At 48.1% G+C, this 69,209-nt stretch overlaps 6 protein-coding genes across 12 annotated transcripts; 3 read left to right on the top strand and 3 right to left on the bottom strand.

Annotated features, from left to right (window-relative positions):
* The first annotated feature begins 20,734 nt into the window (after positions 1-20,734).
* LOC128277552 (uncharacterized) lies at positions 20,735-24,529 on the top strand. Its single transcript, XM_053016065.1, has 7 exons — positions 20,735-20,759; positions 20,931-21,537; positions 21,761-21,823; positions 21,921-22,049; positions 22,133-22,422; positions 22,580-22,645; positions 22,864-24,529. The coding sequence occupies exons 2-7, from the start codon at positions 21,487-21,489 to the stop codon at positions 23,948-23,950; spliced, it is 1,686 nt and encodes a 561-aa protein (XP_052872025.1). The 5' UTR covers positions 20,735-20,759; positions 20,931-21,486; the 3' UTR covers positions 23,951-24,529.
* Positions 24,530-25,052: 523 nt separating this feature from the next.
* LOC128267635 (AH receptor-interacting protein-like) lies at positions 25,053-26,958 on the top strand. 2 transcript variants are annotated; one of them, XM_053004531.1, is made up of 4 exons: positions 25,053-25,236; positions 25,338-25,537; positions 25,612-26,141; positions 26,215-26,958. In XM_053004531.1, exons 2-4 carry the CDS (start codon positions 25,421-25,423, stop codon positions 26,576-26,578), a joined length of 1,011 nt encoding a protein of 336 aa, XP_052860491.1. In that variant the 5' UTR covers positions 25,053-25,236; positions 25,338-25,420; the 3' UTR covers positions 26,579-26,958. The 2 variants fall into 2 exon arrangements, with proteins under 2 accessions (XP_052860491.1, XP_052860484.1); XM_053004524.1 differs by having other exon boundaries at positions 25,053-25,537.
* Positions 26,959-31,584: 4,626 nt separating this feature from the next.
* On the top strand, positions 31,585-33,720 carry LOC128269340 (uncharacterized). Its single transcript, XM_053006783.1, has 4 exons — positions 31,585-31,690; positions 31,795-32,052; positions 32,158-32,478; positions 32,584-33,720. Exons 1-4 carry the CDS (start codon positions 31,585-31,587, stop codon positions 33,621-33,623), a joined length of 1,725 nt encoding a protein of 574 aa, XP_052862743.1. The 3' UTR covers positions 33,624-33,720.
* A 201-nt stretch (positions 33,721-33,921) lies between these two features.
* Positions 33,922-41,190, bottom strand: LOC128273824 (cytoplasmic dynein 1 light intermediate chain 2). Its single transcript, XM_053011882.1, has 9 exons — positions 40,375-41,190; positions 39,880-40,266; positions 37,898-38,088; positions 37,635-37,838; positions 37,354-37,553; positions 37,050-37,279; positions 36,832-36,943; positions 36,556-36,750; positions 33,922-36,456 (listed from the first exon to the last, which is right to left on the bottom strand). The coding sequence occupies exons 2-9, from the start codon at positions 39,969-39,971 to the stop codon at positions 36,124-36,126; spliced, it is 1,557 nt and encodes a 518-aa protein (XP_052867842.1). The 5' UTR covers positions 39,972-40,266; positions 40,375-41,190; the 3' UTR covers positions 33,922-36,123.
* A 576-nt stretch (positions 41,191-41,766) lies between these two features.
* Positions 41,767-43,933, bottom strand: LOC128272803 (V-type proton ATPase subunit d). Its single transcript, XM_053010686.1, has 3 exons — positions 43,556-43,933; positions 42,633-43,141; positions 41,767-42,545 (listed from the first exon to the last, which is right to left on the bottom strand). The coding sequence occupies exons 1-3, from the start codon at positions 43,674-43,676 to the stop codon at positions 42,129-42,131; spliced, it is 1,047 nt and encodes a 348-aa protein (XP_052866646.1). The 5' UTR covers positions 43,677-43,933; the 3' UTR covers positions 41,767-42,128.
* A 3,827-nt stretch (positions 43,934-47,760) lies between these two features.
* Positions 47,761-61,993, bottom strand: LOC128272997 (neuroglian). 6 transcript variants are annotated; one of them, XR_008269252.1, is made up of 9 exons: positions 61,859-61,993; positions 60,475-60,696; positions 60,275-60,401; positions 57,272-60,082; positions 56,853-57,184; positions 56,481-56,691; positions 52,954-53,072; positions 50,342-51,932; positions 50,002-50,141 (listed from the first exon to the last, which is right to left on the bottom strand). XR_008269252.1 is itself a non-coding variant. In XM_053010903.1 (8 exons), exons 2-8 carry the CDS (start codon positions 60,644-60,646, stop codon positions 50,017-50,019), a joined length of 3,897 nt encoding a protein of 1,298 aa, XP_052866863.1. In that variant the 5' UTR covers positions 60,647-60,696; positions 61,859-61,993; the 3' UTR covers positions 47,761-50,016. The 6 variants fall into 6 exon arrangements, 2 of the variants coding, with proteins under 2 accessions (XP_052866863.1, XP_052866871.1); XR_008269253.1 differs by having other exon boundaries at positions 52,954-53,054; XR_008269254.1 differs by having other exon boundaries at positions 50,342-51,929; positions 52,954-53,054.
* Positions 61,994-69,209: the final 7,216 nt, after the last annotated feature.

The raw sequence follows: 69,209 nt of genomic DNA, 5'->3' as shown, positions 1-69,209 counted from the left end.
TTTACGGTGTGGCATACCATATTAATAAGTGGTCTCTTGGTCTCTTGGGCTGACTTGGGCGACACACACACACACAGTAGCCCAATTATTTCGCGCGCTACGTGACATCTCGCTCGGCGGCCGCGGTCAATGCTTAATTAACCATGGAACGAGACCAATCGCGCGCATCGCTTGCCACAAGGCACACCACACAATTCTTCTTCACGCTACGCAGAGGGGCCTAGCGAGCCTCCACTTGGACTTGGGTAGCCACGTGGCTGCATTACCACGACCGCTGAAGCTCCGGGAACTTTCCTCGGCCTGGGAACGACCATTACGGGTGTGTTCAGGGATTTCCTTTACTACTTTGGACCTTATGTGACCATTCTAGTTTCGGAATGGTCGGAATAACTGTCACACCTTCTATATACAGGCAGAAGGTCCTAGACCTCTGTCTGACTTTAGTCAGCTTTCTGGTCTAGCTAACTCTTACCCAGCAGTACATCGGCAGTAGCCAAAGTGATCGAAGCCAATCGAAGATCGTGGATCAAAAACCTGCTGAAAGTTCGTCGAAAACAATTGCATTGCTTGGCCAAAGCCAAAAGACGAATTGAGGTGAATTTTCTTTAGCCTCCAGCTTGAAGCAGCTTGAGGAATCAGACGCAACTACGGTAACCTTTTACACAGTGCGTTCGATAAATGCAACCATATCTGATCTAGTTAGCGATCTGCTATTTGAAAGGTACGTGGTTCCACTTTCAAATGCATCCAATCCAATAAGCAAATCGAATAAAAGATTAAATAGTTATGTGCGCAAAAAAAAAACGAACCATGGACCAAAGAGCCAGTATTAAATTTTGTTTTAAATGTGGTAACATGTACTGAAACCTACATAACTTGTTTATGATGACGAGCGAGTTTTGCGAGTGCGTTATAAACGATTTCAAGAGACGCGTGACGGCTTATGCAAGACGATGCAAGGCCTGGGAGTCGATCACCAAGACCGAAATCATTCAGAATTGGTGGAAAACAGTTCGTGAAATCATGACTGTGGATAGGAATTTCAGACATGATTAAAGCCACCGGGATACCAGGGCAACAACCCTCCATGTTCGCCTGTTCTGTCATCATGTAACTATTTCCTATTCGCTAAGCTCCAATTAGTGGCCATTGAGGATCATGAATGGATCAATTTTTGGGACGACATTCTGCGCATTTTTAATCTGTCATCCGAACTGAATGAAATCGAGCGGGTCGCTTCATACCTTTCCAACTAGGTTACTAGCCTATAGATATGGCTGCAGTTCTGTATAATTTTTTTTTACAAGCTCATTATTTATCGAAAGTGTTAGTTGGTGAAGTGGTTATACCAACAAGCCCTTCTATCAACATGCAAGGCAACCAAAACAGCGATTAAGAACCTACAAAAAATCGCCTTAAAAAAATTAATTCCCCCAAAAATTATTGCAATAACTGGAAGATAAAAATCAATCCCTCGAAAGTACAGGTATACAAGTATATTTTTTCCATATAAATTCAGCAAGTGAGTTCTCCCGCTTCCTGGACAAAATATCACTATACATAATCAAAATATATTTCATATTTATTTCATATTTATTTATATACATGTTCGCCGCTCGGGCTAAACAATTACTAAATCTTAAAACAACAAAACAATAATTTGAGAGGACGAGATCCAGCAGTCGATTGCTAGTGTTCTGCACCCCCGACAACTGGACCAATCCGTTGGAGGACAGCCCATCCAAGAAGTAACGAGCGGTCGATGATATCATGGTCTTCTCACATCAAGTACCTAGGACTGCTGCGGGACAATAAACTTAACTACCGTCCACACTTAGAAATGCTACATAAAAAACTAGACATACTCATCAAACTACTTTACCCATTAATCACCGGAAAATCAAAACTAAACTTTGCAAATAAACTTCTCATATACAAAACAACCATTTTCCTCCCTCTCCTAACCTATGCCTCTTCTCAGTGGCCGAAATGCTTCAAAACTAACTTCCAGTCGATACAAATCAGACTTTGCAATATTTTCAAAACGATCCCGTATTTATACTGGAGAACACACCAACGAATCTTGTCCTAAGGCTTGCTGGCGCGCAAAGACTATCGTTCGAAATTAACAAACTAAAAGAAGCCCTAATCAAAAGATGCCATAATAATTCCATCCATCCAACAATTCGACAGCTCGATTATCTGAAGCTTTTGAAGCTAACTAGTTGTAAGATGTTGTTAAGTATGACGCTAAAATGACGTGTGACATAACATATAATTTAAATAGATTTAAATCGAAACATGCAACATTGCAACCATTTGGAGACCTTGGTCAAATAGCTGCCATCCCAGTGTGTGTGTGAATATCTCTGTACTCTTATGTAATCATCAGCATTTTTGTCCAATAAAGAACCAACTTTAAACATTAAAAGAAAACCAACAAAACAGTGCCAAGGTGTTGTTCTTACGCGACGCTCTGGAATGGAACCAAAAAGTCCAAAAAGTTGAGCAAAGGACCCCCTTCTTCTGCTTACGTTCGGTTAAGATGGATGACTTGCTGATTTAAAAGTGTCCCGAAACGTGTGTTTCGTACGCGGCACGTTCAGTCTTGAGATGATGACGAATTTGTTTACGAACTGAGCAAACCCAGCAGTTTTAACTTTTTTTTTTCCCCCACTCGCAAAATGCATGCGGTGCACCGTAAACTGCAGCATGTGTTGCAATGACCAGGCATAAAACCGAGCGGATTCGTATCAAAGGGCGGATAAACGGACGGTACACGTGGCCGGGTCCGTTCGTTTTCCCTCACGCAAAGGTAGACCGCCGCGCCGTGTGTTTTGCGCTGCGCTTATTTTGTGTGCGATATTTTTCGTCAACACCGTCGCCAACATGTGGCTGGAGATCTCGGGGCCTCGGGGCCGCCCATTCGAAGACGGACGGGGGCCCCCTTTGATGTTCTTTGATGCTCAGGGTGCTCTGCTCGGGGTGCTGCCAGCTGGACAAACAAACGCGAGCGAGCGCGTGCGAGCAGCTCTTTGCGCGGGTTTTCCTAATATATTTTTTGCTTTTCCGTTTGGGTTGTTTTCCATTCGATAAATGTGCATTTTGGCACGAAATCTAAGCCTCGGCGGACACAAAGAAAAATATTTCCTTTGCACCGCCGCCCAGGAAACAAGCGGCTTAGCGAATTTCTCCGGAAATCCCGGGGATCGGGCGACCGACGACCATCACCACATCTTCGGAGTCTTCGTCACCATGTGCGTGTGTTCCACTTTCGCTTTCTGTCAGCGGTCCCCCACCGCGCGGACGACGAAACAAATAAATTGAACCTCGTCAATGTCAGTCCGAGGCAGTCCGAATAATAAGTTCACAAAACAGACTCTGGGGTGCTGGCTGGCTGGCTGTGTGTCTCCCCGGGTGACAATCCGTCCCCATTGATGCGCGCGGGCTGAGCGATGATATAATGAGTATCGGGTCCTGGGGGTGGGAGGGGGGGTCTTCTTGTTTTTACCACCGCGCGAGCGAGAGAGCGTCCGTCTTTCTTCGGCTTTCTTGTTTGTTTCTTCCGCGCAACGTGTGCGCAACTTCGCACACGCAAATCGAAACACGCACGCAGCAGCAGAGGCGAGGTCCCCCGCTTCTTCGGGCGAATGTCCAGGGGGAAAAACTTCCCCCCAGCGAGAGCATCAGCAGACGCCCCCAGCAGCGCCCAAGAACCATCGATCACCATTCGGACTTTTGCCTGATTGATTGTGTGTGCGGCGCTCGAGACCGAGCCTGGCACCAATCCCGAACCTCTCTCTCATCGGCGGGGGGGATTCAGGAACTTATTGTGCCACGGTTGAACCATCGGTAACCGGCGGGGCAATAAAAAGGGCCTCACTCTTATAACCCAACGCGGTTTTCTTAAAGTGTATTTTCTTTCACTTCAATTTCGGTTAGGGTTTGAGGAGTCTAGAGGCAGCCTTTATTATCTCCCATCATTGGGGTTCAAGGAAGTTCGTATTTGAAATTCGTTTTGAAGGATGCATGCAGGTGTAGTTTCTGGCCATTCGAATTACCGTGGGAGAAGCAATTATTTTCCCTGATTTCAACCCCATATCCCCAGGTCCAGATCCGGATGAAAGCGAATTTTTTTTTGGTACAAAGAAATCACATATTTATTGCATTGAAATTAAAACCTCTACCACCCCGCCGAAAGCATTGTTCGTCGTCTTTCGAAGCAAACCTCGATTAGTCGAGCTTCAATTTTCGACTTCCTCGTAGGAATCTGGAGGCAATGAGTGTCCCTTCGATGAAAATAAATCATAACCGAAAGCAGCCAGCCCAGCCAGGCCAGCCTTTGATTGTATCTTTTGAACCAGTTTTGCTTTGTGTCCAGGCGTCATTCGTCACGCACGCAGCCAAGTTATTCAGCACCGTGTCTTCGGGCCCATTCTGGGATCGTGTTTTTCTATCACGGTAGTGATCGGTAACAAAGCGATCCCATCAGGTTTTAGGTGCTCGTGGTATACCACACCTTTCTGGTTCCACCGATCCACCGACACAGCATTGGTTTTGCGGCCTGGTTTGATCTGGTTTTGCAGTCGCGATGACCGCGATGACTATCAAAGCACTGCGATCTTCCAAGAGCATGATCACGCGTCAGGTTCGACAAGCATTTGATGTTGCCCGCATTTCGTAGCTCAGGAGGACCAAACTGACAGCTAGAGCCATCTGTTTACACAGTCCGGTTTTATACGTGAAGACTTGGTACTGGTGCTGCTGATTGGCTGGCCATGCGCTTTGTGTCTTGTAATCGAAAAAGTGAGTCGCCTGGGAATCTGCACACCTTTGCATTCAAAGGGTGTCATATCCCACGGTGATATGGGAATTCGGAGTAGGAGTACATTTTACCCTACAGATTTTCCTTTCTATAAATGGTGGCTTCGATGACGGCGGATTTGGCGGATTTACTGCTTCATCCCGATTTACCACAGTATCGATTGTCATGAAAGTCGCCGCAGCTCCAGGTATTGCATCTAGAAAGCGCATTGCAGTTGATAGCATTTACACGTCGTTTTTTTTTAGCCATAAAATGCTAGCGCGTTCACTCAGCCACTGATTCGTGGGTTCGCGAACAAACATACAAATGACAACAAACAAACAGACAACCATTTTTATATACACAGAAGATTAGGTGTGAGCGCGATGCTCGATGCAAAACACAAACACATCCTTACACACAAACACACCACACCGCACAGCATAATGGGCACAGCTGTTCGTGGCCAATGTGGCCTGCTGGGGTGATAAACAAATCGAGTCGCAAAACAAAATCCCCAAAAGTGCGGTCCGGTCCGCGCGGTCAAAAGTCGCGCGCGTGTGTTGCGGTCAGGCGCTCCCAAGACAGAATGATCAGCCTTGAGCTGAAGTGCTCATGGCGAAGCAGTGTAATGTGGGATTCCTTTCTCCCCCTGCCACGACAATAATTCCAGGCCAAAGACGCCCATAGACGCACGCCCCCCGAGTGCGTATTTTGATTGCCGATGGTTCTGCGTATTGCGCGTCAACGCGTCCCGCTTGAGCCGCGCCACGCCGCGCCGTCGCTTGCCTCCCCCCCGAGGGAGATCCGGACTGGTCTGGCCGGCGCGTGCATCCATGTGAATTCCGTGCGATTCTTTTTTTTTTTTTTTTCGACGTGGGGCGGGAAACCTTCATAGACACCGTTAGGAGGGCGAGACCTCCTAGCCGGTAGTGTGGGATTTCCGATCTCTGAGGAGTCCGGACCTACCCACTAAACCCCCCCCCCCCCCCCATGCCAATGCCTTGAGCCCCCTTCGGATCACCTGCTCGGTATTACCTTCGAAGGGGAGGCTGAACACGATTCCGATTCCGCGCGATTCTGTATCTGTCGGGGATTGGCCCCGCTGGAGCCCGAGAGCCGGGCCCAAAATAACAACACAGCCCCACGGGGCCTCCTCGCTCTTTTTCTCTCGCCGGATATGATCGACTCGACCGACGACTTCTGCGTCCGGAAAGCGCGGCCGGAAAAACACACTCATTATCCATTAAATAAACAAGCAATTAGCAAATGTAGTCGATTCAAGAACGATTTCCCAGAATCGCTTGGCGTTAGCTAGAACGCTCGCCCGGTGGACCCGTGGCGGTGACAAACGCATCGGCCGATCTCGATCACAGCGCAATTTGCCTCGCGGCGGCAGGCAGCTAGAAAATAGAATGAACTGAATATGCAGAGCAACCATCAAATTAATGAAAGACAAGCCGAGCGTCTTCAAACACACACACACACACGCTTCCGCAAAGAACTATTTTCTAGTAGTATCGACGTGCGCAGTGATTGAATTTTAATTTTTGCAAGGTTCGTGCTAAAGCAAAGAAAATGTATGAAGGGAACGGCGAAAGCTTCGCTGATAGGTTGCTCGATGTTAGGACAAGCCTGGAATACGATCCACGTCAAGGACGTCACAAAAACAGCAACTACACCTCAGCAATGGTACAGGAGAAATACAGGATACCGAATTGGAAAATTTTTTGCGTGACTGACAGAGTTGTAGTAGAAGCCCTAGGCACCTCAATGGACAGTGTTGAACAATATTTTGTCTAAAGCATTGGGTTTCCTTAGGAAAGCTGTCTACATAATATGGGTGCCACATACGAATGCAACATTTATAGCGTGTCGGTAAGATTTTTCGAAAGGATAAATTGGATTTTATGAGTCGACTCCATCACTAAGAATGCGTCTTAGGTCTATCGCCATAATCCTGCATCCAAGCGAGAGAGTGGTGGAGTTAACCTGGTTCTCCGACTCCGAAGAGCGTTCGTGTCCAGGCGAATCAAGGCGAAAAAGGTGTTAGCATCAGTTTTTTGGAGGACTCGAACGGAATTTTGTTTGTGAATTACTTTTGAAGTGGTAGAATAATAAATTGCGATTATTATTGGCACCTTTTAGAGATCAGCTGAAGGAGAAAATTCGTAAACCTGGTTCGGACCAGGTTTGCTGGAACAAAAAATCCTGTGGACCATTGTGGGCAATGACAAAAATTCATGAAGTTGAAAGTTCGAACTGTTGGAGCGACTTCCATCTGTTTCCAGACCCAGAAAAAAGATGCATGCGTGGAAAGCGTTTTTGTTTTTCTATAAAATTATGAATCACTTCAGGGATCAGGGAATTCATCAATTCAGGAGTCTCGTTGGAACTCGGTGTAAGTGATGTTGCAACGAGCCCTGAATACCCGAGTAATAAAGTGTATTTCAAACCCTAAAATTATGTTTTTCTTATCGCGCAACGCGCAAAACTTACTGGCCAGCCGGGTAATGAGTTGTACGTAGCGGGATAATAGGGTCCGCCGGGAATGACATAATGAAGCCCGGAGGCCGCATCGTCTCTTCCGGCCGCAGCAACAGCGCAATAAGCGCATCCATATTTCAATTTGTTTGATTTAATGAAAAATCCTAGAGCCGCCAAGGGGCCGGCGGTTGGGGCGAGTGGCCGGCAACCAATCAAGGTGGCCGGCCGATGGATGGGTGGGATGGATCAAATCTTTTGGCGCCCATCCCCCCCGCCAAGACCACTTAGTGTGTGTGTGTGTGTGTGTGTGTGTGTGCCCGCACCTGTTACTTTCTGCTGCGGAATTTGGAAGATGTTGCCGTCGCCGCCGGCGCCGTGACGAACGACGACGACGACACGAGAAGTGACACACTCATCGTGACACCTTTTCGTGGTTCGAAGCCGCGCGGCATATTTCGCTCGGCAAGCGGCTGACCCCAAGGCTGACCCCTCCCCGGGCCCAACTCAACGGCGGTGTAAACAAATTACATTCCAGCGCAGGTGCGAGGGTGTGGGCGCTGGGCGGGTGGGCGACCAGGACCAGGTTGGTGCTGCCCAGCAAGAGCGAACCGCGCTCTCGACCGCGGGTTATGGATTATCTAAAATAAACTTAATTTTCAGCGCTCATCTGCCACATCTTGACACACACACGCGAGACGCCTGATGGGAACGGCTCTTCGGCTCAGCACGGCCGAGTTCGGAACCTGGGGAAAAAAAAACACAAACGCAAAAAGGGCACCAACCCTTGGAGAAGTGGTAGTCCTCGGGTCCTTCTGGGAGGTTTCGTATTTCTTTTCTGTTTCGGTCTTTGCCGGTTTTTTAATGCTTTGGCGAGGTTTTTCCAACACGTTTGTTGCAACGGATATTACATTCTCGGCGGCGGTCTCGAGGCGGCGGTCTCGAGTCGGCGCGAAGGCTAATGTTTTTGAAACGCTCCATTTCTGGGGGGGGGTGGGGGGCAGGGAGCAAAGCGTTGGCTCCACTAGGGCTGTCTAAAAATATGCATCCTCTCTTCGCCGCCGCCGCCGCCGCCGCCACGCCATCTTCGTCCCGCGCGAAGAAGGAGATGTGGAGGTGATGTTGCCGTGTGTGTCCGTTGACTTTTCTCCTGTTTTCTGTGCGTTTCTCGGCCTTTTTTTTTTGCTGTTTTGCTGTTCATCAGCACACCAGCGACCGCAAAGAAGTTGAGGAAAAACGTGGAAGCGTCGGCGCAAAAAATCGGCGCACTGGCGACGACGCCGGTACCTTCGCCATCCCAGGTACCCAGCGCATCTTCCTTCTCGCAAACAGCAACATCTGCGTCTGCGTCTTCGATTGCGTCAAAGGAAACGTGGCGGCGGCGGCAGCACATGAGGAGCACATGAGCACGTCCCGCACACAGCGAGATCCTACACGGAGCGGAAAAAAACCCCGGCCGTGGTCGGGACGCGGACGATCGCGGAACGTTCCGTGGACTGAGCAAAGCAAACATTTGTCCCGCGTTCCGGTCTGCCGGCGGCGGCGACGGTGCCGTAGGTGATCTTGTGCAGCCGCCGCGGCGGTGGTCCAGTGCCACCGCCAGTCAGAGTCGGTCAACGGCCAAAGGATTCCAAAAGGGAGCCCTCTAACACATCCCCGCTGAACACCATCCCCCAGATGGCGATAGTCTTGTTGCATTCGTCGCTTTTTCAGTTTCAGCACTTTCCTGCATACAAAAAAGTTGTTCAACAACTTCATGACCCATACTCATACGCAATTTCGTCTTTCGTCTAATTTTACTAGTGTTTCTTGATGGGAAACTGGGGAACCCGTTCAAGTGGCTGCAGTGGCTTGAAAAGAGTTATAAGGACTCTGCTGCTGTGCAACAGAAACAACAATAAAACGAAACGTTTTATTCGAACAACATTCAACATTTCGTCCGCGCTCCTAATTCCCTTTTTCACAAACAAAATTGGTCAAAGATTCTTTGCCATCCATTTTATGGAGCAGCCAAAAATGGAAGATGAGCCAAAAACGGCCAAGCTGAAACAGCTGTCAAGAATTGACTGATTACTCAAAATGGCGTACTGTTTTGTTCAACTTATGGTGACATGTGTACAGCAACCTAACGTCACAAAATCGGATCGAAAAGCTGATCTACGTAGCCCGAGGAAATTCAAATGTCGCCGCAAATGTTTTGATCAGCCCCCGTGTATATGTTTTAAACAACCGATTAGTGTTTTAAACAACCGAGCTTGAAACGATAAACATCGTGCTGGGAAATTGTAGTTGAAAACTTGGACGACATTTGGGTTTCCAGGACAGGACGGCGCTACGTACCCGACAGCCGACAATCGATGTTCCCAGCGCCCCGATCTTCGCCGAATCCAAACACTAGGATGGACCATCCTGCATGCCAGGGACACACCAGGGGCACACTAAGTAGCACGGCAAACAGAGTGGGGATGTCGTGTGGTTTTGTCGCTTCGCCTTTTTCGGTTTCGTTAATGGTTCGCTGCGTTTGCCGGGAAATTGTTTGCCCAACAAACTGTTTGCCCACTGATCTCTGACTTCAGAGACTCAGATTGGAGCTACGGAGTGCATTAGGGACTGCCAACATTTTGCTGCCAACTATCGCTGATCGCACTCATCGAGTACTCCCCCAGACCGGTAAGGCAATCCAAAGTTTACAATGCCCTGCAATTGACGGCTCCTAAACACCACCGCCTAGGTGTGCCACATGAGCTTAAGGGGGGTGGTAATTAGCGCTGGTGGATGACGCAAAACTGACCACAAAACAAATGTTCTGCCCCCACCGACCCCACCTCCCAGGTACAGCCGGTTTTGCGTTGACCGAAACAAGTGCGAGTGTTTTGTGTTTGTTGTAAGCTAAACACATTTCCATTACTGAACCGATCGGGCGGCGAAGGCGAAGGTGAGTTTTACAACCGTTATCCGTATTTGGTGTATCCTTCGATGGATTCAGGTGTTTTTTCAGAAACCGACTGTTGTTCTCAAAATGCAATTCTCTGCCCTGCTAAAATGCTAAAATGCATAAAAATAAAATGCAGCATGCCGATAAAATCACAGATCAATAACCAAAGTTGATCGGCAGCCGTAGCATCGCCCAGAAACTAAAGATCAGCCATCAAACAGTTTTGAGCCATTTGCGCAAAGCTGAATTTACAAAGGATCGAACTTCCATCGTTGAAGCTTTGGCCAAACCAGGACCCGACCCCGGCCAGGAACGTTCTACTGGGTATTCGGTGGGACTGGGAAGGAATCATTTATTATGAGTTGCTAAATGCACACTAAATTCACATCCGCTACTGTCAACAACTGCACCTTTTTGAAGCTAACATCCCGAGTGATAAGGAATCGTGATCAAGAGAAGGTTGTGAAACTATAGATTGCTAGAGTTTTTCGTCCATAAGAACCAAAACTAAGGAGAAGCATTATGGAGTTAACTCTAAAATATGGTACCAAACAATGCACCGAAGCATATTAGTCGGGGGCGCATGTTTGACGCAAATCGGACCATCGAAAACACCTTGAACAAAGATTGAAAATTCACACAAAAATAATGGATTTCTTGTTAGCCAACCTAGCGGCGGTATGTTGGGGCAAACAGCAAACATCAATTGTTTAATGTCGGTCGGGCCGTCGGTTTCGGATGGACGAAGGAGGGAGTCGCTGAAGTCCGGCTGACGCTGACGCAGTGTGCCCCAAGTTGAAGCCAAAACTTCAGGACCGTTGATACGAAAAACTACGAGGGGTGATCAACAAGTTTTGCGAACGTTTGCGGGGCTACGTATACCCGATTTATCCGAAATCTTGTCCAAACAAAACAGCTGTCAAAACAGCTTGACCGTTCGTTCAAAAAGGGCCAAAATTTCCACCAAAAATCACTGGCATGTGCACTGGCAACCTAACGCCAACAGAAGAATTGGGTGTACTAATAGCCTGCGGAAATTCCCATTTCGCAAAACTTTTCGATCACCCTTCGTATAACGAACCGACCGATAGTAGTATGCTGCTACGATAGGTTACCAGTGTCACCAAAAGCAGTAGTTATTGAAGGTAAAGCTAGCAAACGGCGCGCGTTTATCTGCAGCCGAAAAGTAATTATTTTAAGAAACAAGAAAATGGCATGGCAAAAAATGCATGGCCACCAACAACACACGAGAAACACGAGGCGAAACGTTTATGTTTTGCGGTGTGGTTCCGGCGGAGAGAACGCGTCGGCATCATCGTCCGCCCCAGCACCACCACCACGTTGATGTGTCTGTGTCTTTCACCACCACCCATCTCGTTCTCGACAAGCCCACCCCGCCCGCCCCTCGATAGAGCCCATTCTCAGAAGGACGAGAAGCCGGTGAGCACGGACGCGCGCGTCTTCGTCAGTTCTTCGTCAAAACAAAAAAAAATTCGAAACAAACACAAAAAACCGGCGGTGGGGCGACCAGAAGGCGGCCCAATGGCTTCCGAATGAAAACGTTGTACTGAAAAAAAAAAAAAACAAATGGCTGTGCGTGTGGTACGCGGTAGAGAAAACAAAAAACAAACGAAAGAATCCATCCCATCCATCCCAACACGATGCGGTGGGGGTGTGTTGGGATGTGTTGTGGATGCGGAGAGAGGTGCCGTGGTGCACTTGCCGAAGAGAGTTCCGCTTATTATTCCCCACATCTCGCCCCCCCCCCCCCTCTCTGCTATTGCCCTTTCTTCGCTTCGCAGAACTCTTACTCTTCGTCCCAGGTTTTTGCTGCCTGGCGACTCGTCGGCGGCTTCGTTGTGCCAGAAAACATATCGAAACCTTCTCCCACTCCCACCCACGTGGTGGTCTCGCGTGCCTTTTTTAGCACCGAACTGCACCGCACCCGCGAAGCCGCGAGTAGTTGGGCCCAGTCTAGTTTCTGAGTCCTGACTCCTAGGCCCGAAAATAAAAACGGTGATTTTCCAGCGATAGGCGACGCGATTTTGCAACTGCAAGCCGGGCGGCGGCTCAAGGTCCTGACCGAAACGCGCGGAGGGAGATCTCTCGCCTCGCCGTCAATCCAAGATGCTGGCGCTGGACAGCAATAGCAGGCAGGCAGTGCATTAACGCAGTGCAGCAGCAGCACGAACACGACCCCGGGACTGTTCGTGATGATGATGGCCCGGCGTCCCATTTCCGGCGGAAGTACACTTTATTTTTACACCGCACACTCACCGCCCCGTGCGGTTAATTCATCTGCCATCGCCATTCACGGTTGGCCAATAATCTTGGGGGCAAGGGTGCGCTGCATAGGCCCACGCGTGCACTCTACCACCAACCCAAGCTGCAATAAAAATCCCCAATTGAAATGGAACCCAGGCGCGCGTCCGGCGAAGGCACCTCTCGGAAGGGGTTACTCCAGTCGCCGTCGTCGTCGACGTCGGTTCTGTGCGATTCCATTAGCGGAAGAGCCAGCAATAACAGCAGCAGAGCAGAAACATTAACCGGTCGCAACCCATTAACCGGTGACACTCCGTTGTTGTCGCTGCTGACCTCCGACACGACGTGATCGCGAAAGACGCGATCGCGTGTCCAGAAAATAGCGAGCCCCAAATGGGTAATGAGCGATAGTGGGGGCGTGAGTAGTGCACGCGCACACGAAGATGCACTTCTTTCGGAACTTCGGAAGGACGACGACGGAGACATCGGGCCCGGCCCGGAACACTGCCGGATTTTATGGGCCATAGACGCCACAGGCTGGCTGCTAGTCCGCCATTAGGATTGGAAGATGATGCTCTGAGAAGTTGTCCGCGGCGTTGCACTCGCCATCGGGAGACTCCATCAGGAGTTTTATTTGCCATTAGTTGGTGTTCTTCCGGTGTTAGGTCCCGCGGAATGGTCGGCCTTCTGGAGGGTTTTTTTCTGGATGCAGCGTCCGGAGCAAATATCTACCATCGTCGGAATCGTTCAGTGGAACCCTTTTAAATACCATGCGAGCATCCCGGATACGAAGCCCCATTACCGTCTGGTAACATCTGGCTCGCAAGCTCACTCGCTCCATTGCACCTTTGCATGCCCATGCCGAACCAATCAGCGAAATTACGGCGGCGGCGGAGGACACGTGCGACAAGCAATATCTGTGCGACGCTCCGTCTCCGTCCGTGTGGCTCAATCCGCCGGTCTCTATCACAATTTCTGTGTGGCCAAAACCTATCGGGAATTTATTTATAAATCAGAAGAAACGGCATCTTGAGTTTAGCCAGAATAGCCAGAATGGTGGTCACATGGTGCATCTTGGGTCTTGGAAACACATCGCATCAGGTCGTTCCAGGTCCAGGTTCCTGGGACCGCAAGATCTTGACGTGACGTGTTCGGCAAAATCGATCAACCTGTCAGGAATCGGAATAGAGATCAGAGTGTCGACCAGAAAAGTCGACTACAGATTTTCGGAGCAACTAGGGCGGCGGTGTCGGAGGAACAGAGGCCGCCAATTTTCTTTCGCCCACCACAGTTTAAGGGTTGTGGTTTTCTATGGCCGGCTGGCTGAATCCAGCCGCCCTTCGATCGGTTTGGTTCACGTCGCGGCGAAGTGGCGCGAAAACGTGAATCGGACACACGCTCGGGCTCAGTGCTATTCTCAGTAACTAGGTGTTGGAGGAGGGGGGAGGGGGAGGGGGGGGGAAAGAAAAGCGAGGGAGGTTGATCATCACAGGTGTACGATTATGACATTAGCCATTAGCATCATCTGCTGGGACCGATCTGATCTTCGCTGACAGCATTTGCCGACCGAGCTGACGACGGAGTAGCACATTCCGGGGTCGCCACAATCCGCGGCCCGATCACGTGTACGTCTCCGCACACACAGATGAAAAGGTTACGCGGGTGGCCGCTTACTCGCTTCTGGCCGTGCTTCGTCTTTTGTGTTTCTTTTCCCCGAGGAATGTTCACAACGCGCGTTGCAAATCAGATCCGCAAGTCCGGAAAAAAGAATGTCCCGAATCGACCGACGGGGTGCATTATGGCCAAGTGATGCCCCAAGTCATTTTGTCCTGGGCGGAAATTTTGGTTTTGTTGTTTTCAATTTTAATCATTTTTAACAACTCTTGAGGTAACAGAAAAAAAATGTTTGAGACCTAACATAACCTAACCTAAGCTAATCCGGATTCGTTCACGCGTGGATCTCGATCTCGATTCCCAGAAGCAACCCAGAAGCAACCCAGCTCGGTAGCGATCGTGAAACACGAACCGAACGCGCCAAGGGATAAAGGGAAGGGAAGATCAAACCGCGCGGCACAAGAACGCCGTTATTAGGCGCCATCGAAATATCGCCACCATGTTTCATGCTCGTGAATCCTGCTCCTCCTCTGTGACGTTCCATCACACACACACACCGTGCGCGTCTGATCTCCCGAGAGGTTTGCATATCAGTCACCCACGCACACCCCTCGACACACGCACGCCGCACAGTCACGGAAGCAAACGGCGGGGTATCGACGGACACGAGGATGAGGATTGGATTGTTTGAGTAATTTTAATTGGATCTCCAATCCCGCGTGTGTCTTCGCATCCACCGCGCGGCGCACACTGGAATCCTTCGCGTACGGTAGTTGGCCAAAAAGGTTGCGCCCCGTTTTTTTTTTCTCTGACAATTAAATGAAGAAAGATAGGACGACCTTAACAGCAGGGATCGTATTGGGAGCTATTACCAACTGATGGATCTGAACACGGTTTTTATAGGTGTTTGAGGTGAACCACAAAAAAAAACTATCGTCTATCGAATGCCACGCAGGAATTCTGCTCGTCTTTTATGCTCCCATCGGCTTCTGACAACGGCTTCTGACTGTACCGGTAACAACATAATGCGAATTAGTGTAAGGTTAATGGACACACATTCATTCGGTGAGCAGAGCAATTATCGTGGCACGCAGCCGTGGCGCGTGTGCAGAAGCCCATCACATGGCGCAGCGCGGAAGCGATTTGTATGGATACGATTGCTACCAACGCGGCGGCGTCCACGGGACACTCAACCCCCGTGTTATCCTCCGTGCAAGACAACTTTGTCTACAAATAAACTGCCCCTCTCTGTGATCGGTGACTTCGGCCCCCGTAGCCCTTCGCCGAACCAGGCCGAGGTTTCATCGTCATCCGTCTCGGCACTCGGACTTTCAGGAAAAATCGCCCTCCCAGTAGGACCGCGGACCCAGTGTGAGCGCGCAAACCCCCTGCCGTATTGTGCCACGTACGCGCTAAAAAGGATACAGGATGGCTTCTGGGGATGGCGCAACGGGTGGAATAAGGAAGCCGCAGGAATCAGGACGAATCGCTCGCACGCAAGTAGTGAAAGCAAAGTTTCCGCACGGCCCCATTCCCCCCAACCACCCACCCACAGCACATTGTGTTGTTTTGTTGATAGCATGATAGCACAGTGATGCGGTGTGCGTGAATGAGTGGGCCCAGAACCCAGAACAGTCAGAGCCAGAGCGGTCGGTCGGCAATGCATCTCGATGCACCTTATGCACGCCTCCGGGGAAATTGCGCCTCCCTGCCGACGACCGTGGGCCTACGAAAAGACCGGGAACGGAACCCACGAAGTCATGCCGCTTTAGGCGGGCCACAACAGGAAACTGTCCGAGTTTCGCCGGCCCAGAAGAAAAACAAATTCTCAAGCTGCAGTCAGGAGTCGGCCACCTCCTCTCTCGGATACTGCGGCCCCCGTTTTTATGGGCCCAGATGTGGGTTCCATGTCCGGCACCGGGCGGCCATTGGTCGGGTGCCGGCGCGCACCAAGCACCAGCAGCTCTGCTGCAGCTCAATCAATTGTTTATGATTGCATCGGGCCGGACCGGATCGGATCTTCACACCGTTCACCCGGTGCGTTCGAGTGTGTGAGAATGTTTGGTGCGGTTCCAGCGTTTTGGGGGGGATCCATACAACACACAAACAAGTGCGTTGGAGGGAACATCGCATCGAACAACGGTCAACGGAGGACCCGGAGCCGCTAGACGTGCTCCTTAGTTTGATCTTTGGCCGCGTCTGTTTCATCCGTCTGCTGATGCACAGCACAACCGAATGCTGCGGCCAATGCCGTCCCCGCCACTGCCAGTCGGGCGGGGCGCCGAAAAAGATCGCACGAACGATCTAAAATCAAAACAAGAACGCATTGTTTACATTTCCGGAGCTCCCCGCTTGTCTCCCCGCCGCGGGCCGGAATGGGGCCGATGGTCGGGGTGAGTCCGGTGAGAACGCTCGCCGGGGCTCTCCGGGCTGTCTCTGTGCTGAAAACGGCAATCGGTGCTGCTGCAAGACGACAGGATAGCAGAAGGGACGAAAAACTTACCAATTCGACCAGCTGCGGGGCAGGGGCCCCCGCCTGTGGTTGATTGTGTCTCTGGGCCGGTGACGCGACCGGGCCTCCGTCTCCTGCACCCCTCTAGGGTGCCGTTTCTTCGGCGCGTCCGTTGCACATACCCGGAGGACTCGCGCTTCCGTTGGGTTTGACACAAAAACAAACACACACACACGAACAATGCACCTCAATTGGAAGCGATAAACATGATGGCCGATCCCGCGCGCCCAAGTCCTTTCCGGCAGAGCGCACTCTTCCCTGTCCTCCGCCTTCCTAACGCTTTCCTCCACTACAGTTCGCTGCACGCACAACGCACGCAGCACTGTTTACTAACAATGGCTGCTACTACTACACAAACAAAGTATAAATACACCACACCATCGACCGCGCGGATGTCTATGCTAAGCTGTAACGCAAAGAAGCAGAAGATACGACCGTCAGCTCCATCGGTCCCCTGATCGGTTGGCCCCCAGCTAGGCCCCCTTCTGATCATCGCATCTTCCCATGGCCGGCCCCCCGGCCAGAAACGGCGTTATCGCGGCGCAGATTGCGTAACTGTAACTTCTCGTCCTTCTTCTCGACTCCGGATGGGCCATGGCCAGGCAGGGATGGCAGTCTGCTCGGTTTTCCAATACCCAATCTACCCAAACTTTGCCCACCAAACAGTGGAGCAAGGACGCGGACGAATCGACCGGACCGGCAATCGGACAAAAGGATACCGATGCGGATGCGGCCAAACCTCCAAACATTGGAGGTTCCTCAAAACATGTGCCCTGGAACGGACGCGCCCCGCTGGCAGGACGAAACCGAGGACGGTCCCGTTCCGTTTGACGTTTCCCTTCGTGAAACATTCGCGCACAACACCACGCACGCACGCACACACACACACACACAACTGCGGCCGCGGCCATCGTGAAACGCAAACAAACGGGTCCGGAGAACAAGGAAGAAAACTAAAAAGGAAAGGATAATTAACCCGATAGACCCCGTCCCCGTCGAAGGGCCGCGTCCATGTGTGCGCCGTGTGTCGAAAATCGATTGCATGGCGCTTCGGGCCGGGTTTCCCGGGCCCCCCACAATCCGACCCGACAACGTGACACACTCGAGGCGAGCACACTAATCGTACCGCAACGCAAAAGGGGTTGCAGGCGGTTGCGGTCCCGGACGTAATCCGGAATGTGTTTTTTTTCTCTTCCTGCTTGCTGTTTGTGTTGCCAGCGTGCCTGGCTCAGGTAGGAGGCAAATACAAAAGCGCTCAAGTCTCAAACCATCGCGCCGCCGCCCCACATTTCAAGCCCCTCTTCTTCGTTCTCCTGTGCCGGCTCTCCGGTGGCGATCCGCAAGCCGATCGTTAGGATCGTCTGAAAGATTTTTATGATGGCAAACTCTGGGTGCAACCCGCCAAAAGCACCAAAAGGAATGTATAGGATCTTCGCTGCTGCAAGACGCGTTGAAGTCTTTCTGACCCCCTCCCCCCCGCCCCCCGGGAACAAGGCTACGATCGAGGGCCGCCAGTGATCACAGCACCTAATCAGATAAACACACACACACACGCACACGCACACATCGGTACGGGCAGGGATTGTGTCAAAGGCTCGCTACCAAACGAGACAAGTGCAAGGATTGTGGGCAAAACATGTTACACGTCGCAAGCAAAACACGTTACCCCGACACGTTACGCGTTACTCGGCGCACCGTATCGATGAGATGGCCGATGGTGTGGTCGCCACGGTGTCCTTCCTTTCGGGACCGAGCCACATCTGGGCACATGGCACTCCCGGTGGCCTAACACATCCCTCCCCACCCTGGAAGGCCGAAAAGGCCATCCGAGGGCAGGACGAGCCGAGAAGCCGGCCACTACATTCGCACGTGGTCGGCTGGCTGATTGGTTGGTTGGTTGGTTGATTGTTTCCGACGCAATCCAGACGCAAATCCTGTGTCTGTGTGTGTGTGTGTTTCAACGCTGGAGGACGGATGCATTCGCCACTACCTTTAAGGACCCCCTGGCAAATGGTCGTATTTATCGTTCGTTCCCAGAAGCAACCGAAGCGCACGTTTCAAGTCGAAGCACACGGGACACGCACGTAACGAAGGCACACGGCGAACTGAGGCAAGCACACTACTGCGGTGTAACGACGACCGCACACACCGTGGGGGGGGCCGGAACGATCCCGGAGCGATGATGTTCACTGGTCGATGGCAAACGAAAGAATGGAACCTCTCGGGCGAACGCCAACCGAGCAACAAACGGAGTCCGGGTGGGTCCGGGTGACGGAACATATTCGGCCACGGCCACGGACAAACGCCGAACGTAGCGAGGAGCCGCCCGCCTCCTCCTCCTCCTCCTCCTTCCGGGTGGACCAGCGGGAGTTCCGCCGCCGCCGCCGACAGGACGGGTCTCGGTTCTCTTGCTCTCTTGGCACCTACGCGGCGCGCCGTAACGGCAAACGTTCGTTCCGATGGCGCACGCGTTATCGGTCGACGTTCGATGGCGAACCCGCGTCGAAATCGCTGCGAAAAGCGACCACCCTCCAACCAATGGGAACGGAATAGGAGCACGGAACACGTCCGAATACTTCGAATCGAAAAACGTAAAACTTTACCCTTTATTTACCGTGAAATATCAAATCGCCGTCAGAAGTCAGATTTGATTCTCTGAGTTCTGACCGACGAACTGACTTTCGAACCTGACTCTCTCTCTCGCTCTGTATATTTTTCTGCGCCTCTCTCTCTCTCTCTCTATATTTTTCTGCGTTCCTCTCTGGGACCGAAAGTTGCCGAAGCGTTCCCGGTCACTCTGGAGGGGGCGGCCACCGGCCACACGGAGCGTAAATAAGAGTGTAAAATAAATTTATTCTGTCAAATCGTTTATGCTGCGTGTGACAGGCTTAAAGTATAAACAACGTGCTCACCGAAATGTCAAACGTGTTCACATTCATGGCTTTGGTCCGAGAAAATAGAAATCGAAGGTGGTACGTTGATTTCTCAATAGTTTATTGTTAAAATTCAAAAAAAACATCACAAATAAGAATCTTTGTTTGTAAACGAACTTCTGTTTTTCTCTGTTTGTAAACAAACGCACGGTTTTACGCTTTACGTTTTACGGGGCCCGCTGAGGCACAACGGTTTTGACACAAGCTGATCGATTTCACGTTATAAATTTTTTTACGCTTTATATTTTACGCATCGTGTGGCCCCCAGATTGACCCACGAAGCGAAGCCGACCGAAGTCGAACGGGAGAGAGAGAGAGAGAGAGCGTGTGACGTTAGAGCGAGATAGCATGCTGACGCACCCGCGAGTGACGGCGTGCTGTTGCGTTTACAGCGGGCGCTCGTCGAGTACTTCAGCTTAGCGGCTTCTCGGCGCGACGCACCGCGATCCGTCCACCCGTCATCCGTCGTCCCGGTGGCTCGAGACGCATCCGCTTGTCGCAAAAGGTGCGGGCGCTACCGGTGAAGCTACCGGTGATAAAGATGCAAAAGGATTCGAAAGCGATTCGATCGATTCGAAAATTGCGTTGGGAAAATGCGTCCAAGAACCGTCCGATCAGTGCCCGGCAACACGGAATTTGAATTCAAATCGCAGACCATTAGCCGGGAGGCGAGGCTGTGCGGTCGGTCTTGGCTCTCGCGACCCGAAGCGCCGCCGCGCCGCCGGTGTAAGTAAATAAACGTGACGTAACGCGTGATTCGGCGGGTTGTTTGTTTCGTGCCCGCCCGCCCGAACGGCTGGTTGTGGCGAGTGGCGAGAGCGCGATTTCGTACCGTTTGCACCCCTTCCCACCCACCCCGCAAAAGCATGGTGCATCTCTGGATAGGTAATGTAATGTTCGGTTTGGGGCCTGGCGTTTCGAAGCGCTCACATGCGCATGCCTCGGGCCCCCAATTGTCAGCGTCGGCCTCGGTCTCTTCGTTCTCACACGGACGCGACGCATGCACTCACGACGCACGTCACAGAACTTCGACCCGCGGTGACCGTGCAACCCCAGGTTCGCTCGAACCAGACCCGTGCTCCGGTGTGTGACAGAAGGGGGCGGTGTAGGCCTGGCCACAGTAGAAGCCAGCCAGTCTGACCGCCTTTGCCTTTGCGATAGCGGCGTGGTGACGGCGTGTGGCTACTACCCGGAACCGGACTGACGTTGCACTTGGTTCGTTTTTGTTTAGGTTTTTTTGTTGCTTTTTGTTACCGTTACTACCGTGTACTGTGTCCGTAGTACATCTGCCATCAAGCCCTTCCCCCGGTTCTAGTTTGCGTGCGTGTATTCATGTATATATATATATATATTTATGTATGTATATATTTGTGTGCGCGCGTCTAGGAAGGAGATTCGGTTCAGGAAGTAACCGGAACTCGCGGTTCAGGTTCGGTGCTCCGATCCATGTGGCAGCTAGACAGTTAGTGGCCTGCTCACTCGCTCAGGGACCAGGGACTCCCGTCGACCGTACCGAGCACAGCTATACCGTTCAACCGTTCCCGCAAATGCAATCGGTACGATGGCCTCTGTGTATGGTTCAGTGAGCGACGGCATGGAGTCAGACAGTGGTGTCCCTGGGGTTCGGTCAGTCGCGTAGCATAGGACGTGCCGTCACTCCTGCATGCACCAGCTTCGCGCTGGGAACGGCTTCTGCACAAACAAAAATAATCACACACACACACACACCAACACACATAAAAGGGCTCCGGGGTGCACTCCTCCCACTGGCGGTTATGGCGTAAGCGAGTAACGATTCCCAAGACAAGGTGTAAAAGTTTAGACCAGTGCCCACGGTTTGTTTGAGAAGTTTGAGTGACCTCGAAAAGCGGAAAGTCCCTGCATAGTTTTCAACCGCTCCGCTGTGGCTCCAAGCCACACCCTGCCCTGACCGCAGTCCACCATGAGCTCGGCGGACACCGACAGTAATATGCCCGTGGATCCCCGGGTGCAGGTAACTGAACCGTATTGGTGGGCGAAGCGGGGCGAGAAGGCGGGGGAACCAAGTTTGAGCGTTGCAACACCGCAGCAGTCGCTGAAACCCGGCTGGCAGGCTGAGGATCTCTCACTCTCAATGCTCATTCTTCGTGTTTTTGCCCATTTTTCCTATGGACCCACTTCTGGCATGGAAATGCAAACCAATCCCGGCGACCACTACAACCAATCAACTGGCCAAGATTGAACTGGAAAAGCTGAACGAAGCGACGGACAGCATCAACAAGCATGAGGTGGACCTGGACGTGAGTACTGTTTCACTACACTCCCGAAACGCCAAGCCCGCAACCGACCTTTTCCCTTACGAACGAACCGTAACGAATGCTTCCTTTGCTGTGGTAGGAGGCGAAAAAGGAGTTCCGTGAGTTGCTGCGCGAAAGTGCCGAGAAGATAAAGGCCGTCGCCAGGAAGGTGGGCAATTCGATCGATGCGGCAAAACCATACTACGAGGCGCGCCTCTATGCATCGCAGGTAAGTCTGCGTCTGCGGTTCCGCTTCGCCAGAACCATGACGCAGCAGCAGGTTACCGTTGCCGACCGTTGTTGTACTTTTAGCTGGCGAAGGAGACGCAACAGTGCGCACTCAACTTCGACAAGGCGAAATCGGTGCACGCCGCGGCCAAGGAGATGGTGTACCTGGCCGAGCAGGGCCTGGGCGAGAAGTCGACGCTCGACACGGCCTGCCAGGAGATGCTGACGCACGCGACGACCCGCGTGAACGAGAGCCAAAACGATTGCACCGAGATGCGCAACATACTCAAGATCAGCGAACTGAAGCTGGAGGTGGCCAACAACCGGGTGTGCAAGCTGCATTCGCAGCTCAAGGGTGCCATCCGCGCCTCGAGGTAATTCCCCGCCTGACCCATACCCGTCGATCCGCCGTTGTTGTGTTTCTGGGTTGCTTGTGGGTTTCTTTGCACATTTCCACAACTTTCTTTTGTTTCCGTTTTGTTTCTCTCGCTTCCGTTTTCTTCTGTTTCGTTCCTGTTCCTGTTCGGCTAGTTTCAATATTCGGCGCAATCTGTTAATGATAAACATGCTCGCGTATCAGCACGAGTTGCTCTTTTTGTGAGTATTGCCGTTTGGTCGACAGGTTCCGACGCTGCGGTAGTGTCGAACGTGATTGGTTCAAACGATTTACCTGTCGGTCGATCGGTCGGCTGAGGTGTTGCTCATAATGGAAACATTCTGCATCCGTTCTTTTCGCCCCGCTACACCCCGCGTCCGTCGATCATCGTCGCCGTGCCATCGATCCCGCGCCGATCGGTCACCGCCGCCGCGGTTAGACCGTACTACGAGCTGCGCGCGAACTACAACGCGCTGCTACTGGAGCAGAAGCAGAAGGTGGTGGAGCTGGAGGCAAAGGTGGCGGTGTCCAAGCTGCGGTATAACGAGGCCTTGACCAACCTGGAGCGTATCTCTGAGGAGATTCACCAGCAGCGAAAGGCGCGCGCCAACAGCATGGACGAGGATGGTTCGTGCTCGTCAACGTCGTCGGCCACCAACCACCGGAGCAAGATGCTGGCGATGCACCTGCCGTTCAACAAGTCACCGTCGGCCGCGAAGATCGAGTGCAGCGACGAGTACATGGAGCTGCCCGCCAAGCTCACGATCAAGGCGAGCCCGATCAAGCAGAAGTATCTCGATAAGCTCGACTGCCCGCACCTGCTGAAGGACTTTGCTCGCAAAACAAGCCCGAACGCGGAAAGCGACTCCGACAACTACCAGTTCTCGCCGAACCCCACGATCGACGACATCACCAACATGTCGTCGGAGGACATCGAGCAGTGGACCGAGATACGGCTGTCGAACTCGAACAGCAGCAGCTCGGGCTACTCGCAGCACAACTCACTCGTGCTCGAGGAAGCGCCCACGCCGCAGGACGAAACGACCGACTCGTCGTCGGACGACAGTCCCAAGGCGAAAGCACGTATCATTAAGATGGAGACGTACGTACCGGACGATGGGACGACGGTGCCGCGCAAGCGGGAAGGCCTCACCGGGTGGATCACGAAGACGGGCGGATCGATCAGCACATCATCGGCAGCCGTGGCAGCGGCGGTCACGGGCGGGGCAGCCAGCAGCAGCGCCGTGTCGGTCGGAGGCCGTCGCCAAAGTCTCGATATCATCATCGACACCGGTGACCGAGTGAAGGATGCGTTCACCCAGGGCATCCAGCGGATTGGCAAAACGCTGGAGCGGCGCAACAGCGAGTCCGAGGTACCGGGCGACGAAACTGTAGGGAGCGATTTTTTTCTCTTCCAGCGCTCAGACCCTGCGAAGGATGGTCTCTCGGATGAGCAGGTGGAGAACCTTCTTCTAGACCAAGACTGCTCCGATATCTTTCAGAATGTGGTGAACATATCAAAATGAACCGACAATGCGCTTCGGAGAAACGGGAACCGGGGCCTAAGTCGCGGCGCCAACCGGTAGACGACGTGTAGATACCGAACTAGTAAGGTGTGGCGACGGTCGGTGGACGTTGTGCCCCGCAGCAACTGTAGCACCACGCAGGACGAATGACAGTGGCAGCACCGATGACCGCCGACGGGTAGCTTCTCAGTTCTGGCGCTGCCAGCGAGCAACGTGCCGTGGGATCAACTGTGAGCTGTTCCCGTGACTGGCACACCGGGACGTTACCCTACCAGAACGGCGTGGTTAATAGGGCCCGGATCGCCGACGTTTCGCGTTCTCCAGCTGCACCACTTGTAGTCCTGCGGTTGCAAGGCGGCGTTGGGTAGTGAGTGTAGAAAAGTAACTAAAAAACGACAGAAAAAATGCTAAAACATGAAGCAATTATTCATTACAAAAAATTAAATAGAACATAGTAGGCAATGGGAACCGTGTGCGCGTGAAAAACACCGGCCATTTGTAAGAGTGTTGTTAATTTACCATAGATTCGCAATCGCCAGCAATAAAACGTGCAAAGGCAACAGAACGGTTGTAAAGCTACACGCCACGTGCCGGCTACGAGCTAGTTGCTCATTAATTGTTTTCTTTTCCAATCAACGGCAAAAACAGCCCCTGACAAATCGCACCAAATCGAGAACCGAACCGAACCGAACCGAATCCAAAGCATCCCGTAAACATTAAAGTCAGTTGATTGTACCAGCACTTCGCCTATATAACGTCTGGAAACGGTACAGTAATAGCTCTTCGGAGAGCTGAACGATTGGTACAGTACATTAAGGATGTGAACAACTGCCCCGGCGATAGCTGTCAACATCAACTCTGTAGAAGAAAGCCCCCTGACAGGCGGCGAAGATGCAACACAACGAGTGAGGTTTCGTTGAGTGGCTCAAGCCTCAAAAAGCTCTGGCTCTGGAAGCAGCTGATTTTGGTAAACATAACGTGAAACTTGACTAGGCATACCGGGAGCTGCAGGATGTTTTTTAGTGGCATTCAAATGCTGGTAAAAGTTGACACCTCCATGTCATATTGACAGTACACAACTGTGAACGAGATGAAGGTGAATAATCATGCTAGCTGGAATAATTGAAATCCATACAGCAAGCAGGTTAGCAGCAAAGTGATGTTTTTGAGTCACCTACGGTATGCACCGTGTGCTTCACTATGCACAGCGTCGGACTGACAGTAGGGCGGAAACCGTGCGAAGGCATTGCGCAGTTTGGGAGCTCGCAACACCTGACGTTTGATGGGTATGTAATTAAATGGGAGGGCGCCCCGATACTCGATACTGCTACCTCAAGGGTGGTAATAGTACGACTCGCGATATCGCTTCACACCCTTAACCACCCAGCACGTCGTGGTGCAGTGGGGTGTCAGTTGTGGTTAGCGCCGTGAAAACAATCGATCGATCGATAACAAACAACAACACTCGCCATGGAAAACCCACCTGCGGACGTTCCGATGGACAACGGTGACAAAGAAGATGCGAAAATCGTCAAAACCATCTTGCACGCCGGGACGCGGGTGGTACCTTGTCGTGACGGTACCAAGGTACTAGTGGGTTACGGGAGTCATGATCTGTATCCGTGTTTTTTAATCGGTTGCTTTACTGTTGCTCCCCGTAGGTGAGGTTCCACTATCAGACGAGGAAATGCGACCCGGAGGGTACTCTGATCGACGACAGCCGTGCCCGGCAGAAGCCGATGGAGCTGGTGCTGGGCAAGAAGTTTAAGCTTGAGGTGTGGGAGTCGATAGTGCAGCAGATGGCGCTAAACGAGGTGGCCAAGTTTCGCTGCGACCGCTCCCTGGTGCAGCAGTATCCGTTCGTTGCGAAGACCATACGCGATTCGGAGAAGGCACGCGAAGAACGGAAACACTGCTGCGGTATGACGGTGCAGAACGAGGGCCTCGGCTACAAAGACTTGGATGAGCTGTTTACTAACCCGCAGGATCTCGAGTTCACCATCGAGATACTGTCGGTTGAGAGCGCAGGCGAATACGAGCAGGAATCATGGCAGCTGAGTGACGCAGAAAAGCTGCAGCTTGTGGGGAAGCTACGCGAGCAAGGCAACCAAGCCTACAGCGAGCAGCGTTACACGGCCGCCCTCGACGCATACTCCCGCGCAACCGGCATCATCGAGCAGTTGATGTTGAAGTAGGACACCTTCATCCGCTACGCATCACGCATGATTTCTAATTAAACCCAACTACGGGTCGTCTATCCCCAGGGAAAAGCCTAACGAACCCGAGTGGTGCGAGCTGGCACAGCTGAAGGTTCCGTTGTTGTTGAATTACTCACAGTGCAAGCTACTGGAGAAGGACTACTACGCAGTCATAGAGCACTGCACCGAGGTGCTGAAGTACGACATAAAGTGCGTGAAGGCGCTATTCCGGCGCGGCAGGGCACACGCCGGGGCTTGGAATCTGGACCGAGCCCGAGCCGACTTTGAGCGATGCGCCCAGCTTGACGCCAGCTTGCGGAACGCAATCACCAATGAGCTGTCCAAGTTGCAGGAACAGGCCCGACTGCGAGACGTCGACGATAGGCTGAAGTACCAGAAGCTTTTTCCACCGCTAACCCCAGCTCAATGATTTTAAGCCATTGTCTAAATTTCGTTCCTGCCCTTCCTTCCCTGTTGCCAAGTTCCTTCCGTTTGCTGATACCCTGATCCTAGCACCGCTGACCTGCGTTACGTTTCTCGTTTATAAATCATTTTTATTTTAACTTATGAATATTTAAAGAAACACGCATGCTGTACGCAATATGTATTACGGCATAGCTGCAATGTTTGGTACCTCACAGCAATAGGTGTACAACTCTAACATCTTTGTACATTTACGTTTTTTTAATGTTTAAACTTCTTGCATATTTATTACTAATTGTGAAACGGTTTGCGCAAAAAAAATGTTTTAAATAGTCTTAGTGAAAATAGTAAAAATAAACCTTCTACGTAGAGCTGCACACACGTAGAGCTGAACACGTAATACCTTTTTTTTCTTCGGGAACAACCGCTGAGCGGTCTTATCCTGCACCAGAGACAATGTTAATCTTTGATGCTCTCTGTAACGGTCCGTTTTTACGGGAGGTGTGGTTGGTCCCATGTCCCAGGTTGGTTGTCATGCCGGTATTGGGAATCGAAACCATGGCCGGCTGCGTGACAACCGGTCCCAGGATTCGAACCCAGGCCAGCTACGTGACAGTGACGAGCGTTACCGACTGCTCTATCACCGGGGAACAACACGTAACACCGTTAAGAAATTATTTACGACTAAATGTTTTAGCTTCCAAACAAACAGGCGGTCAAAATCTCCCATACAAATCTAACATAAAATTCAGCATAATTCGGGTTGTTTTCGAACCAAATTCTGCAGGTGGGAGTTTTTGAGAAGAGGAAATCTTCTGGTGATTGTTTGAAACCCCTTCCCACTTTACAAAAGGGGGACTCCCATACAAAATCTGGGTAAATTTCAGCAAAATTCCAGGAAATTTCCAGGAAGAAATTCCAAGATTTTAGGAAAGGATTATTGAATAAAGTTTAACGATATGTTCTGTGATTTTCTTAAACCACTGATATAAATGGTTCTAAGAAACCCCAGTATCGTTTGGAAACTATTTTGAATGATTGAATTGACAGCTTCTGCTACTCACAGCATCAGTTAAATGCCGTGCTTTTTCTCCGGGGTTGACAGCATAGAAGCTGTCAAAAATAGCCGATTGACACAATAACAAAAGCCTGTTTTAGCGCGCGACACGGTCAATTTTACTTTGCTCTTTAATAAACTATTTCAGTAGAAATGAGCACTTCGCAGCCTTCGATAGATTCATTTTCAGACGAGTAAGTTGACGGTAAACAACAATTAATATGTATAATAGCGCATTTCTTTCTAGAACCATGGCTAGATGTCGAAAGTGCCTGTCGACTGATGGCGCGTTGGAGCCGGTCACTTTCGACGAAAGGGGCGAATATCTTTCACAACAAGTATTTTCCTGTACAAATGTTCAGGTAATATGCCCTAATGAAATTGCTCACGCTTTCGTAACGTTAATGGTTATATCCTCATCTGTTTTCAGCTGAAACTATTGCCAAATATTCCAACGTATTTGTGTTCGGCCTGCAAAGCGCAATTAAATTTTCTGGATAAGTTGCGCTCGATATGGATTTCAAACAATGCAAAAATCAAACTGGTTAAGGAAGAAGTGGACACCACCCATTTGACCGGTTCTGAAACAACTGTAGAGCATTCTGGCGGTGGGATGCAACAATCCGACGGCGTTGAATCGGTGGTCAAAACAGAGGTTGCCACCGAAGATTCGGAAGAGGATTATCATCACGAGGATTTATTTGAGGCCGAGGAAGTATCGCTGGAAACACTTTTGAAACGTGAACCAATGGAGAACCAGCAGCAGCCTCGATTATCGCATGCAGATCAGATTCAAGAAGAAGGTTCCCTGGTAAGGAACACCACCACGGGTCCTGACGACCAATCACCAATTTCAGGTCACAACAATTTGGGTATCAAGCATGCCGCCGAAGGCACTACATTGAATCACATAGATACATACGGTGAAGATAAATCGCGACACACTAGTAATCAACCTGTCTCCGTAGTCGGCGAGCAGCGATTGTTAAGGTCGAATAAGCGACGAAGTTCCCAAAAGGATATCGCCGCTATGCAGAGCCCAAAAGTTACTCGTAATGTGCATAAAAACAAGCAAAAACACCAGTGCCCCCGTTGCTCCAAGACGTATCCAAACACATCCAGGCTGAAGATTCACATCCGCACTCACACCGGCGAAAAGCCGTTCATATGTAAAGTCTGCAGTAAAGCATTCCATGCGGCAAATTACCTGTTCCATCATATGCAAATTCATAACAAGGACCTACATCAATGTCATCATTGTCCTGGTACATTCTCACAACAATCCTTCCTTGACGATCACATTCGCACTCATACCGGCGAAAAGCCGTTCATGTGTCAAGTCTGCGACAAAGCGTTCCATACGACACGTATCCTGCGCTGCCACATGAAAATTCATAACAAGGACCAAAATAAATGTCCTCATTGCCCTGCCAAATTCGCAGAGCAATATATACTTAACGATCACATTCGGACTCATACCGGCGAAAATCCGTTCATGTGTCAAGTCTGCGACAAAGCGTTCCATGCGGCACGTATCCTGCGCTGCCACATGAAAATTCATAACAAGGACCAAAATAAATGTCCTCATTGTCCTGGCAAATTCGCAAAGCAATCCCAACTCACCGATCACATTCGGAAGCATACTGGCGAAATGCCGTTCGTGTGTAAAGTCTGTGGCAAAGCTTTCCATGCAGCAAAAAACCTGGCCATCCACATGAAAATTCATAACAAGGACAAGCAGTGTCCTCATTGCCCTGGCAAATTCGCGCAGCAATCCCGATTGAACGATCACATTCGGACTCATACCGGCGAAAATCCGTTCATGTGTAAAGTCTGCGACAAAGCGTTCCATGCGGCAGGAATCCTGCGCTTCCACATGAAAATTCATAACAAGGACCAACATTAATGTGCTAGTTGGCCTGGCAAATTCGCACGGCAATCCCAGCTTAAGAAACACATTCGCACTCACACCGGCGAATAGTAATTCCAGTACGAAGTTTGTGGCAAAGCTTTTCATGCGAAAACCTATCTCACAACAAGGACAAGGACTTGTCAGAACAACAGCATTCTGAAATTAACAAACAGCAACAACCTAAATTTAATAAATTTAATAAATTTATTTCATTATTTCAATTTGAAAGTCCTGATAACAGAATACATGAAGGAACATGATAGTTGTGATGAATGAAACAGAAATGAATAAAATGCACTTTAAATAACGATCATCCACTAACTTATCTTGGTTTTCAGTTTTCTTAGGGTAACGATTAGATATTACTTCGTTTAATGTGTATCCTTTGGTGACGCTTTTAACATTCTTAGTATACTTTACTGAACACTGAGATCTATATGTACAAAAATAGATATTTGTCATCCGTCCGACTGTACCGCGCAAAACTACTGAAGCAGTCCGGGTGAAATTTTGCACAGCGCAGATTTTTGACATCGGATTTCGAATAGGAAAGTTTGACCCTCCCACACCTCCGGGAGGGGGGGCTCCCATACAAACGTAGCATAAAATTCAGCATAATTCGGGTTGTTTTCGCACCAAATTCTACAGGTGGGAGTTTGTGGGAAGGGGAAATCTTCTGGTGAATGTTCGAAACCCCTTCCCACTTCATACAAAATATGGGTAAATTACAGCAAAACTCTAGTTTTCATAGTTTAGATCAGTGGTCTCAAACTCATATTAGCATGTGGGCCGCATTGGAAAGTAACAGCTAGTCAGCGGGCCGCAGTGGAAAGCAACAGCTAGTCAGCGGGCCGCACCACATAAAGAAAATGTTTTTTCATTAAATTTTACGCACCCTGATTTGGTTTGGATTTGAAATAAATCGTATCGGTCACTTCTGTGCCGACAGCTGAACCGACAAGAAGCATATTTTTGTGATTTATTGCTGACTATTCTGACTGGTGTAACGTAATTATATACTCCACGTGGCCGCGGGCCGCACAAAAATGTTTCGTGAGCCGCATGCGGCCCGCGGACCGCGTGTTTCAGACCACTGGTTTAGATAGTTTTCAAGCAATTTGAGCCAAATTTAGTTGGTACGAGTTTTGCCATGTATCCAACGGGAAGCGGGAAGGGACGCCGATCGGATACTTCATCGCCCGATCTTCTGAAACGCCGGCTAATAAAAAATGCACATGAAATGAGGGGTGGCGACTCGCGCCGGAAACAGTTAGTTCAAAATAATACTTTTCTATATTATACGTACAACTACAGAGTCGAGTCATGTAAGTCGAATGGTTAGGGCAATGATTAAAAAAGAGTCAACCGGTAGAAGGCAGTTTTTGGACGGCAAAACGGACGGGTGGACGAGTTGATGATAAGATAAGATGATAAGCAATCCTGTAAGCTGCTACACCGACGAAGCAACCAACACACTTGACTGGCCACCCAATAAAGTAAACGGCGATGGAATCTGAGGTAATGCTTGGTTGGAAGGGCACTCGGTCGGTCAGGATCCCTTGGTTCTCCTATCCAAACCCTGCACCTTCAACCGCACCGTAACACAATCATTGCGCTGTGATAATAATGGGTGTCACCAGAAGACAATACAGAGACTATCAGTAGACGGCTAGCGAAGATCCGAAGTGATACGAGCACGCCGTGTATTTGAAGCACGACTCTGCAGACCAGGGGAGTCCACAACAAACTCGTGTATCGCATCACTAAGAAGCTACCGGTGAGAAGCTATCAGAAGAAAGCACCAGCAGCGAAGAGAAAACCCGGCCATTATTCGCGGGTGCCAACCCTACAATAAGCTACGGTCATTGCTCCACTCGATGGTCAATGGTATACTTTCCGGTGCCGGCACTGGGTGGCGATTATGTAACCGTGGTTGTCGCGACCGACGGCAGCGAGCAGGGAAACCAAACGACAACGCTCCTTTGGGATTAGGAGCACAGCAGAACTACTCCGAGCAACATCCGCCCTGCGCCTGCACAGTACGATGGAGGCGTTCATCAGTGAGATAGTGGAACCGCGTGTTCTTGATCTCATCGTTCTGATACTGCCCAAATGGAGACTGTTGCTATACATCTTTCTCATGAATGTAGGTACCACCGGTGCTGGTGCTCCCCATTGCTATACATTTCGCGCAACTAACGTTTTATCAAACGCTGTACTTTGCATTCTTTCGCGTTCTTCTGCCTCCAGATAGTCATTTTTACACCAGTGTACGCGTTCGGCGTGCTGTTAATCAGCGACGAAGAGCTGACGCTTATCTGTCCGTCGGCACTCCTATGTGGTTTCAACCTCGTGTACCGTGCGGTGTTCCGCCGATACAACCACAACAACACCCGCACGGCGCTGCTCGGCGTCTGTGTGCTCGTACTAGGAATCTCAGCCAGCGGGGTGGTCGCCTTGTACGCCCGGAAACCGACCCCGCTCGTCTTGCTGCTGTACGGAGGCGTTGGCGGTAGGTTTACGTTGCGTGGCGGAAGATGTTCGCCCTAATGTAGCATGGCTTACAGGTTTTTGCTCCCTTTCCCTTCAAACGGCCAATCATGACGGCACGCGGCAGGTTTCGGTTACCAACTGGTGTTTTCCAAGATGTGGAAAGTGCTGGCGAAGGCGTTCAACGCGAAGAAGGAGATGTTTGTGATACATTTTTTATATTCATGCGGGCAGGCGGCAAGTGTGTTGCTATTGGTGCTCGTCCTCCAACTACCGTGGGAAGACTACGTGTATGGCGCGCTACTGATGCTGCTGAGCGGGATCGTGCTACACCTGCTCCCGATCGTACTGCTGATTGAGGGAGAGAAGAATCGATTAAAACTCAATCTCGACTCGATGGTGAACCTTACGGAGAAAGGCAACGAGCAGTTCTACGCGCACGTCACGCGTACCGCCAACGCCGACGCTGCAGTGCACTACGCTGTCTCAAACGAACACCAAGGGCAGCCTGACGGGCTAATGGTTTCGTCACTGTTGTCGCCATCAACGGAAGTAAATGTTACGGATCCACAGGCTGCTGTTTTTTCCACAGGGTGCCCTGCCGACCTGGCACGCTCATTGTCAGTGTCGTGGAAAAATCCCGCCAACTTTACGTGCCCATCGGTACAGGTGGATGAAACCGCAGTACAGCTGAACTGTGACGAACCCGAGCACGAGCACGTGCAGTTGTTTCCCCGTGAGGGCAAGTGCTTCAACCACGATGGAGTCGAAATTCTCGAGATGATTGTCGAAGAGGACGAGGGCGTGCTCCGCGCTTACAACGATGACACCGGCGGCGAAAGTACATCGCTAGTGCACGGCCAGGACCAGAGCGATGGAGCAGTGGCAGCACCAGTTACTGGCAAGTGGAGCTTATTCGCACGCCAGTTGGTCGATGCGACCGTCCGGCCTCTCTACCGAAGCTTCGACCTTCGTCACGCGCTCAACCGACGGCTGATTTTATCCGTCCGTTGCACACTTCTTGATATTCGCTGCTACAGCTGTGTACTGCTTCGGGCCACCGACACCTGCCTCTTCGTGCTGTTCCTTGCCATACTGCCCCGCTTTACCGCTTACCACTATCAGCAGCGGACCAAAGCTCGCCAGATGACGATTCTTTCGGTAGTAGTAATACCAACGTCCTGGTTTCTCTGTTCCCTTCTTCTGCTCTGGTGTGACATCAAGTTCCGCAAACAGCAAGACCGGCTGCTCATTTTCAGTATATTGTTCAAGGCGTTTGGTTACTTTTGCGGTTACTCGACCAAGTCGAGCTTCTGGACGTTCGCAGGTTGCATGTTGATCGGATTCGGCCAGTCGATCGCCTGCTCCTACCAGGATTCGGTTGTCCGCCGCCAATTCAGCCCGCGCCAGTGGCAAGCGACCAAAGCTGGCCTCTCCCTGCTCACTGGCCTTGCAATACTGCTCATCGCCGGGTTAGCAAATGTGTTTTATGTTTATGGCCGCATTGACCAGCTCCTGCTGGTATTGCTGCTCGTTTACTGTGCTGCCGGTGCGTTATGGCTTGCCTGCAATTGTCGTACCTTCTTCATCTGACACCTGCCAGCGAGACGCGGTTCGCGGTTCCTTTTTGCTAACGATCTACCACATCATCATTTATCATTATTATCCGGAATCTACAACTGCCGAGAGGTCCGCCGGGCCAGCAAACCTACCAAATCAATCGAAGAAAATGAGCGGCAAAAACTAATAAACATAATATAACAGCCTACAAACGTTGGCCTTGCTTCTTCAGTGTCGGATCCGAAAACGGACTCAACAGCCCGCGATTTGAAACCATCTAACCGTGCGGTAGTGACACATCGAACATTGTTAAGTAGGAGCTGTTGGAGCTTTCTCTTTTCATATAGCATATGACTTTTTTTTGTTTTATTCGTTTTATGAGTTCACGTTTTTCTTTCTTTTGTTAACGCACTATACTTCTCCCTGTATTGCGCACATCTAGCACTCTATGTTGTTTCAGTTTCCGCTTTGCTTTTTCACAGTCAGTTTGTCTCTTTGCCGTTTCCTCTGTGTCTCCTCTATCTCTCTTTTGTCTGCTAAAAGATTGGAGTATAAATAAGAAATTAGTAGGTGCGCCAATGTGTGTGCAAACGTAGTTTTGAAAATTTGAAACATTGTTCAAAACTGAGCGTATTTTAATGACGGCATTGTCCATGCACACGAAAATCCAACCGTACGACATTTCCTTATCTCTAGGGCATGCACCTTTGTAAAGAGTGTCATGCTGGAGAGTCGGACGACAGAAAATTCACCAGGGTAAGGTAAAACAACTCTCCCCAAAAAAAAAGTCCGCTAGCAAAAATGCCCAGCCGTTGCAGTAGTATAAAAACCACTTTAACATACCTTTTGACAAATTAGGTTACTTGAGATTTGAGTTCTAAGTATGTTTCTGTTTTTATGCACTGTTTGTAGAACAGTTAAAACCTACGCGTGAACCTGTTAGACTTATTATCCTTCTGAAGAGGGACGTGTACTATACTGGAAACTCGAGAGCATTCTTGTGAATCTTATATGCCCTTTTATTGTTACTGCATTTAGAGCTCCCACGCTAGTTTTGATCTGCTCTTGTGTCTGTGTCTGTTAGTTATTAGTGCGTGAGTTTTTATTAAATACACCGCCACGTTCTGTTCTACTCTCGGGGATGCCTATTTTTCTTCCTATCTTTATAATTTATGTCAACCATCATTCAAAATTACGATTATGTTCATATGTTTTGTCCCGTCGGACTGTTTCCTTTGCTCAGCTCCACTTACAGGCATGTGCTTGCAGGCAGTGAAAGGAAGAGTGCGCTCAACAATTTTACACAACTTCGCAATCGAAAAGTTTACTAGAATAGGTCTTCTCCAGCGCATCTCAAAAGTCCACATGTTATCAGAGGAAAGGTATATCAGCATTTTCATTTGGTGTCTGCTCGCTACCGTTTGTCACGTGTCAAACCATATCCCACCAGCCACTCGCCATCAATTTGAATCCTACCGTGTGTTTGTGTGTGTAGTGGATAAAAGCTCAAGAAGTTTAGCATATATAATCCAATATAAATATAAACGACGCAGCATGCAATGATAGCCATGTGTTGTGTACGCTTCTCACTCCTTACGAACAGATCTTAAGCCTGCTAATTCTGATTTGCTTCTATCCCTCGACATTTCACAAAAACGATTCATCGTCTATCACAATATCGTTCCGAGCGGGGCGAATAGGAATTGGAGAGCGACATTTCGTGCCGTAACAAATCAACGCCTAGAAAAAGCACTTTTACATTTACGACAGCTATGAGGAAGCCAAACCCAGCCCAGGAGGTCGTAAACTGTGCCGAGGTATCAAAAGATATTTCTTTAATACTGGGCTTTTTCCAAACCATTCCTAAGAGGTCCTTTCGCAGTGACACAGTGACCTAGGAGACCACTGTGTTGATCGCTCGTACTATCTAAAGGAAAAGCAACGGTAAGAACTGAGGGACTGATTTTTCTGACAAACGAGGTACATACTAAGCTGCGCAAAATGTACGAAATGGTATATGGTTTGGATCCTCAGATTCACATTACTTATCAGAGCGCTCAATTAGAAGCTCAAGCGATTGCATGTAAACAAAACTCTCTTCCACTTTTTATCGGTTTTCGATTAGTAATGTTAAATAATCCCAATCCTAGTGATCAAAACGCTCGCTATCGCTTAGCCATCACTTATCGCGCGTATTTAAACTTTGAGAACAAATAACGAAAATGGGGAAAATTAATCATTTCGATTATCTCCGTATTTAAGTTGGGGATACGATTCCATGGTTTACTGCCACGAAATTTTTAAAACCAACCGACACAAATCCAATTCTTTTACAAAGCAGTATCTGCAAATTAATTAACTCGTACCTTAGGTTTCTTACAACGGTACAAATGGGTCGCAAACACGGTTAAATAGCATTTAAGCATTACAGGAAGGGCGGCGACGACAGCACCGGCAGCACGCACCGTGGTTGCATTTGGACCCATTAGGGATGGTTTTGGTACGTGGACCATGGACAAGACTCATCGACCACTCAACAGTCGGAGTGAGTTGTCGAGACATCCAAATCCTTTTTGACGCTTCGGGCGAGACGATCCAGTTCGAGGGCAGCATCAGTGCGCATCAGTGCGCAGTCGCTGGAGGATACCGCATCGTTCTGCCCACCGTTGGTAATACGCAGAGAAGTCGTGGTGGCGGTCGGTCCAAGCGATAATGGGCCAGTCAGACCTGCGGTCGTGACTCCCCCAGCAGCCGCCGCTGCCGCTGCCGATCCGGGTGATACCGATTTTTTATGAAGCAATGAGTTGAAGAAATTTGCTAGAACACCCTCGCCGCTTTGAGTGCCGGGTGTAAGTTTTCCGTCGACCTGCGGAAACAAAAAAACCCACCATCAGAAGACAAACTCGCCTAACCACATTGCATTGCATCCTGCAATAAGGCAAGGATCGTCACAATATGCTTGTACCTTCTTAGGTGAACCCTGCACACCAGTCGCGACCGGTGTTCGTGGGGAGCTTTTGCTGTTGCTGGCCGATTGCCCAGAGCGCAACGGAGATTCGCCACGTGCCGGACTCTGGCCCTGCTGAAGTAGCTGCTGCTGCCGGGCAAGGAATGCTTGCTCATCTTCCGTTTGAATCTCAATTTCACGGTTCGACACAGTCTACAAAAGCAAAACGAACGTGTGACGCTGTATGCCGATCATGAAATTGGCGCCAGCCAATTCATCTTTACTGGCCCTTACCTTTCTCGAAGGCGGTTGTGCTATAATATCATTGTAGTAATCATCCGGCTTACATGATTGCATGTTTTCGTACAATATGCTAATCTTCTTCGTATTGTCCCATCCGGCAGGTCTGGGGAAAGTAAACGCAATCGACAAAATACGAGAACGAAGAAAAGCAGTCAAATTAGGAGTTTCACATGGGAAAATGAAAGTTGCACAAGTTGCACAAGTCTTACATTAGTACCGCGTCCTTTTCAACAACAAGGGCGGGGGTTCGGAACGGCAGCCCGTAAATCCGGTGTGTGAGGTATTTGTACAACAGGTCGCAGTTCTTGTCCTCCTTGACGCTGGTGTAGAACAGCGACGCACCATACATCAGGCACAGTCGACGGATCCACTGCTGCATGAAGTCGAAATGCTCATCCCGGTAGTCGAGTTCCTTCTCGAGCGTGGTCATATAATCGGTCTTGAAGAAACAACAATGAAAAAACAAAAACGCTAAACGCCTACTACCGTGCACACGTGTTGGCACTTACATACCTTTGTTACCACCACCACTACATCAAGGCCCAGATTGGTGGTTAAGATTCCTTCTGGTAGCGGTAGAACATCGAGCTCGTCGTCCACCGACGATAGCCGATTAGTCCGCTTGATTGGCGAGCCAGGATCGAGGTCGTCAATTGTTTCGCAATAGTTCTGCCATTCGGTCGACAACCGCTGTTGACACTGCTGTTTAACATCTAGAAAACAAAGTAAAGTAAGCCAAGCACGTTCTAAACCTTTTCTATAACCCATTAACTAGCTCCGCAAGGTTCGTGTACCTGTTTCAAGCTTCAACCCCGCAATGTGATCCTCCAGTATCTTCATCCAGTGTTGCAGTTGCTCCACCCAGCTCCACGGTGTGGTCATCGACAAGGTCAGTATGACCAGCGTATGTGCGTAATTTAATTCGTTTAGTGCGTATTTGAGCAAGTTGTTGTGGCCCGGATCACCATCCAGAATCCATACTCCAAGTCTAGTGAGATCTGCAAAGGAATAAGTGTCGTTTTCTCTTTCGCTACTGCTGTTGGCCATCGCTACATACCATCGCGATACTCGTCCCGCACGTCAATGTATGCGTACTCAAGACCGGAACCCTTCTTTGGATCCTCAACTCCCTGCAACTTGGCAATCAGTGTTGTTTTGCCACTCGCATTATCGCCCAGCACCAACACCGACTTGTTCGAAGGGAGCTTAGTGTTGCTCTGCGTTTGGACCTCGCTAAGTATGGACGACCTGCGAGTAAACGAGGCATGAGTGAAACAGTTTTATCGTATAAACCCGTTAAGTAGAGACCCGTTCATTAAAAAAAATCAACAACAATATTTACACTGTAGCAAAGCCATGTTGATTAAATTCTAATAGCGCTGTGGCTGGGAATACTATTTAATAGAAGTATTTTTTTTGTAGTTTTTTTTAAACTTAGAAGAACGGACCGGGCCGTATTTATAATAGAACTATTGTTATTTCTTCACGAAATTGAAATTATTTTGAATAATTTGTGGTAATGTGAAATTAGGGGTAATGTGAAATCGGTACGTCATACAGTACGAGTCATGTGAAGAATTCAGACTTCAATCTCATTCAGCGTACTGGACCCACAAAAGAATGCAGTAGCTCATACTGACGTTTCCATATCCGTAGATATTTGCAAAGTTTAAGAACATAATGAAACGTTTACTATATTATTAAAAGATTTGATGAAAAGAAACAATCATTGATCATTGACAGGGTAAGGTATTTCCATATCGTTATCAGCCGTCATCTTACAAGTTTATTCGATAAAAAGATAAAATTTCTGCAACACGACTGCAAGCATAAAAGAATCACTTTTACGGTCCCTTTGGTGCGCCTTTGTGCTTGCGACATCACGCGAACCCAAAGGCGGCATAATAATAAATGATTAAAAAGCTTATTACTTATTAGTATTAGAACGGGTAAGTTCATTCACTGTCAGGGTTCAAACTGACGTCTTTCACTTAGAAACCGATTAATCGGTGCAGTAAGAGCAGAGCGGTGCAAATACATCAAAAAGCTTCAAACATATCAATGGTTGCTATATGAGTATGGGAGGGGGTAAACGAACAGCAGTTCCGACTGTCGCCATTCGAAGAGCGTTACTTTGGTGTAGAGAAAACAAGGCCTTCACGCGAATGCATGACGATGGTGACGTAAGTGCTCTATCATCATCGTCAGTCGCCTCACGACTTACGGTCTTAGTGATGTTTCTGTCTGGTTCTGCTAAATACCCTAACACCTTTACATATACAGATTCTCATTGCTTATTTTCAAAATATGTCGTATTTGTCCGTTTTTCGTCTATTTTGTGAAATCGGTGGATATTTCATATGCATTTTGCTGCAACATCATGTCATAGAAGAGAAGATGTTATTTATGTGCTCAAATTTCAACACAAACACGAATCAACATCGTAGTGTGGTGTACGATATTATCGTACATTTCTAATGCTGTAATTTTTTAAATTTAGACAAATCTACGTGTCTCGATCGTACGGTTTTTGTACACTGAGACTGCCTTGCTGCTATCCTCGGAATGTCTTATTTTGGTATACATTCTCTAAGAAAAGGTCGATTAGCAAAAGATTGGTTTCCATTGTTTTTGTTATATGCAACACAGACGCTATCTGTTTACCAGAAACGTTTTGAAGTAATTTGTGCGACACAGGAAGCCCACGAGAAGCTCTGAATTCCTTTCTGCATTCCATGTGTGTATGTAATCGAAAAACGGCAAAGGATTAGTGAGGTTGATCAAGCGGGCGCTTTAGTCTCGGCTAGCAACACCAGCCCAGCTCTATCGCTTCTCCTTGCCATATTTCAAGTTATAAATGCTGATCAATCTAATTGCATTGGATTAGAATGTCACGGGAATGGGAACAACATCCTGTTGGCCTGGGAAACAAGCGTATTGGTTACACTTCCGCCGCTTAAGCACCCTGATTTCAACAGCTGTTCCCCGGAACCAGTGCAACTTGTTGGAAAATAGAAGAAACCCTTGGCGTCTGCTTACCAGAGATTTTCCTTCGCCTCGATCTCTTTCTTGCGAGCCGCAGTCGTAGGGGTCGCGAGTCCGATCACCTGGGATTGCGTAAGCATTTCCATGTTTGGTGGTTTCCGGTTCTTAAACGAGATAAATTGCACCCGGCGTTTTGCGCCTACGGTTGATAGTCAGCTGTACCGTGGCAAACGGCTCTGACGGTGTTGCTTGCAGAAAGTTTTGCGCCAGCTGGTTCGTAGAACGATGTTGCGCTGCTGTAGATGTTTGAACGTCGAAGCAGCTTCCCGAACGAGAGGTTGATGGTTGATGCACCCGAAAGAGCTGAACTGGATCGCGACGTTTGGCGGTCTGTTCACCGACCCTGTTCGTTTTTCCAACAGTGGATGTTTCTCCTACAGTCTGGTTTTAGCAGACATGGTTTGTCCGGAAACGGAAAATATAAGGAAAACATGACAAAGCCGGTTGCTGGAACAATTAAAACATCGCCCTCTCTTCGCCTACACATACATAGATCACCGAAGAAGCAGCAGGAAAGGCTATCGTTTCCCAAGTAGGCACTGCGAGCTCAATTTGGTAGCCAGTAGCGATGGCTTTCGATTGTCTTCGCCGTCGCCGTTGGTGTGCGTGTGTGTGTGTGTGGATGTTGAATTTTTTCACCGCTACGGTACAAAATTTCTCCCTGCGTGCGAGCCGGGAATGGACGCATGCCCGGCAGAGCGGTGCCTATACAGCCGAGCCGAACGGGTTCGCGGTGGTGCTGACAAACAATGGCGCGCCGCGTTGATGATGGCGGCCACGACGTTGGAATGTTTCGAAGGTGGTAGTTCGTCGGTAGTTCCGGTCCAGTTTCGTCGTCGTTGTCGTCGTTCGTTGGTACCGAAACTATCTGTCACTGACCGAGGCGCGCGGATGTGGCCGAATAATGCTACACGATGGCACACGTACGCACAACAAAACAGTTCAAATTTTCTCGCCCGTTCCACGGCGTAACAGACTACTCTTTTTCTCAGGATGCTGCAGATACGAACGGTTTGGCTACGTTTCTTGTTCAATTACCGTTCCACAGCACACTTGCTTCTCACTCGCTCGCTCGCTCGCCCGCTGGTTCTCTTCTTCTCTCCCGTCCTCTCGATGATACACACGCATACAGTGCTTCTCAGCGAACCCGAGCAGGACGTGGTTGGAAAATTGGCACCATACACTGCGTGACTTTCAAAATAACCCGGATGTGGCGGTCCGCATATTCGATCGAGTCGATCAGCTCAGACTTAGGGTCCTCTGTCCTACGGCCGCTGGCACTACGGCTCACGCGTTTGTCACTGGCCAGCACATACGAATTCCATGCACATAGTACATGCCATAACGGGCTTCTCTGCGTTCACTGATGTCACCTCTCTGCAAATGGACACAGCTCTACGTATCTTCCGCTCACTCCTACTCGTACGTCAGCTTACCTGACGGGTGAAATGCACATCCGTGCCGCTCTGTCTCGTACGTCATTAAAGCTCCATCGGCCTACTCGGTCTGCTACGTCAAGAAAGTTTATCACAGGCAACCGACAGTCAAGCGAAGTGTCAACGGTAACAGCCAAGAGTTCCACGGAAGTAAAAGCTCTCCAAAAAGTCAGAAATGTCGCCAGCGCAATCGTCCCAATTGTTCACATGCAGCTCACTATGAACTCAATACATTGAAGTTTTAAAATAACAGTTTAATCAGTAGACTCGAGAGTATACTTGCGCGGTATCGCATCAAGCTTTCGCACACCCGCAAATAGATGGCGATATGGTCCCGTGAACGTCGGGCTAGATGGCAGCACTCAACAGTGTGGAGGGAAAAGCAACCATCCAGAGAGCGCTTGCCGGCGCAAATTCAATAATTCACGACCACAGGAATGAGGGGAGTAACTACAGTTTGTTTTATTTCTGCCTAACTGTCAGCAATAGCATTACTCTGCTGCATCAATCATAATTATGAACCGTTACAGGATGTGCCATAACGCTCGGTGTGTTATTTTCTACACTCGCACGTAAATACTATAAAGGGGGATAAAACGAAAAACAAACTTAACATGGTTTAGCCAAATTTAACCTGACAGTGTCGCGTGTTATCGCACTTGAATGCAAAAGTTTATGTCGATAATACGGACCTGCAGGGCCCGTACATAAACAACATCAAACAAACAAGCAGTTTATCGTTTAGTCATTGAATATGCAGCTCCGCCGGTCAGTTGCAGCTGGAGATGGTGTTGATTGGTGGGACGCTTAGAAGATCGGAATGTAGTTGTCGATTTTGGCCCGGTGCTTCTGGGCCACGCACTCGGCAATCCAGACAATGTTGCGGCACTCCTGTTCTTTGAGCTTCAGGTAGGAGTAGAACACTCCAAAATGGAATTGTTGCATGAAACCGTACATGTTTAGTTTGACCTCGTGCTCGTAGAACTTGTCCTCCAAGGTTTTGTCACCGGGATTGTTGCCGGACCCATCGAACAAGGCGGCATACTCGGCATAGTACTCGGCGACAGCCTTCACCTGCTCGTAGTCATCCGCACGCGCCAACGCCGCCAGGCCGTCCGGGTTCATACGACCACAGCGCGGATACAACTTGGCCCTGTCGTCCTTTGACAACTCCGTCCCGAATGAGTTGATTGTGATGATAATGGCACGCCTATCTGCCTCGAACTGTACCGAGAAAAAAAGGTAAAGGCACGGCGAAACACAAAACACGTGATGGAGCGATGCACTCACGCAACCGTCCGCTGTACTTACCGCGAGAATTTCGCACATCACGTCAGCGGTGGTGCCTCCGATCTTCTTGCAGAAATCGTAAAATGCCTCCAGGTATGCTTTGTACAGCGTGTTACGAATGATCTCGATGTTCATCTCGTCCAGATCCTGCTCCGAGATGCAGTCGACGAAGAAGGGCGCAAGCGGCGTATCTACCAACACCGCGTTGTACAACTCGGCCGGGGTTGCCGCGACGTGGATGGCTTCCATCTGCTCAAAGCTGCCAAGCGGGTGGCACTTCGGGATGAGCTCCGATATCGGGCGCTGGTGCAGCGTGCCCGTGATCAGCAGAATGATATTGTCGATCATGTAGCTGTACGTGATGTAGTCCAGAAACGTGGACAACGGTTCCACCGCATGATTGCGCATATGCTGAAACTCGATGACCAGTTTCTCCCGCAGCTTGTCGTCGATCACGGATACGGCCAGAGGGGATGGTTCGTTCGCCAAGAACTGCCCGTAGTCCGTGCCCTGCAGGTGTAGCTTCAGATCTGCAAAGAAAGCAGCAGAAAACACACTTACACAACATGTGTCATTGCCTCGTTCGTGAAGCTCTAACAATGGTCACATGTCGCGAGGAAGAAATGTAGGGAAAAAAACTCAGGAGTTCTCCGTATGGCCTTCGACGCCGCATTTAAAAACACATACCGGAATGAAAAACGAAATGGTGAATATCTCCATTTTTCTCACTGCGTGCTATTCATTTTGTTCCTATACCGATTTTTCACTCCGCAATCGTCATCCACAGCGAGCATCGTATCAACGATGGGTCATATGACCAGCGCTGGTTGACTAATGGCTGCTTCTGCTGCAGCCTTGGTGTTCGATTCGGCTCTTGCTTACTCGCCGGAGCCAGGCGCAGGCCTAGAGGGACTTTTCATTGGGGTTAAAGGGAAAATACGCACCTTCGAGTGTTTCACACTGCACCAGATTGAGGTAGTCGGCCTGTTTCAAAATACCGCACTTAAAGCCACGGCAAAGCCCCTCCAGGTAGCCACCATCGATATTGAACATGTATCCGGGCATTGTGATGCGCTGGGAAATAGATTCGATTCCTGGATTTTGTTTTGATGATACGTTTGATCGAAGGGGCAAAGCTAGCAAGTTGATTGGCTGGGAATAGGCGGAAAAGCTATTTCTTGGCTGTATAGAATCAGCAACACCGTACTAAACAGAACGCAACACCAGACACAGTCACACGGCCGACAGTGGACGACTAGGCGACGGATCAAGTTATCATACTTTTTCAACGCTAATACGCATCATATGACTCCTGCCGTACGCAGACGTACACACACGCACACACGCGTGCTTCCACCTTCGACAGCAATCGTAGGAGAAGAATTTTCCCGCTGAGCGTTTATAGTCCCGGGGTGGCAGGTTCACCAGGCCCATCGCCGTGTCTTGACAGCCATCAGCCCTCCGAACGGTAGGGTATAAACAGTTCAACGGACTTCCCTCGCGACCGTCAGGCAACACTGGTTCACAAAAGTGAACCGTCAAGGGAGATATACATAATGGCAACGAGTTGTTTTTTAATATTCCGACGAGCAGCATCGTCGCATGAGAGATTTTTAAGTTGTTCACAATGCGGTAAAACCTGCCAATGTTAGAGGCCCCAACATGACAATCGTGTGAGGCAAAAATGATATCCGTATGATTGGACTAAAACAAAAGGGACGGACCAACGCAGAACGGACTCTTTGAATGGAGGAAAATCGGAACCAACGTCCACCAGTGCACGAATAATCGAAGTTAAAGTAAAACGTCGTGAATGTGGCAACGGCATTTTCGAGTCTCAACGAACACGTCAACACGCTGGCGGTACGGAACTGGGTAGTGGGAAACTGGTCGAAAATGTTATGAAATGATCTTTTTGAGAATCGTCCGAAGTGTGTACGAAAGACTGTCCGTGGGACCGTCCCAGGGACGGCAAAGCTGCTGTTATTTGCCGCCCGTCGGACGTACGTCCCTTCGAGTGTCCGTCGAACGGTAAAACGGACGGTAAAATGGACATAGTCACTCCTTGGGAAATGACGCCGTTTCTCATAGGAACCGATTATGTATCGATTAATACGAGCCGAATGATCTAAAGTCCATTTGCAAATAAATATATCTGTTACTCTAATACCAAATCACCCCACCTTCATCACCGTTTGCAAATAATTGCATGTCCGTGGTTCCACAAGTCTAATCATTAATATACATACAAACAGTGTTCCATGAGTCGTCGGGCACTGCTTCTGTATTTTATTGGGTTACTATATGGGAATGTGTACATCTTTGTGCAGTTGCTTCATGATAAGCGGTAGAGGCCTAAATGGCAGCACTCCTTGGCGACACACGTGTTTGCGGGCTCCCATTCACGCTGTAGGATTGACTGTCCGACCTAGACAGACCAAAACAGTAGTAAAATCTCCAGTAACCTGGAGAAGGCCTATCTGGCGATTAGCAGTTGTTGTGCCAATATTTGCGCGTGTTTATGTGTCCTTCGGAAAAATCCAGCTTTTCATATCTGTATTTTTTATACTCCAAGACCTATGAGTCGTTTTCACCTCCTCCTCTTCTATATTGCACACTTATCCGGTTAGTGTTCACGCTCTTCTCGTTCATTTTTGGCTTCTAGTTTCTGCTCTAGGATAAAACATTATGAGACTACAACTTGAAGGATGTCTGTCGAAGCAATAAAATAAAGAAGAAATCATTTTCTGAACACCTTCTCCAACGTGACAAAAACGTTCTGTGACAAAAAATAAATAAAATTAAGTGTAAAAATTTCAAGACGCCACAAAAATAGGCGAAGCATTGAAGAAAGCGGTACTATCCCTAAACCTTGTTTTGATGAGTTAATCAAATCGAGAATTGTTTTGCACTTGTGAATCCTTATGCAAGTTAGTATGTTATTTGTTCATCCTGTGGATTTCTATTTAATGTGTTTAACATAATATAGATGTTATCTTGTCTGTGGTTCCCTTCATATTCGTACGCCCTTAGTGGGTTTACACTAGAGTATTAGTAGTATTATAAAGTATCTATCAATTTAGATAAGAATAATGTTCGTGTGTCCCACGAGCCTAATCGCACTGATCGGTTTTATGTTTTGCACACTGTTTCTGCTTTCCATGGCCCACCATTTAGTTGTTGTTTTAATGGTTCAATGTTTGCTGGTCAGTACCAGGACCTTGCGAACCGATTTTACGGGGCTATCCAAAAATGTCGGTTTATACACTCGTACGGTTTCAAGACCGCAAAACGCAAGAAGCACAATGACTGCTCTAAAGGTGAACAATGTTTTGTTCTAAGCGTTTTATCTTTAGCTTTAAAGAATGTGTAATTGTTAAGAATTAGTGTTAAGCGGAAGAGGCAAATTAATAGGATGGTTCCTCAACAAAAAAGGACCTATTGGGAACAGGAAACTGGGAATGGAGAGAGAACAATTTTAAGCGTGGTTCTATTTTTCGCCCTTCGAAGTAAATGCTTTTCCTTTTCCTCCACAAACAAGGCAATTCGAAATCCAAGTATTGATTTTATATTTAATAATAATTATATAAAAAGCACTTGCGCGATATAATCTAGACGTGTTTTTTTTAAGTTTACAGTCTATACTCCTTACATTCAGTTCCCTAACCATGTTGGTTCACATGCGCCGCATTCCGCTATCATATGCACAGATTCCTAAATACTAAGTATTATTCATTAACTTATTTCGTTACAGTGAAAAACGAGATTAACCAAATGAATCAGCTCGCGAAAGCGTAATTGTAAATATCATATAAAACGACACCGATCGCGCAACATATTCCAACCAAATATTTTTACCGATCACCTCTACCAATCATATTCAACGGCTATAGGTCTACTAAAATGAACGTCTGCGTACGCGTCTTGCGTACGTTTCTATACAAAGCGATTAATATTATATGCGCTTCACTTTCTTAGCGTCTCTTGCCCGTTCGGATGTTCTTTTTTCTGACAAAAATGGTGAATAAACAAACGAATGAAATCTGCAACACCGTGTGCACATTACGTCTCTTTCGAATATGCACGCTATGAATTATGCATGATTGTTTTCTGTCTTGATACCGGATTCGATTTTTATATGAAAAACGCTACACGATTTTTTTTTCTTTTCCACAAAACGTAATCGAACGTCCTCCGTCTATTCCGATAATGGCCCCAACTTGCTAAATCACCTATCACCTATCTACTCCACCGCACTGCTACTACTCTCCTCAACTCGTCCATGATGCGATTTTCCCCAAACCGAACCATTCCCGGAACATTCGACATACCATTTCTTGGAGTTTGCCAGTGCTGCTAGTAAAATGGTTGGCTCCGGTTGGCCTTGTTACCTGTCGTTAGACCTTGCGTGCCTCTACTGCAGGATCCAGTATAGCAAATCTTTACAGTTTCTTATGTTTTTATTATTTCTTGTAACACTTTCCTAATGACCAAATGCCAAATAAGCTGCCTGAGCTTATATTTGTCATGCTTTTAATGAATCCTGTACGAAGCAGCAGATGCTGACTGCTACTATTTGATAATATTTCACGACTATAGAAAGAGAGAAAAGAAAGCCTTAGCGTACAATTCATTAGCAATGAAGCACTCCGTGTTAAACAGCTTATCCCATGGCGTTCCATTCAAAAGCTGTGAGAAGACTTGGAAGAAATAATTAAAGGTTACTTTGTAAAGCAACAGCGCTATATAACAGAACAATTCTTACGTGCTAAAAGCTAGCAACACACCCTCGCATGATAATTGGTGGCAGTGTTGCAGCGATGATCCATCAGAAGGGGTTGTGGTGAAGATCGACTCTACGTAACGGTTTTTTCTACATATTTTTTGTCTATCAATTTTGATGAAGCGTACAATAGAAACGCAAAGTAAATATATGCTAGGGAGAGCCGGTGCCTATTGGCTCACCTCTTGATTTTCTGCATATTTTCTCCTTTATCATGTTGGTTCTTCCATAAAAGAACTTGCCATTGTTTTTTCACTTTTCGTAGTATATTTGGACTAAGACCCTGTGTGTTTGCTTATGCCATCTCGTTCTGTTCTCTGTTGTCTTACAGCTCATTTCTGCTTGCGTAATAGAAGCAGCCCACGATATAAAAGAACTTTTCCCAACATGGCACCGTTCTGCCGCTGTCTAAGCGAATGATCTTTTAAACAAAATGAAAATCAAATGAGTCGTGAAATTGGTCAAAAACTGCTATTTCAGATTGTCTATAGCTTGCCAGGAAATGTTCTGGCATATTGTGGATTGATTTTACTTTTTTTCCCTTACGAACCTGCTCTGTTGATGAATGATTTACAATCGTGATTACACCACGATTACGCGTGGCTGTTTTAATTGGCTCGTGGTTCATAGACATTGTCGATAAAAAGCTAAACAACGAAAAGCCTTTCAAAGAAAACTTGAAACCCACAAATAAACTAGTAACGAAAAACAACACTGAAATCGAAACAGAAATAAAACAGATCGAACTAATACTAAATGCTTCTGGTTATGCTTTATTACAAACTATATTTAAAAAAAGAGTATAAAATTTTATAATTCAATTATTCGCGAAGAACAAGCATTGTTTTCATGAAGTCCTTTCACATTGGACCAAGAAAGCGATGCTTTGTAGAGTGTTGGCGTTCAGTAAGTCGTACTACTTTCCCTCCGCTTGCAATAATATTTTTTCGATACAACACCATTCTATGTATCTTCCTATCATACTCATTTCCATAATAAACAATAATCCCTCGTATAGTTCGTGTGTAGTCTGTGGTTGGTTATTAACTGGCAGCAAAATTGACATCCTGGTTACCTTAGAAAAAAAACATCGTTTTGCGCAAAGTATTATTTGTGCTAACTTTTGCCACTTATGGTTAACTAAATGAAACGGAAGCAAACCGAAAAAAATGTTCAAAATTCGATACGAACAAAATTATAACAACAGAAATTATACTCATACTTAATATTTTGTTTTCAATACTTTTCCCATTAATTCAAAAAGCTACCATGGGCTGATCGTTTACAGACTTGGATCGATTTTTACTCATATTTTATAAACACATACGATATCAGGATGTTCTATATAATATTAACAACAACATGTTTAACGAACAGAATGTTCTTATAGATTTCTCTTTTGTTTTGTTCTCTGTTCTCGTTGGTTTTGTAGAGATTAGTTATAGATTACGCCTGAACCTGAAGGACGGCACGGTGAATTCTGAGCCTGCGGCGACTCGCTTCCTGGTGCTACTGTACTGCTCAGATGGAGTCTACAGAGAACCAACACCAAATGTGACGTATAATGACATTAAAAATATCTATAATAGAAAATATGAATTTTTTTCTCTTTCTCTCATGCGTCATGGGGTAAAGACACTTTAACGTCGCTGTCTCTACGCAGGCATTTAATCGAGTGAACGAGATCCAGGTTGCAATGAGATTCGAAAAAGAACAAAGAAGTAGCAAAGCCAACCGCTATAGTCATGTAACGAGTAAGAGCAAGTAGTGGAGATACTTTAGGAAAAGTTTACTTTTCAAACTTTGCCAATCATCACTCCTAGTTAACTATTGGGATGAGTGGTGTCAGCAGTTGAGTACAATACTTCAAAATCCACACTTTTTGAACACCGTCGTTTTGTTTTACTTGTATAAAAAAAAGTTGAGTATGCTGTATACACTTGAATTTTGTCATGTAAAATGGAAAATGAAGTCAGAGGACTATTGCTTGAACGCTTTCGAGATTCTTTAACGGGGCTGTGCGCACAGTGAAAGGCCGTCAAAAGTATTTATATAACGGCATAACGTGGCGTGGAAAAAGCAAAATAACGAAAGGGATACTGAAAACGTACAACTGATAAATAGAGTTTAGAACTATTGTAACCTTCGCGACACAAGCAATTAACGTAAAACAAACAATACACCTCTCTGCAATCAGTCCAAAGCAAGCATCGAAAACTTTGCATCTTTGCTCGACAGTATGCACGTACAAGTCCCTTTAGTGCATTATGTGACGATGTTAACACTACTGTCCCTTTTACTTTCAAACGCTCTGCTTAGTGTAAGCTCTCCTCCGTACGTTTGCTAGTAGAATGCCACACGCACAGAACATTTCCACATCCCTTTTCCAGCTCGGTATATGTATGATAGAAACATCCATGAAACGATACAGAACTAAAGAGGCGGCGATGCGACTTAATATAGCCGATAGATGGACACAACTACTTTCTGTTCCGTGCCAGTGTAATCTGGAGTTGAGTGCCGGTTGGCGTTGGCTGATGTTTCCCATTCGCAAATCGGCTGGCGCATCTAGTCTTACTTTCATACGCGTCGTGTTCATTTGCGATGATTCATTCATCACTTTTAGACATAAGTAGCGGTGGTTGCACCTTGCAGCGAAGGATTTTGTGGCGTCGACTGAGCACTGACCGGGGGTTTGCCAGGTACGTACTGTCCGATGAAGGATCCATCCTCAGTGAACTGACCGCCTGCCAGTGGGAATTCAACATGAGCAGGAAACGCCGATTGATTAGCAGTATTCCATAAAAGAGACAAATAAAAACATTAAAATCTCGGAACATATAATTGAAAAATGTTTCTGCAGGCGCATGAATGTGTTTGTCAACTAATGTTAATCACGAATGAAACTAACAAATATTGAATTGAATAAAGAATAAAAAAGTAATACCTATATTCGTAAGCATTCAGATCTAGGATGAAACCATAAAAAGGTTATTTCTAAGGCACCATCATCTCGTCGTTGCAATAGAAGAACTGCGCGGTAAGGAACCCAAAAGTAGAACACAAATCGGCAGGTTTCTTTTTTTCGTATATGTGCGCGCGGAGCTGGTTCTCGAAACGACTCTTTTCCTGATTTGTCGTTTCATCAGTAAAATTCGTTTTCGCTTTTTCCAATTCGATGCTTGTATGCTTCTTCTTTTACCAGTTAATCGCCCGATACGATTTACACGTTTCGACGAAGGAGGATATATGTTTTGATATTTTTTTCTTGTCTAGAAGGCGTAAAAATTCGACAACATTCACGTTCATCGAGATGCAACATTCTAAATCTAAAATATACTATTTTCGGGCGACTACATGCGCGTTCACCAATTAATGAAAGTTTCGTTTCATGTGTCTTGCTTTACATCAGATCAGCCTCTATGCATGGTGTATGAAATTCTTTAGATAGAAAATAGTTATTCTCAAAACGATGGACTGTAAAACCGACTGCAATGAAAAAAGGGGCCTCGTAAATTGAATTACAAACATAACGGTCAGTAATTATAAAAATTCTATAATGGTGAACTTTTGATTCATGCTCGTACTTCAATGTGCTCGACTCTTCCTATCTGATCGCTGTTTAACCTCGATAAGACGCCTGCCATTTTGCGCACCCATACGCATGATAAGGCGTTTGTGATTGTATAGCTGCGACTTTTACAGAATAAAAACTACCTCAGCTAGGTGCTACAAGTTAATGGACAATTCTCGAATTGAGCTTAAAGTTTAACGACCTAACAGAACTCTACACAAAGATTGACCTAGAGATTCGCCAATCAACTAACTTTGGGCACTAAGGCGAATGAGAGGGAAAGAGGAACGCAAAAACTGCTTTAATGGAACATAGAGTTAGAGTGTCAGAGCAAAACTATAAATTACCAGCGGCCAAAAACAAGAAAACTCCAAAGAAAAGGTTGAAAACAGTGTAGATCTAATACTTCATTGATCGATGGAAATCTCTTCGATTGGTAAGCACTTATCCAATCTTTCCAGATCAAAATACAGGCTAAACATTTTCCATCCACTGTAGAATGTAGAACCCACTGTAGTTCCATCCACTGTAGAAAAAAATACACTGTCCGACTACACTGTCAGAAGTCCTAAAGTACAATGAGAAAAAAGCTTTTCGAATAAAATTCTTTACAATAGTGTAAGCATGTGTTTTGTTTTTCTTTTGTAATATATGAAATGGCCTGTTTGGAAGTTTATAAACAGTTTGTGCTCGTTATCTCTTCCTGTACACGATTCGCCCGCCTCTAGCTGCTCTCTCACTGTGACTATTCCATTTCGTCATTATCGCAAAAAATGACCCTTCTCCGTTTATTGGACTCGATCCGACGACGCTACAGCAAGCCGCTCACTATGAGCTCAACTATGAATAGAGTAAATCATATAAAACTAAACTAATGTTGCGAACGCTTGTGAATTGCTGTCAGTATTTTTCTCTCCCTTCCGTCCGTATTGCCCGATAAAGGAACCATCCTCATTCATACCTTCTGCGGAACGTCAAAGCGCGATCGGCGATTAATGTCGTGTAAACAAAGAACAGACAAAAAACAAATATATATAGATATATATGCCATATATGCCAAACGCCATTGGAAATATAGAAAGAAAAAAGAAGAAAAATAAAACTGAATTTAAAACAAATTTAAGCAGAATGTTTAAACATATTAAGAAAATCATACAATCTTGTACGTACGTGCAAGAGTTAGTGATAGAAATAAATTTGTGTAGGAAATAGTGATACAAACGAATAGGTCATTTTAGTTAATGATCTCAATATTGCATTATTCTACATCTGTTTAGTTAACTGGTACACAAACCTCAAGCAAAACGAAAGTATAAATCATTCCAAAGCTTAAGATGGTGCAAAAAGTATAACGGAACTCACTAATTTAATACGAATATAAAACAAAAACGTTAGAGAAATCATGAGCATACATAATAATGCAACAAAAGCCGAAACTTCAAACGCGTAAGAAATGGAAAAAAAACTTCATAGGAAGATCAAAAGAAAAAAAACATAAAAGCCCAAATTTGCTGTAATTCATTGTGGAAGGTTACTGAATAACAAAAAACAATCGTTTTTAAATCAGGACAGCATTTTGTATAACCAGCACATGCATAAATATGGTAAAATTTAGAAGCATCCTTTTTTTAAATACGGACGAGATATTAAAAATAAACGAAGCCATTACCGTTGGTGCGATTGTCTTAACATTACTGTTGTATAGCATATACTATGTAAACTGTCCTATCGAACTACAAACTGGAGCTAAAAATGAAATATTGTTCTTACTAACCCAAAGTACTAATAACTGATGCATGGCACAAGAGATGAATGAGGTTGATGAATAAATGAAAGAAAGTAATATGTTGTGAGAAAAAGAGAGACAGAGAGAAAGTGAGTGAATGAGTGAATGCAGCAGATGAAAATGTCGTAGAAAAATGAAGTTTTGCAGATAGGTGTGGAGAATCAGTGAGAAGAGATGGTAGCATAAACAACAACATTACCTGTATCACCTTCACCGTATTCCGCCATGGAATCTGTATCACTTTCCGGTCCTACTTTTTGCGAGTTCAGCGATTGTCGACCCTGGCTTTTATTGTCCAAACTGTAATCACGTAAAACACTAAACTCCATTTGGTATCAAAGCAGTGGACGGTTACCGTCCGTGGCTATGGTTTTTGAAATGTACATATTTCGATTCCTACGCGTGGGAAGGTTGGAAAGATTTGGTGGAACTCTATTTTCTTATTTTGCTCTACCGCGGCACCATAGGCCGGGAAAAAATAAAGACAGACTGATTGAAAGACATCATTACTCAAACGGAAAGATCCGACTCTCAGGGGCCAATGTTCTTAATACCTTTGTACTATTTAACAGTGCGTGTGATATGTTGACTATCTTATTTTTCAGATAAATATACATAAAACCAATGTGGTAGTATCATCAAATAAAATAGTTCATGACGCTTGCCCAAGAAAAATGAGGAAAACAGAACAAATGACAGAACTAGTAGTGATGTGGGTTAGATAATCTTGTTCATTTAAATTATTCTTGGCAAAAAGATTGTCAGTAGTGTTTGATTGTGATTGTTACCAAAATTAAAATTACATTCTATGATAAAGAAATAACAATTGACATTTTTACTACATACAAGTATGCTCAAAACAACATACTGTTTTGTTTGGACATAAAATTAAAACCGAAACTTCTGCAAGTCAAATTGAATTTTATCTGGATAAAACCATATCTATCTGCATTTCAATCAAATCCATTTGGATCAATCCATCACGCGCCCTTTTTAAAAGATGGCATTGAGAATACAATTTAATTGGAACAAGTGATTTCATATCAATTTTAGTGATCTCATAACGGAATTTTGCTACCACTAATATGAGAAGTGAACGTCAAAAGGGATAGGTTTCACAAAACATGATTATTAATATTGCCAAAGTTAAAAGCCAAGTAAGTGGATATTAGATTTCGAAATACTGCAAATAGTATAATTGTGGACCTTGTTTGGAAATATATACTACATAATGTTTTAATTGTTACAGTCCATTTTATTAAACCAATAAATGAAAATCTGTTTGTGAAACAAAAATCTAGTTGTTAATGCTTAAGCGAAATATGTTTTCATGGAATTTTGAAAGAGACGGTCATAAAATGCTTAGCAATGTAGAGAAAGTCCAGGTTGTAAGACAGGTATAATACGAACTGCAAACCCCTTTGTTGTTGAGAGTGATTAGATGCATTTGGTTAGACAGTCAGAGCTGGCCAATCTACTAGATGCAATTGTATGAGGGGTTAGAGCAAACCGAAAATAGATACGTCACCAATAGCACAGTTAAAAACGATAGCATAGAACGGAATGAGGTAGAATAGAGAGAATTTACATTTAAATATAATAATTAAGACAGTATGTACGATACAATGCTCCTCCTTTCTTGATCACAATATGTAAAAATGTACGAACAATGTTATATATTGTGTCTTTTAAGAGTAAGGGTATCGTAAATGGAAGTAGCAACTACGACTATGTATGCAGTGTTTAGATAAACAATGTGCACTATGAAAGTGGCCATAGTATGATAATAAATATAGCATACACAATAATGTATGAGCTAAAATATGTAAAAGGCTTCTTGTTGAAAACCTTGGTTGACATGTTACAAAACGGTTTGACAGGGAATGAGAAGCGTGTCGTTATTGCTTTCCCTAAGAAAAAGGGTAGACACTGTACAAAATGTAGCTGTAAAAATGAAAGTAAATGTAAACAATGCTTCGAATATACGATACGATATCGATATGTCGGTATTTTCGAAGCATCATGCTATTACAAACCGGAACACATCATAGTGAAGCTACCAAATCAGTCTGTCCAGGACATGCCCCTGCTTAGTTTAAAATCAACAGTATTACTGCTCGTAAATACCTAATACCTATCTAGCTGCTTTTCATCCCGTGTTAGACTAACTCCGTAAAACTAACGTGAGTTCGCTACTAGCGCCGCCTTATGTTGCCTACATGAAGTCCGGGCGATAGATAGTTATAGGTTCTCTGTTCGTTAGAAAAACTTAAAACAGATAAAAAGCTACAGCTTTAGCTGTAGCAGGTTGTTGTTATACTGTTGTTGATGTTAAAGTGTTATCAACGATCAGAGAAATCATGACTTGGTATCGCCTTTATGTAGACAAAACCGTGGCGGTGCCAGGAGGCAATTGATTTTACATAAAACCATTACCTTAACACGATCGAGAGTGGTTGGTAGACTTTTGTTGGCTCCGCAGTGGTTGGTAGACTTTTGTGAAACTTGGGTGCTTATATGCTTTTCCAGAATAAGCAACATAAACACACACGCACGCAAGCGTGCGTACCAGTACACACACGCAAACACACACACACAAACACACACAACAATCCACGCACAGAGCCAATGCTAGAAACCAAGAATTTTCGCTAAAGCAAAGCGGCGAGGTTTTTGCCTGGTAAAACATGGGTGCAATTTCAAAAGAGAAACACCGGTATGGTAGACAAAATGTAAGCACAACATCAATCATAGTAGCGCAGAAGGAAAACCACGGCAAAAACAGGTTACTCGTTCACCGCACACACAGAGAGTGACTATGTATTATATAGTCACATTGCACTATGAGACTATGCATATAAAACAGAAATCAAACCGACGAATGTATGAAAACCGTCGTCAAATTCAAAACACAGTACATGTATGAAAGTATCTATGAAGTGCATTCTAAATATGACTAATGATATGGCGTATTTTTAAAAGGCAGAGAGCTTTGAATCGTAATGCAAACGCTGAGAAACAATCTTTCCAGGTGACATACCTTTCACTCATATTGCGCAAAGTTTTGTAAGTTTCATCATTTCGATGTCAAACGCCCATATAAATGAGTCGTATAAAAAATCTTTACATAAAAAGCGACAGAGTCTAATCATAAAACTATGCATATATGTTACCCGGAGATAACGAGGAAAAGAAGATCAGGCGCATTCGCAGCCGACAAACATTCAGCAAACAATGACCAACTTACTGATCACCTCTTAGTGATTTGCATTTATTTTTCTTAAAAGTTTCACTCAATCGGGGGGTTCAACTCAATCGGCATGGCTCCTCATGGGAGAATGATTTCGATTAACTAGAGCGGCGCGCTAGGCTTTTCAATACTTTGGCATAACCAAATCACCCGACGGATAGACGATTCGAATGTTCTCTACCTAAGAATGATGGTGATGCTCATAATGTCTCTTTCTAAGTAAAGTAAAGAGTTACAGCGGATAGACAGTAGCGTGATTGAAGGAGTGGTTTTAAAATTATCTCGTATGGGGAGAGTGATTAGCAGCTGACATCTAAAATACTACTAACTAGTCGAGCAATCACGTCGGAGCGATTCGGACCGTAATTTTAAAAGGAAAAATATAGAGATAGACAGAGGAAGAAAAATATAGAAAGAAAGAGAGAGAGAGAGACAGACAAGAAATCCCCGGTCGGTCTCATTCTCTAGCCACTTACGGTTGCGAGTACTCGGGAAAACCGCCCTCTTCCTCGGTGTAGTCGTTGCGGCCATTCTGCAGTTCGCGGTCATGCACGTCATACTTGCCGCCACGGTTGCGTTTTACGATACAGATGATGATCAGGACGAGAATCAAAAAGGCAATCGCGAGCATCATGCCGATGAACCAGCCGGCGGTCGCAATGTTGTCGTCGACGCGTACCGAGCTCTCTGTAGGGGGTATATAGTGAACCGGACCAGTGCAACAAAGCCCAACAAATGGCGAAGGTTAAAAATATGTGTAAACAATAACACTCGAGACTTTAAGCGACTTCAATTATAGCAACAGAGAGTAAAAGTTAAAACAACAAAAAAAACTAGACGCAACATACGGATGCCGTAGGTGTCGACTTCTTGCGTAGCTGATTCGGTCTCGTATTCCCCATCGACTGACACAACCCGGAACTCGTACAGGTGATTTGGGTTGATACCCCGCACGACGAGGAAGTTTTCGTACACCTCGGCGTCAGTCATCTGCCACGCCGACTGGTCCTTGATGCGGTACTTGACGTAGAAGTGCGAACCGGTTTTGCCACCGAGTGGCGGCAACCACATCACCTTCACGTTAGCCAGCCCATTATCGGAGGGCAGATTTTCCCAGCTGAAATTCGGCACATCCGGTGGCATACCCACACTAGACAAAGTCGCGCGTTCGATGTGAAAACTGTGGACGAAGCAGGGGCAACAAGCAAAGGGGTCACAATAAGAAGAGAAATACCAAACCCGCAACAGTGGTGTTATGCATACTTACTCTTGTCCTTCACCTGCCTTCGTGGTGGCTACCACGTGAATGCGATACTTCGCGCTGGGCTTGAGGCGACCAAGTTTCGCCTCCAGTCGAGCCGGATCGGCAATATGCGGTTCGCGCTCGGACCGCGGTCCCACGGTCGTGCCCTTGATCTCTTCGTAGTAGATTTTGTAACCGGTGAGCTTCCCGTTCGGTTGCAGCGGACGCTTCCAGCGCAGCAGAAAGGCGGACGAACCGAGCGGGTATGCTTCGAGCGACTGGATGGTGCTCGGTACGCCTTCCGGCGTGTCGAACGATATGGTGGTGCTGGCCGGTCCATTGTAGCGCCCGTTGTACGCCAAAATGCGCGCATAGTTGGTAGAGTCGGGCACAAAGTCAGTGACGAGCGCTTGCTTCGAGTCGGCGGTAATGAGCACCTCGCGCAGATTCTCCTCGCCGTCCGCCTCGGTCCAGGTTTGAATCTTGTAGCCCTTAAAGTAACCACGTAACGACTCGTTCGCCACCGGATTCCAGCTAACGATAGCGGTCGAGGGTCCGGTAACCTGAATCAGCGTGAAGTTGGTCGGTGCGTCGAGTGGTGTATCCTCGCCGGAGAAGACGAACTTTTCCATGCCACCCACGTTCGACTCGCCCCGATCGTTCACCGCCACCACCTTGATGTGGTACTGGGTGAAGGTGGGCAAACCTTCCACCGTGTACGAGGACTGGCGCCAGTCGTGCACGTCCACCGAGCTCCACGCTGCACTGTCTATCATCCGGCGCCAGTAGACGCGATAGTGGAAACCGGGGGCATTATGATCCACTTCTGCCAGCGGGTTCCACTTGATGACGAGATTGTGTGGCTCGGTACCTTCGCCCTCGACCCCGTCCGGGTACTGGAACGGAACGTTGGTCGGGGTCGTGCACACTTCGCTGTGCGGTGACGGGAGAGATTGGCCGACCTTGTTGACGGCAATCAGACGGAACGTGTAGTTGTTCCACGGCGACAGATTGACCACCCACGAGAGATCGGTACCGGGTATCTCTTCCCACAGTACACCCCAGGTGTCCGGCGTCCACGAGGTGTTGTACTCGAGGATGTAGTGCAGGATTGGTGACCGATTGTCCCCGTTCGAGGACCATACGATCTTCGCCATCTTTTCCCAGCACGTGACGTGCTCGATCGTCGGGGGATTCGGTCGGTCCATGACGGTGAGCGTCGCGTTCGCCATTACCTCATCCAGTTCCGTCTTTGCCAGGCAGCTGTACGTACCGGTATCGAGCTCGATCGTTTTCGCAATCATGAGCGAGTTATCCGAGGTGCGGATGAAGCGTGGCTGCGTTTCGAAGTCAATCACCTCGCCGTTGGTGAGCCACTCGATCATCAGTTCGAGCGACGAGTCAGCCACAGCGTTGCAGCGGAAGGTTGCGGTCGTGCCCGCCTCCACCTCGTAGTCCTTCGGCGGCTCGTTGATGACGGTGTGCTCCTTCACGATCAGCTCACCGGACGCAGTCTTCGAGCCGAGCTTGTTCACCGCGTGGCACGTGTACTCGCCGGCATCGTCGAACTTAACGTCCCGGATGAAGAGGTCCCCGGTCGGTAACGTTTGGTAGCGGCCGCCGGTCAGCTCGCGCTCGTTACGAATCCACTTCACCTGCGGCTTCGGTGCGCCGAACACCCGGCACGTCATGGTCACGTTGCGCTGGTCTACGGTGAACTCGCGCTTGGGCGGATCGGTAATTTCCGGTGCCAGTGCCAGCACGTTCAGGTACACGTCCTTGTAGACGTAGCCGAGCGAGTTCGTCGCGTTGCAGCCATAGTTGCCCGTGTCCTCTTTCTGCAGCTTGCTGAAGTAGATCCTATTGGCGCTGACCACGCGGCGAGGGTTGCGCGGGCTCTGCTCGATCGGTTTCCCGTTGTGGATCCAGATGATGTTCGGGCTTGGGTCACCGACGGCCGCGCACCGAAATTCGGCCGATTCGCCCTCGGCCGCGTTCACGATCTCCGGTTCGATAATGAAGTATGGCACCGCATTCACGCCCAGGTTGATTGAGTACGAGTCCGCGTTCCCGACCCCGTTCGATACCTCGCAGGTGTACGTGCCGGCGTCCTCGGATGCGACGCGCCGTATCTTAAGTGACTTCCCGTAGTTGTCTTGCTGTATCTTATCGTTCCAGATGATCGCGCGCCCGTTCTTCGTCCACACCGTTTCCGGTAGCGGCGTGCCACCGTAGATGCAGAACAGCTCCGCTTGCTTGCCCTTCAGAGCGACCTCGTTCTTGCGCGTCACATACTGACGCCGCGGGGGGTGCCGGTTCTGGGCAGCGGAGACGCCCGTCTGCATCACCTGCAGCAGCACTCGATTGCCGATCTTATACTCGCTCCTGAACATGGACGACGCGGCGCAAGCGTAGAAGAAGTCGTTCGATTCATCGTCACGCGTAACGTTCGAGAACCACAGGTTCCCCTCCGGATCGAGCGTCATGCGCGAGTTGTTGATACTCCGGATCCCGCCGTCCATGTTCTGAATCATCCAGTACACGTTCGGCTTTGGCCAGCCGTCCGGCGGTTGGCAGACGAGCTTGAAAGGTTTCCCCTCGTCGGCCGGAACCGTCTGTGCCGGCTCATCCTTGAACGAGTTCAGCTCCGCCTTGCGCACAAACACGGAGTTCGAGGTTGCCGTACCATGCTCATTTTCCGCGAAGCACTGGTACTGCCCCAGGTCTTCATCGCGCGGAGAGGTTATCACCAGCGTACCACGGCCCGGCTGCTGCGACATCCTGTCATCGTACGTTTGCCACTCGAACTTTTTCCCGTTCTTTATCCATCGATACCTTTTGTGGAGTGGACGAAAAACAGATCAGAAAGGAGCGACAAAAAAAAGCGTTCATGAAAAGGAAGGAGGAAGGAGAGGATGCGGAAACAATCAACCGCAGCAATGTAAACGAGGCCACAAATTTGTTCGATTATAGAAGAAGAGAAATAGAAATGAGCGATCTGTGTAACGCGTATTGGTTATTACTTACTTTGGCGTAGGTTCACCTTCCGCTTCGCACTCAATCAGAAAGGGTTTATCGCTTTCGCCCTGCTGTGCCACTTGGAAGAGCATCTCGTCCGGTGGAGGTTGCTTGATGATGCGGGGCGGAGAATGAACTGCAATTCAGTGGCAAAAAGCATATATATGTATATTCATATGTCTGATCCGGTGGTGCGGCGCAACACTTACTTAAACTATGCACCGCGAGTACGTGGAGCATAAATACAACGCCAGCTACTAGTGCAGCCGACTGTTTAAGATTGACTTTCATGATAGTTGTGGTGTGGCGGCAGCCGAGTGATCTGCCGCTCTTTTGCCTCATTTTCCCCGGAGATTCCCGGTTGTCGGGAGGAGACATCATTGTGAGAAGCTACAACACCAATAGATTCCAGATGTCTGTCACGCGGTCAACTGAAAGTACACAACAGGAAAAAAGTATATCGATTAATAGTGTATCAAGTGAAGCTCTTTTTTGCTTCATTTCTTTCTTTCAACACTGGAACAACCGTCCGCCCGAGAGCTATCGCATAGATGTCCGATGTCCGTCCTTGGCTGGGACCCACATACCACCTGACCTTTCCAGCGATTTCAAGGCCACAAATAACAGCATAGCCAGAGTAACAAGTTGGGCAACATTATGACTAACTTCGGCACACCGAAAAACTTTGGATCCTCCTCCTTTGGAAAAATCCTCGAGTAGAGACCCCAGGGATCATCTACAGAAAAACTTCAGCCAGAGATCATGATGCTATGCTGATGATGATGTAGACACATTTTGGGTCGAAAATTTGGGCCGGTGTAGCTTAGGCTCAGCACAGGGATTGAGCAAGGAATGTTTTGACATGCAATTGGTTCAATCGCGAGCGCAATTTGACCTTCATAGGTAGAATTATAAAATACGCCGATTTTATGTGCGACTGCGACCACAGCGCTTCGCGCTTCTATAGACGGGTGGTGTAACGCTAAAGAATTGAACCCCTATCCCTTGACAATAAGCAAACCGCTTCCATTTGTGATGGGTTCTAATTTTAACTCAACGGGGCCCCGCGATGTTTGTTCAATTGCTGTAACGGCTGCTGCTCTTGTGAAAGCGAATACTGTTCGAGGTCCCGCGCCGTGCAGCAGTTGCCGTTTTCTTAACCACGCGGCGGACTCCCGCCCTGGAAACGAACGAACGGATCTCAGAGATCTTTCGCCGCAACACGTGCATAATCACCACAAAAGAACTTCGCACCACCTTCGCGTTACCACTAGAATTTAGTCTTTGAATTTAAACAGAGAAGCGATTACACGACACCACACTGATGCTTCGGAAGGCCGATTCCGCCACATTGACATCCGAAACCCCAACCGCGTGGGAAGGGGGGTGAGGGGGGGCGTTTAACAAACGAAGAACACTAACGCCAACAACAAACTTCGGATTGGATTCGGAAACGACACTGAAGCAAGCAACTACCCCCGTCCGTCCGTCTGGTGTCCTAGAATTTCTTCTGGACACCAGATGCAGATCGAGCAGGGTGGCTTGGACACATCCGAGCCGAGAGGTAGAACACACACATTTCGTCTCACTTACCAGAAAACCATGCAGTGGCATATATGCCCGACACCTCCTATGGAACGGGGCGGTTGATTGTGCGCGTCGAGAGCAGAGCAGAGAGGAGTTTTGTTACGTGACGAGATCTCCTCTCGAGAATTGCGACCTTTCGTTATGCTTGCAGACGACCGTGGCGCGTGTTCGACATTCGTTACCAAAATCAATTACCACGCGCGGCGCGCACGGATCACTCGGGAGAGCTGGGACGACGACGGGTTGTGGGGTCGGTTAATTTTGGGTTGATTGTTGTGCTTCCCTCGGGGTGACGAGACACGACGGTGTTGAGAATTGTGGTGAAGAGTGTTGTTATTTTCATACGCCGCGAGCTACAAGCAAGCAGAGGGTGGGTTGGGTTGGGTTGTAGAGCACCCAACCAACCTTCTACCGGGATTCTTTCACTATATCGTCACACAAACACACACACACACACACACACGCAAAGGTTGACCCCGCATGCGCGACGGGCAGCGCGGACACTAGCTCGTTTTTTTTTGTCTCTCTACAGAACTTTTATACTTGGTCTCAACACATTATTTTTGCTTCACACACCACGGAAACGACAACGCAAAGCTGCGAGAAATGGGATCGAATGGAATAGAAGTTGTTACACATCTTTTACAGCGTTCGCCGACTCTCTGTAACAGGTTCCCCCAGCACCTATTAGCGGGGCCCAACTGTGAACACACAACACCACACACACACACACCACCACCATCTGGCTGATGATGCTGAAGTGACGTGCTATAGATACCCTACTCAGAGCTACATACACACACACGAAGCACACGGACGGAACCGGGCAATGATATCATCGCGGGGAGAAACAGTCAAGGCAAGACGACCAAGACGACGCAACTACGCGCGCAAACACCAATCATCAATCGTCATTCCACCACCCCCAGGTTAACCCATCACCACCACCCACCTTGACCACACACACACGATTGGAAGGAGTGTGTGGAAACAACCGCTCGCCATTGTGCAACGGACATCATGTCGCACACGCACGCGTGCGCAACACACAGGCACACACACACACACGACAACGTGTTCCTTTTTATTTTCAACAACCAATTGCCAGAACTTTTTGGCTCGTCTCGACTGTATCTTGTTGTGCCATAACAAACCCCTTGGCAGAGAAAGTCAAACACAATGTCAAACCAAACGTCATCGAATTTCCGACCATCGATCGTCCGTCATCGATTTATTAGCTGTTGCTTTCTGTAACGGTGTGTTTTCACGGGCAAAGTTGTTAGCCCGCTGGCCCGTGCCAACCCCACCCCACATACGTCACCCCCCCTCGCCGGTGTCGGGAATCGAGCCCATCGTGCCAGAGAGCTGTGCGTGACAGCGACGAGCGTTACCGACTGCTGCTGCTGCTCTATCAACGAACGAACGGGGGGTCGCGCTGGGGTTCTACTATTCGCTTAATCGATCATTTGCCCTGGGGGGGGGGGGGGGGGCCCAGCAACCAAAGGGCACAACATTTTTCGGGAAAGCGCGCGTTCCTTTTTTTTTTTTTTTTTGATAGACCTTTGCGCCCTCAGGACCCACAAACAACGGCGCGTTCTCGCCGTCGCGCACATTTGTAAAAAATATTCGTGCTGTTCGCCGGAGCTACGGTGGCCTTTTTTGTTCACTTGGTTATAGTGTGCGGGGAAATCAATATAAAACCCTTTTTACACGCCACGGTGTGACACACCTGCCGCGCCTTGAGACGTCGCCGCCTTTCAAGAAAGTATCTGTATTTGACACACACCCAGACAGAGTTCAAGTATTGTCATTGGGTGGGAAAAAGGAGAAGGTATTTTGGAATACGCGACCTGATAGAACCCTTGGTGGAAAGCACTTGAAAGCAGACCGATATTATGGTTACGGGGGTTCGGGTGTTTCAAGTGCTTTCACGCACGGCGTTTCTTCAGCTAAATGCAATGTCTTGATGAGAGGGTAGGACAAAGGAGGAGGTGGTGGTTTACTTCGCCTTGATGACGCGCGCGCACGCCCATGCATCATTCCCTTCAGGAGTCCGTCGTGGTCAGGAGAGCAGCAGCTCGCGGAGCGCACTTGGCCTCGGACTAATAAAGACGCCCGACATGACCCGAGATAGAAACAGGTCCGAGACTAGGGACGGTCCGTGTGGTTGGTCCGAGCTGCAACTCTTTCCGGCTCGTACCGAGATCGGTAGCGCGACATCTGTCTGTCCGCGTACCGTAGAGTCAGAGCTCCACCAGAGGTAGAGAGTGCGCGACGGTGCACAACACGCACCGCAGAACAAAGCTGACATCATCGTCAAAAACGGGGTCACACGGTCGCCGGCCAGCCAGTGTAAGGAGGCTGTGTGGCATAACCGTCCCGAGGGCGGCGCCAGCTGCTTTTCCACACGCGCGGTAGGACGTAGAGGGTAAAATAATCATAACAACACGCGCGCGCGCGCACATGTTCGAAGGGCACTCTAGGGAGCAGCAGTCGGGGGTCTGTGACACGGGTACGCACGCACGCACGACAGACAGACACACGCCCCGTCCATAACTAATGAGTCACGTCACGCGTCGTCGTCGTCGTCGTCGTCGTACGTTATCCACACCACCACCACCACCACCAGAAGAAAGGCGGATTGTGACGGGTACAGGATTGTGAGGAGTACAGCGAAAGCGAGTTAAATAAAAACACGGCACCAACAAGACACCACACCCACACACCGACGCCGCCACCGCCACTTATTTGTTATTATTTATTATTATTAGAGCGGACAGCAGCTAAAAGTTCCAACGGTCAAGTAGTTGGTGGTGCCCACCAACTTGATCTACTGTTGCAAAGGGTACTTTTTAACTTCCTTCTTATCCGGGGCTACTACAACCGCCCCGCCGAGCGGTGTCCTGAAGGTCTGCACCCCCCCCCCCCCCCCCCCTCCCAAGAGACATTGTTAATCTGCTTGTTGCTTCCGGTAACGGTGTGCCGTTTTCCGTTCGGGTGGAGTTGTCAATTGAAAGCCCGAGCGAGATCAAACGTCAACAACAGTCAACAAAGGTTGATATGCTGAAGAAATCAATCGATCTCGTTGACACACAAACCATCCATCTCTTGTCGCTGATCGCAATATCGGCGAAGGTTCTCCCCTGGCGGACTTTCTCGCTGTCCTGTTGCTAACCTAGCTCGAGAACGACCTGCTCTTTGGGCAAAGACACCATTGCTGGGTGGTGGTAGGTAAACTTATAGGTTTGGCAAGTGGGCATTTCATCGGCAGGAAATGACGCTGGATTTAATCAAATAAATAAATGAAATCTGCTGTAAATCTCTGTTGTGTTTTTTCATGCTTTGCCACACTTTACACCATGATCCAGTTTGAGACGTTAAATTCAGGGTCTTTGGTAGCAGAAACGATATGTAGGACACGGACCGTGTCAAAGCAAAGGCTGACATCATGGTTAAAAAGAATCCCACTCGCCTCGGTGCGTTCGGTGGAAAATCTTGCCGGCGGCCTCTCTTCTTCTGAGTAGAGTAGGTGTCGCACACGTCGCGGCGATGGTGTTTCAAACGATTTACAGAGGCTGACATCATCATCATCATCATCAGGGTGTGGCGAGGCGTGCGATCATCACTATACCACCACATCCATACCACCGAGTACACACACCGCACATAGATGCAGTCGTGGCGTCGTCATCTCCGGGAAAAAAGTCAGATACTCGACACGGACATGCGTCGCTTTTCCCTGTCGATCGCGTACCGATTTGCTAAACCGGGATACCGGGAAACGATCGACCGATCGCGCGCCTCAGATCCCAGAGGATCCCCCCCACACCCACGGCAAGAGACCTTGACAGAATGTTTGACAAAAGAAGGCGGCTGTCTGCGCTGCGCGTTGTGCTCAAGAGAAAGAAAGTTAATGGTAACGCCGTCATTGCGCCTGTTGTGGTCATTTCCGTTGGGAACATGCCTCCCTCGCCCCCCCACCCCCGGCTGTTCGTGTGTGGTAACGGTCACCGGCTACCGAGAAAGAGCCACACAGTCAGTCAGCCAGCCCCAGCCATCCAGGTATTTTCTACAAGCTGCAGCACCGGAAGCGTCGAGGGCTTTCGCGTGCGCATTTGTGGGAGAAGCGAAAAGGACGGAGAAAAGGAAAAGGTGGCGCGCGCGCGACCGACCACCGTATGTTTTGCGTTCTCTCCCTCTCTCTCTCTCTCGCTCGCTTTTCCACAGCGCGCGTTCCGCAACGGGATCCGAACCGGAACACATTAATATTCCCATTATATTGTTTGGCACCAACTTTTCGGAGTGCTAAGGAAACGGACGGACGGACGGACGGACGAACGGTCGGAACTGCACGGCACAGGACGCCTGGCAACATAAGGCTCCGCTTTTAAGGCTGCCGCCGCTGCTGCTCGATGGGTGAGGAGTTTGTGAATTTGTGTCTTCCAATCGTCCAACCCACCGTCACCCGCCACCGACCAATTGGTTGATGGCCGTTCTCGGTGTGCGTGTGTTCGGTGGCCGCCGCCTATTTAAAGAGAGAAAACTGATATTCCCTTTCCCTACGCCTTTGCGGCATACCCTTCTTGACGCACACATACACACGGTTAATGGTTGTTCGGGGCACGGAGGGCGGCAGAGTCCCTCTTTTGGTATATCTTGTCTTGTCTGCTCTTTTTCTTTCCCTATCCCTATCTCTCTTTCTCACTTTCTTTATGAACTACAGGGAGAATCCAAAGCCGCTGTTCGTGTGCGTGTATGTGTGTGGAAGGAACCGTAAGATATACAACGCGGCTTGAAAGGCAAGTCTCGCGAAGTTTTGTGTATTTTAATCAAAGTTCGAATTTTCCGAAACAGAAGTTACCACTGCTGGGCGCCATTTTTCCATCGGAAAATGCTTCGGCGGCGCAGAGCATTGACAGGGCGCGGCGGCGGCGGCGGCGAAGCGCTCGGACGATGATGTGACACTGACGGGTGGTGTTTGATGTCATTGTTTCGCACACACACACACACACCAACACGCACATATATCTTCTTTCGTGAAGGTTCCTCTTCTTTAGTTACGGGCGGGGGCTCGCCTCTACAGCAACGGGAGCATTCGGCGAGACCCATTCAAATAATTCCAAATAATTTCGTTCCAAAAAAAAAATTCCTACAAAACAGACAACAATAAGAGGGACGAAGAACCACCGAAGACCCGCCACGAAGCGATGAGCTCATTTTGCACCGCCGTGGCCATCTTGTATGACTGTGTGTGTGGGTATTGAACGGACGCTCGCTCCAGAGCGGTCCCCCCCCCCGCCGTCGACATAGAACATCGCAGAGGACGATGTGTGGGTGGTGGGCGGGGGGGGGGCGTGCTTTCTCTCTACGGGTGGCAGAAGGTGCACACTTCCGGCCGCCACACACGTTTTTCACTGTTTCGCAAGCAACAAACCGGACAAAGAAGCAACAGCAAAAAAAAAGACTGAAACAAAACCGAAATAAACTCCCCACAGAACGCCCCACTTGCCAGCCAAGCCTCTGGAGGACGATGGCGGGGGGCAGGGCCCCAACCGGTTACTGGGCGTCGGCGGCGGTTCACCAGCGCCAGAAACATGGTTTGTGGTAGTGTTGGTTTGGCCGATCGATTAAAATCCGATTAGACATTGTCGCCAACCGTCCACCGTTTGAATTGAAGGACCACCGACCGGTCCGGGTCCGTCGCCTGTACCTCGGGGGCCGCTAATTTGGCCGTGCCTGCGTCCTTACCTGATATCCTGTGGTCCGCTGGCTAATGTTGGTCTGCTTCGAGACTGCCGCACAGCAGCAACCGTCGGGGGCCTACTTGAACCGTTAATGTGTCTAATATCTATACACACCCTAATGTATCATCTAATGACCGCACACGGGACTATTTTTTACAAACACTGCGCACATATGGGCGCCAGCCTGTGCGCCACAATATGCTGGGTGGGTGGTGGGGTTCGGCCGATGACTAACTCATCAAAACGCTAAAACAAAAATGGAAAGATTCGGCCGGCCTTCCGGACGGCGGCGACGGCCAGCTGAGTTGCTTGAGGATCACCAAACCAACACTACCGAACGCTCGACGCAAACTGACGGCGGACCGCATTCTCTCGCAAAGGCCGCAATAGACCTGCAACAGTGAACCTGCAAATGATGGGCACTCTCTCTCTCTCTCTCTTGCTCACTCACCGAGTTTTCGCCTTAAAAGCTCGTAACTCGCAGCTTATCGTGTGAGTTCCATGAACACACGGCCAGCATAAACATAAACCAGTGCAAACAAAACATATCGCGTGAACCACTCACAAACTACACCCGGTATAACGGTTCGTGGTTCCCACAATCCCACCAGGAGGGCTGGCCAATAAGTTTTGCGGTTTTCGGCAAGAAAAACATCATTTTTAGGGTTTGAAATTCACTGTATTGTTCCGCAGGCGCGTTCCAACGATATTCGAATCGATGAATTCCCTGATCCCTGAAGAAATTGGATGATAGACGCTTTCTACGCATACATTTTTGTTTGTTCGACCTGGAAACAGATGGAAGTCGCCCGGGGGGCCAAATCTGGTCGAATACGGGGGATGCTTTAACGATTCGATCTTCAATTCATGGATGTTTGCCACTGTCAAACTGCTTTCGTGACACGGTGTACAGTTTTGATGAAAAACGGATTTTTGTCTTCTGCGGCAAACCAGGTCGTATTGTGTTTACGAAAATTTTCTCCTTTCACTGTTTGAAAAGGTTGCAATAATTAATAAATTTCCTGCTCTGAACACCTAAACACCTTTTCTATTGACCAATTCTGGCCCTTTCTGGATCTGAATGTTAGTGTTTGGCCACACGGAAGCAACTCATAATAAATGATTCCTATCAAGTCCCACCAAATACACAGTAGAAGCTTCTTGAACGTCCCGGTCCTAGGGTGGCCACCTGTTAAGGGCTCACCCACCTGCTGCTTCACCATGCTTAGACCAACCGAGCTCGTTTTCGCACAGCATTGTCGTATGCATCCCATTTCTCATCCCTCATTTCGCACCCAACCGTTTAAGAAATGGGTTGGCAATGGGTTGGCAGATGGCAATTCGATCCATCTCTATCCCTTTAATTCCCTTCAAAATGCCCTCAATAAAATAATCCAATTTTAAATCGAGGGCCAATAAACTATCGGCACCATAAACACCATGCACAGCGGCCTAGCTTGAATTTTCGCCTTTATCAAAGAAAAACCTGGAAAATGTACCGAGTTTTCTCTTTGTTGGTATTCCATAGTTCCAACACCCGGTAACTCACCGACGAATACAACAAACAAAAAACAATAAAAAAGGATCTTTTAAAGTGTGAAGTGTAACCTTGA

The sequence above is a fragment of the Anopheles cruzii genome, chromosome X (genome assembly GCF_943734635.1).
Source record: "Anopheles cruzii chromosome X, idAnoCruzAS_RS32_06, whole genome shotgun sequence".
Lineage (NCBI taxonomy): Eukaryota > Metazoa > Arthropoda > Insecta > Diptera > Culicidae > Anopheles > Anopheles cruzii.
The sequence above is the reverse complement of the archived record's forward strand: the minus strand, read 5'-3'. Positions and strand labels throughout refer to the sequence as shown.

What these genes read in the sequence shown, in the direction of transcription:
- LOC128273824 (XM_053011882.1), bottom strand. Translation starts at nt 39,971, where the DNA reads ATGGAAATGCTTACGCAATCCCAGGTGATCGGACTCGCGACCCCTACG. An exon ending in GCGGGACGAGTATCGCGATG is followed by an intron (nt 37,839 to 37,897) that starts GTATGTAGCGAT and finishes ATTCCTTTGCAG; the next exon opens with ATCTCACTAGACTTGGAGTA. An exon ending in GGGGTTGAAGCTTGAAACAG is followed by an intron (nt 37,554 to 37,634) that starts GTACACGAACCT and finishes TTTGTTTTCTAG; the next exon opens with ATGTTAAACAGCAGTGTCAA.
- LOC128272997 (XM_053010903.1), bottom strand. Translation starts at nt 60,646, where the DNA reads ATGATGTCTCCTCCCGACAACCGGGAATCTCCGGGGAAAATGAGGCAA. An exon ending in GAAGGTGAACCTACGCCAAA is followed by an intron (nt 60,083 to 60,274) that starts GTAAGTAATAAC and finishes ACTCCACAAAAG; the next exon opens with GTATCGATGGATAAAGAACG. An exon ending in AGTCGACACCTACGGCATCC is followed by an intron (nt 56,692 to 56,852) that starts GTATGTTGCGTC and finishes TACCCCCTACAG; the next exon opens with AGAGCTCGGTACGCGTCGAC.
- LOC128269340 (XM_053006783.1), top strand. Translation starts at nt 31,585, where the DNA reads ATGGAGGCGTTCATCAGTGAGATAGTGGAACCGCGTGTTCTTGATCTC. An exon ending in GCTGTACGGAGGCGTTGGCG is followed by an intron (nt 32,053 to 32,157) that starts GTAGGTTTACGT and finishes GGCACGCGGCAG; the next exon opens with GTTTCGGTTACCAACTGGTG. An exon ending in GTTCTACGCGCACGTCACGC is followed by an intron (nt 32,479 to 32,583) that starts GTACCGCCAACG and finishes CATCAACGGAAG; the next exon opens with TAAATGTTACGGATCCACAG.
- LOC128277552 (XM_053016065.1), top strand. Translation starts at nt 21,487, where the DNA reads ATGAGCTCGGCGGACACCGACAGTAATATGCCCGTGGATCCCCGGGTG. An exon ending in CGCGCCTCTATGCATCGCAG is followed by an intron (nt 22,050 to 22,132) that starts GTAAGTCTGCGT and finishes TTGTACTTTTAG; the next exon opens with CTGGCGAAGGAGACGCAACA. An exon ending in GGTGCCATCCGCGCCTCGAG is followed by an intron (nt 22,423 to 22,579) that starts GTAATTCCCCGC and finishes CTGTTCGGCTAG; the next exon opens with TTTCAATATTCGGCGCAATC.
- LOC128267635 (XM_053004531.1), top strand. Translation starts at nt 25,421, where the DNA reads ATGGAAAACCCACCTGCGGACGTTCCGATGGACAACGGTGACAAAGAA. An exon ending in CTTGTCGTGACGGTACCAAG is followed by an intron (nt 25,538 to 25,611) that starts GTACTAGTGGGT and finishes TGCTCCCCGTAG; the next exon opens with GTGAGGTTCCACTATCAGAC. An exon ending in ATCGAGCAGTTGATGTTGAA is followed by an intron (nt 26,142 to 26,214) that starts GTAGGACACCTT and finishes GTCTATCCCCAG; the next exon opens with GGAAAAGCCTAACGAACCCG.
- LOC128272803 (XM_053010686.1), bottom strand. Translation starts at nt 43,676, where the DNA reads ATGCCCGGATACATGTTCAATATCGATGGTGGCTACCTGGAGGGGCTT. An exon ending in GCAGTGTGAAACACTCGAAG is followed by an intron (nt 43,142 to 43,555) that starts GTGCGTATTTTC and finishes CTTTCTTTGCAG; the next exon opens with ATCTGAAGCTACACCTGCAG. An exon ending in TGATGTGCGAAATTCTCGCG is followed by an intron (nt 42,546 to 42,632) that starts GTAAGTACAGCG and finishes TTCTCGGTACAG; the next exon opens with TTCGAGGCAGATAGGCGTGC.